We start from the raw sequence: 69933 nt of genomic DNA on the forward strand, positions 1-69933 counted from the left end.
ATGTGGATGTATGCATGTAGATGTAGATGTATAGATGTGGATGTGGATGTATACATGTAGATGTAGATGTATAGATACGGATGTGGATGTGGAGGTGAATGTATACATGTAGATGTAGATGTATAGATGTAGATGTGGATGTGGAGGTAGATGGATGCATGTAGATGTAGATGTATAGATGTAGATGGGAATGGAGATATGGATGTATGCATGTAGATGTAGATGTATAGATGTAGATGTGGATGTGGAGGTGGATGGATGCATGTAGATGTAGATGTATAGATGTAGATGTGAATGGAGATGTGGATGTATGCATGTAGATGTAGATGTATGGAGGTGAATGTGAATGTGGATGTGGATGTATGCATAGAGATGTAGATGTATGCATATAGATGTAGATGTATGCATGTAGATGTAGATGTATGGAGGTGAATGTGAATGTGGATGTGGATGTATGCATAGAGATGTAGATGTATGCATGTAGATGTGAATGTACGCATATAGATGTGGATGTATGGATGTGAATATACGATATGCGATGTGAGGGAATCTGAAGTGATGAGATAGAAATGATGTGATGGGATGAGTATACATATAAATGGAATATGGAATAAGTAATGTAGATTGATGAGGGATAATGTGGAAGAATGAAAGTTAAAATAGAAATTGTGTTGTAAACTGTTTGTAAATACTGTTTGTAAATGCTGTTTGTAAATGATTGTTTTATGTCAAGAATGCTGGGGGGAGCATTTTGACCGTCTTGTGATTAAAGTCGTGATGGTAAAGTTGCAACTGCTGACGGGGAGTCAATGAAGGACGTCTCGCGTAGCAAGGTCGGCCGAGGTCTTGACCAGCCTCGGTGCGATTAAAATGGTGAGCTTCCGGTACGGTGGATGAGGGGCCAAGGAAGCGGCCTATGCGTGAAGCGCTAGGTTACCTGCGAAGGATCCTAGAGGGTGCTGACCATACGGTGCTCGGGCTCTGGGTTGCCTAGGATACCCACGCGTGCGTCGAGGAAGATATTGGAACAGAGTTGGAGTTGTTTTCTGAATCGGGCATGGATCTGGTTGATTGACCTTGCTGGTCTTCAATGGATGAGTCCATGGCCCCTTATATGGATCTGTTGGTTGATCTTGCTGATCTTCAACGAGAGTCCATCTTGATAAGTGATTATATTGCCAAGTATTAAAGGCTAGGAACTATCGAAACGGCCCCTGAGCGTTCTAGTTGCCAATGATGCCATATATACTCTGATGAAGGAATGATGGAAAATTATTAAAGGCTAGGAACTATCGAAACGGCCCCTGAGCGTTCTAGTTGCCAATGATGCCATATATACTCTGATGAAGGAATGATGGGAAATTAAGAATCAATTGGATAAATTGGAAGATGGTGATTAATGATACTATGGTTTTATTAAAGGATTGTTTTAAACTGGTTGAATCTGGTTGAAAAAGGCAATTTCATATTGGGTGTGTGAGTGGTGTGACTAGTTTTATTTTGCATGAACATCCGGCTAGGGGGCCTTGGAACTCTTTTCCTTGGTACCCGGGACAAAACCTAACCAAATTTTTAATTGGATCCCATCACTACAGTGGTTGGGCGGTTGGCTAACCCATGGGATTGGATGGGGTTAGGCTGGACTGATGGATCCGTAAACCGAGACTCAAACTTTTGTTTTTACGATAGGAAAAAAAAATAAAATAAATCCCGGACAGTAACTGTTCTATGGATAGGAATCAACGGCTGTGCCTCTTGAATGGGGAAAAAAGCGTTGATCCCAATGATCCAAGTGCAAGTTTCTTCCTTGAACTGACTAAGTATCTTATAGATGTAATCGGACCATCTCGATCAGAAATGATCTTGACTACGTTAGAGTAAAAGTTATCCTGGTGGAATCGCCCGTGCTTTCCGGTAAAGGAAGTTTTTCCGGGCTCGGTTTTGGAACAACCGACGGATTAGTCTCTTATCCGGATATCCGTGGGCGAGGCCCCGAGTGTGGGACCCCTGTCCCACGCGAGAAGCGCTACTTCCGCTGCCAGTACCCCGAATCCGTTGCTCGGTGGGAACAGGGATCTTACAGTTGGTATCAGAGCGTTTGGTTAATAAAGATCAACTGAGAAGACAAATATGTCAAAAATTTATCAAGAAACACAAAAAGGTTATAATTGTGTGATATAATTCATACAATTTGATATTCAAACTGAAATTCATAATTTGGTAATTGGTTCTCCAGATAGAAGTACCGCGATTATATAGAATCCCTGACTTGCTTGAGGCGTAGACATGATATTATTTACCTTATAATTCCAAGGGCCGTGACTACGCGTATATACCGAGAGTATACTGCAGCTCTTTACTGACAGTATATACGAGTAAATCTAAGACTTGAAATTATAAGCGTTAATGCTATCTAGATGATGATTTCGAATGTGATTGATATGATTTTTAATTCTGTTTGAGAATGAATGAATTGATTTGGATTCTGATTGAAAATGCTGATTGAAAAATGTTGATTTTTAAAAATTAGTTGAAATATAATGAAACCACAATGAGGGGGAATGGGACGAATCCTTGTGATGATATTCATAACTAGAATGATGATGACGAATTCAGCAAATCACTATGAGATTAGTGGGTTGTGCTGTCAGATTGCTACTGTTAATACTTGACCGGTAGATCAAGTTAAGGGATGTCAAATTGAGAACTTGCTTAACTGAAATTTCCGTGGAGGAATGTTCCGAAGGAAACTTTTCGGTCTAATGGACCTTATCATGTTAAAGATATGAATGATATGATCTGAATGAATTGTTATTTAATGATGAGTTCTATATAAGGGATAATTATCCCAGTGTTCTGTTGGGTTGACCAGAATATAAGGAACCCGAGAATAAAATTGGATCTTAAGAATAAGAGCTGTCCTCTACCTTGCGAGATGAGGACATCTCGCACTTTTTAAGTGGGGTAGGATGTAAGATTCCTCCCCAGCCTTCGAGGTATATAGGAGTAAGAATCTCCCTTTCGGATCTTATAATTATTCCCTCTCTAAAATAAAAGAAAGTTTCTGTTTAAAAAAGGAATACCCTTTTCCTAAAATACTTCTCAGGAGTCACGCCTAATTTAAGGATTTAGAACAATGAGTTTAGAAGTGAGAATCGGTGTTTTGGATACCAAGGTTTTGGTTTTCATTCGAGTATGGCCCAAAAGAAGTTCTTTATCTCTTGGGGAGTATAAGAAGTTATCCCCAGATATTGTGATCCTTATATCTGAATTCAATGAAAGTAGGTGACTTAGCCTACAAGTTTCTTTTATCTCCTCATCTCAAAATTCTTAATGCCTTCTATAGAGAAATGTGTCAAACACAAATCATGGAAAGACGGTAAAACTTTAGTGGCAAGTTACCGTTGGCTTCTAGGTTACGCTAGCTCCTTCCTTTATATAAGTCGTAACTTTTACTTGTCGCTCACAGTAATCTTACTCCCATCAATCTCCTTTCTTTCTTAATCTCCTTCATGGCTTGGCAACAGGAATTAGTTTTATCCCTGATGATTTCTCACCTTCAAGACGCAAGAGAGTCTGTGAAGAAAGACTTTATAGAACAGTATGAGCGCTCACTTTTTCCTCACCTAGGAACTTCTGTAGCGCAGACCAAATGGCGGACCTATCAAAACATAACTAGGGTAACACCCTGGGGTCAGTAACACTTTCGTAACAATGTCCGCTTGGCCATGGTTATTGAAGCTTTGGGTTTGGGTCCCCGATACTACTGTGTCATGAGATCAAGGCATCTTGGGTTTTCTGAGCGGGTCTTTTTACTGGCATGTTTTCTTCCTCATGAGAAGATATGCCTTTACCCCGTTTTTGGCTTGCCTCTCAGAGGTCCTTTTGTTAGATCACCTCATACCACAGAGATAGGTGCGGCAATAACCAGCAGAATCATTCCCATAGATGAGTTACCCTATACTTGTGCAGCTTGTGAGGACTGCTTTTGTGACCATATGATGGATGGGCTTATGGAAGTGTAAAGAGTTCTTCTATCTTTACTGTATAAGTTCCGTGAATGAGTAAAGTTTAAATCTTGTTCTTATTTTGAATCTTGCTCTCTTTAAGACTTTTCTTGGTGGTTAATCTTGATTAAAAATTTTCTCTAAGTCTCATATTCGTGCATCTTGCGAAATTATCCCAAGTTGCGAGATGAGGACATCTCGCGTTTTTTAAGTGGGGTAGAATGTAAGATTCCTCCCCCAACCCCCTTTTTGATGTCTAGTATCTTCCCCCGTAATCAATCCCTCTTCAGAAATATAAAGACCTTGTTTCTAACTGTTTTAACCTAGAGAGAGAAAATATTCTAGAGAGAGAATATTCAGATTATGAATATTTTTGGATAGAAAAATAACTCATCTTATTAAAATAAGTTCCCCTGAAACAGAAATTCAAAAAGAAATTTCCAATGTGCAATTGGAATTAATTGGAAATAGGTATAAAGAACCTTAGTCTAAGGGCCTAGATTTTCAGAAATCTTTAGACTATGGTCCAATTAAGGTTTCTATGGACCAATAGCATCAATCCATGTGTAGGGAGGAGATAAATCCAAATTGTAAAAGAAGATACCCAAAAATGAGTAAATGCTCACATAAGATGAAGAGTTGAAAATGTACAAGGTTTATTAGTAAATAAACTCATATGTAAGGAAGAGGAGTTCTTTAAAGGAGGTGCATATTTCACATAAGATGAAGAGTTGAAAATGTACAAGGTTTATTAGTAAATAAACACATATGTAAGGAAGGGGAGTTCTTTAAAGGAGGTGCATATTTCACATAAGATGAAGAGTTGAAAATGTACAAGGCTTATTAGTAAAAAAACTATGACACATATGTAAGGAAGAGGAGTTCTTTAAAGGAGGTGCATAATTCACATAAGATGAAGAGTTGAAAATGTACAAGGTTTATTAGTAAAAAACTATGAGCAATACAATTTTGACACATATGTAAGGAAGGGGAATTCTTTAAAGGAGGTGCATATTTCACATGCTTGAATGAGTTTTAAACTCATAAAAATTGAGATATTTCATCTCTCCTCTCTCCTAATTCAAGTCTAGTTCCAAAAAGTTAACTTAACTGACCTAAAGATGGTCAAAAAGTGACCAAACTGACTTGGAAAATTTTAGAATCAGTTTGTTTGGTTAGGAGCTCAAATTTTCCTATAAATAGAAGCCTCCCCTTGTTGAAAAAAAACATAGTCTCTTATGCTTTGTTACTCTACTCCACCTAAGCCAAATTAGATAGTCTCTTATGCTTTGTTACTCTACTCCACCTAAGCCAAATTAGATAGTCTCTTATGCTTTGTTACTCTACTCCACCTAAGCCAAATTAGATAGTCTCTTATGCTTGTTACTCTACTCCACTTAAGCCAAAATATATAGTCTCTTATGCTTGTTACTCTACTCCACCTAAGCCAAAATATATAGTCTCTTATGCTTTGTTACTCTACTCCACCTAAGCCAAATTAGATAGAGTCTTATGCTTTGTTACTCTACTCCACCTAAGCTAAAATATATAGTGTCTTATGCCTTGTTACTCTACTCTACCTAAGCCAAGAACTGTGAATTCTTTAATAATTCACTAGTTTTTGATACTTCTCTCTTTCTTCAATCTCCATTGGTGGCTCCATCAACATACTAAACCAATTGATTGGTTGGGGGCCTCTACCGTGAATAAAGAATCAAGCAAATTATAAGGTAAGTACATTGAATTTTTGATCTTTTCTATAATTACTCAATGATTCTCTCTTCTCAACCCCTCTCAAGCTTGAGAAGCTTAATTGGTATGGTTTTTTAATTGCTATAGAAGTTAATTTCCACTTATATTTAAATTCTAATGGTTTTTATAATTTCTCTCTCTCACTCAAGAAATGGTCATACTCATGACCCATTCTCAATCCAAATGAAGCTTTTCATAAAGCTTTCCTTAATCCAAGATTAAGCTATGCTTAAGGCCAAATTAATGGCTTTTTGCTATGCTTTTAGTTTATGCACATTGATGATTCAATCCATTATGGATTGATGACCCAATTAGAGACCATTCTAATTGTTTTCTTAATGATCCAATTAGAGACCATTATGGATTGATGATCCAATTAGAGACCATTCTAATTGTTTTCTTAATGACCCAATTAGAGACCATTATGGATTGATGATCCAATTAGAGACCATTCTAATTGTTTTCTTAATGATCCAATTAGAGACCATTATGGATTGATGATCCAATTAGAGACCATTCTAATTGTTTTCTTAATGATCCAATTAGAGACCATTATGGATTGATGACCCAATTAGAGACCATTCTAATTGTTTTCTTAATGATCCAATTAGAGACCATTATGGATTGATGACCCAATTAGAGACCATTCTAATTGTTTTCTTAATGACCCAATTAGATACCATTATGGATTGATGATCCAATTAGAGACCATTCTAATTATTTCCTTAATGATAAGCTTTATCCCTTAGAAAACAAATTGAGATTTATCAGTCATAGTAGCGGAGCTATGGCAAAATTTTTATAGAAATTACGCATAAAATAAATTCATTCAAAGCATAAAAAGAGGACTTCCTACCATATTCTAGGAACTATCATCCTAGATTAATTAAAAGAATTTTATTATGCATGGAGATGTGGATGTTTGCATGTAGATGTAGATGTATAGATGTAGATGTGGATGGGGAGGTGGATGGATGCATGTAGATGTAGATGTATAGATGTATAGATGTGGATGTGGATGTGGAGGTGGATGGATGCATGTAGATGTAGATGTATAGATATAGATGTGAATGGAGATGTGGATGTATGCATGTAGATGTAGATGTATAGATGTGGATGTGGATGTATACATGTAGATGTAGATGTATAGATACGGATGTGGATGTGGAGGTGAATGTATACATGTAGATGTAGATGTATAGATGTAGATGTGGATGTGGAGGTAGATGGATGCATGTAGATGTAGATGTATAGATGTAGATGGGAATGGAGATATGGATGTATGCATGTAGATGTAGATGTATAGATGTAGATGTGGATGTGGAGGTGGATGGATGCATGTAGATGTAGATGTATAGATGTAGATGTGAATGGAGATGTGGATGTATGCATGTAGATGTAGATGTATGGAGGTGAATGTGAATGTGGATGTGGATGTATGCATAGAGATGTAGATGTATGCATATAGATGTAGATGTATGCATGTAGATGTAGATGTATGGAGGTGAATGTGAATGTGGATGTGGATGTATGCATAGAGATGTAGATGTATGCATGTAGATGTGAATGTACGCATATAGATGTGGATGTATGGATGTGAATATACGATATGCGATGTGAGGGAATCTGAAGTGATGAGATAGAAATGATGTGATGGGATGAGTATACATATAAATGGAATATGGAATAAGTAATGTAGATTGATGAGGGATAATGTGGAAGAATGAAAGTTAAAATAGAAATTGTGTTGTAAACTGTTTGTAAATACTGTTTGTAAATGCTGTTTGTAAATGATTGTTTTATGTCAAGAATGCTGGGGGGAGCATTTTGACCGTCTTGTGATTAAAGTCGTGATGGTAAAGTTGCAACTGCTGACGGGGAGTCAATGAAGGACGTCTCGCGTAGCAAGGTCGGCCGAGGTCTTGACCAGCCTCGGTGCGATTAAAATGGTGAGCTTCCGGTACGGTGGATGAGGGGCCAAGGAAGCGGCCTATGCGTGAAGCGCTAGGTTACCTGCGAAGGATCCTAGAGGGTGCTGACCATACGGTGCTCGGGCTCTGGGTTGCCTAGGATACCCACGCGTGCGTCGAGGAAGATATTGGAACAGAGTTGGAGTTGTTTTCTGAATCGGGCATGGATCTGGTTGATTGACCTTGCTGGTCTTCAATGGATGAGTCCATGGCCCCTTATATGGATCTGTTGGTTGATCTTGCTGATCTTCAACGAGAGTCCATCTTGATAAGTGATTATATTGCCAAGTATTAAAGGCTAGGAACTATCGAAACGGCCCCTGAGCGTTCTAGTTGCCAATGATGCCATATATACTCTGATGAAGGAATGATGGAAAATTATTAAAGGCTAGGAACTATCGAAACGGCCCCTGAGCGTTCTAGTTGCCAATGATGCCATATATACTCTGATGAAGGAATGATGGGAAATTAAGAATCAATTGGATAAATTGGAAGATGGTGATTAATGATACTATGGTTTTATTAAAGGATTGTTTTAAACTGGTTGAATCTGGTTGAAAAAGGCAATTTCATATTGGGTGTGTGAGTGGTGTGACTAGTTTTATTTTGCATGAACATCCGGCTAGGGGGCCTTGGAACTCTTTTCCTTGGTACCCGGGACAAAACCTAACCAAATTTTTAATTGGATCCCATCACTACAGTGGTTGGGCGGTTGGCTAACCCATGGGATTGGATGGGGTTAGGCTGGACTGATGGATCCGTAAACCGAGACTCAAACTTTTGTTTTTACGATAGGAAAAAAAAATAAAATAAATCCCGGACAGTAACTGTTCTATGGATAGGAATCAACGGCTGTGCCTCTTGAATGGGGAAAAAAGCGTTGATCCCAATGATCCAAGTGCAAGTTTCTTCCTTGAACTGACTAAGTATCTTATAGATGTAATCGGACCATCTCGATCAGAAATGATCTTGACTACGTTAGAGTAAAAGTTATCCTGGTGGAATCGCCCGTGCTTTCCGGTAAAGGAAGTTTTTCCGGGCTCGGTTTTGGAACAACCGACGGATTAGTCTCTTATCCGGATATCCGTGGGCGAGGCCCCGAGTGTGGGACCCCTGTCCCACGCGAGAAGCGCTACTTCCGCTGCCAGTACCCCGAATCCGTTGCTCGGTGGGAACAGGGATCTTACAGAGATCCATGGCTCCAAATAAATCTATTTCTAGAAATACTCCATGATTGTTGTCAATTGGTAGAACTGATTGTCTTGTAGTAGTAGAAGGTAATTCATCCATGTCATCATCCTCTTCTAGCTCTAGCATGAGTGTTGTCGATGCATCATGATCATACTTAGCTTGAATCTCTTCTTCTTCTAGATTATCTCTAGTGTCTGTTTCTCATTCAAGATGTATTTGCTCAATGAGTACACCTTCATCTGATCCTAATCCTGTGTGAGCCTCACCTACTTCCTCAACTAGTATATCTTCTTCTTGTTCTTCTAGTTGTTCAATAGGTGCTAGTGGTGTATGCTCAACCATCACATGATCTGGGGGAGTTCCTCAAACAGTCAACTGCTATTTTCACCTCTTCAAATATTTGTTTTTCATGTGGATTTATTTGGATCCCAAACAACCATTTATGATTTGTCGGGTCTTCCACAAAGATGATTTGCTCACAGTGCTCTGGTAGCACAAATGTGTTCCTTCGGTCAGTCCATATCTTTGTGCAGTCTACTTGAAGAAATCCACACCTGTCTTTGCGTGCAGTTACATGCGTCCCTTGAGTTACCAACTTGAACTATTTCACATAAAAAATGAACATATCAAACTTTTTGAATTCAACCTTGATAATATCTTGGATTGTTCCACAATAATCTAGCATGCCTACTTCAGTATTGCCATCACTTGCACTTGAACGACTTTCTTGCATGAAATTAGCCTTCACACTACAATCAAATGTTGTTCTCTTTTTATGTATTCTTTCTACTCGAAAGTGACGTCCATGTGACCAAATTGTCTCAAACTTATGATAATCCAAGCACAATAAATAAGAACTTTTATTGTATAAGTGCACAAAAGCACAACATAAAAGACAATGCGTAGATATCTCTAACTCACATACATGGAAATCACAACCAATGCAAGCTTCTCCTCCTCATCACTTATTGATTCCCCATTGTGTTTAGCTTGTAGTATGGTTTGCTCCTTGAGCCATTTATTAGAAGGAAAGCCTAGAAGAAGTGCAAGTTCTGTTGGGTACGGTATTGTGCAGGTTGTTGTTCGACTCCTTCTAAAACTCAAATGAGCTTGGTCCCTTGCAGCCTTCACCAAGTTATATCTCTCGATCCATTTCTCCATAGCATGCGAGTTTAAGATACAAAATTTATTGATCTTCTTACATAATTCTACATCCATTGTTCTCACAAGGCCTTTCCCTTGTGGCTCTTCCCCAACTAGTCGATCATCTTTTTCTTGTGTCCATAATCTTGGCATATCGGGATCAGATGTGCTGAGAAATTCAGTTATATATACAAGTGATTCTTGAACAAGCCATCCCACTGCCATACTACCTTTAGGACAAGCTCTTTGATGAAAAAATCCTTTAAGTGTCTTCATAAATCTCTCCAAGAAAAACATCCATTAGTTATGGACAACCCCAGCCACAGTAACTTCATCAACCACATGAACTAGTAAGTGCAATTGAATGGTTAAAATACTTGTTGTAAAGTATTTCTCAGCCATTGTAACAGCCTCAATGAAGTTTAACCATGCTGCTTCCAATGTGTCTCTACTAATCTCTTGCCTTGATATCCAACGCACCACTGCACCAATTTTGTAAATTGTTGCTCTAATGTCATCGTTGAGGTAATCCTTGATGGCTATAAGAAGTATGAATTGCAAGAATTTGTGCCAATCATGACTCTTCAAGCCACTAAGCTCATCGTCCTTTGTAAATGCTCCCTTCAAGCAATGCATACATCTTGTAGGGATACGAAACTCACTAATGCACTTCTTTATATGCCGTTGCTCTTCCTTTGTTATGACCCAAGGTGCTTCTGATAGCTTCACCTTTCCATCTGCTCTATTTTGGACCCATAAGTGGTGCATGCGTTGAACCTCTTGTAAATCATCTCGTTGTGCCTTGCTCTCCTTTGCTCTTATGAAGGTTTTCCAAAGCACCTCGGCTATATTCTTAAAAATGTGCATTAGGTGTAAGAACCTCCCCTTCTGATCTTATAATTATTCCCCTCTGAAATAAAAGAAAGATCCTATTTTACCCTATTTTGGCCTAGAGAGAGAAAATGTCTAGAGGGAGGTAATTCAAAATTGAGATATTTTTGGATATAAAAATCTTCCTAGTGTCTAAAATGGTTTTTGCTACAACAGAAATTCAAAAATCTTCCTAGTGTCTAAAATGGTTTTTGCTAAAACAGAAAATATCTAGAGGGAGGTAATTCAATCGGAAATTTTGAGGATTATGATCAGTGACACTATGATTTTGTTAAATGATTGTTTTAAAGATAGTTGAATCTGTGAAAAAGGCAATTTCAAATTGGGTGTGTAAGTGGTGTGACTAGTTTTAAGTTTGCATGAATATCCGGCTAGAGGACCTAGAAACTCTTTTCTCCCTGGTACTCGGGACAAAACCTAACCAAATTCCTAATTGGATCCCATCACTACAGTGGTTGAACGGTTGGCTAAGCCACGGGACTGGATGGGGTTAGGCTGGACTGATGGATCCCTAAAATGAGACTCAATTCTGTTATGGTACGATAGATGAAGTAAATCCCGGATAAAAATTGTTCTATGGAAAAGAATCAACAGCTGTGCCTCTTTATGAGGAAAAAAACGTTGGTCTCTATGATCCAAGTGCAATCTTTTCCTTGATCTGACTGTGGGACTTACGGGTTTGGTCAGATCATTTCAATAAGTTAAGGCTTTTGACTACGTTAGAATAAAAATATTTTGGAGGAATCGCCCGTGCATTTCGGGCGAGAGAAGTTTTTCCGGGTTCGGTTTTGTAAGAACCGAGGGATTAGTCTCTTGTCCGGATATCCGTGGGCGAGGCCCCGAGTGAGGGACCCTGCCCCGTGCAAGAAGTGCTACTTCCACTGCTAGCACTCTTGAATTCATTGCGCGGTGGGGATAGGGATCTTTCAGTTGGTATCAGAGCAAATTTGGCTAATGTGGATCAACCGAGAAGCCAAAAATGTTAAAAATTTATGAAGTAGTAGTAAAAGGTTATAATTGTATCATAAAATTTATAGAAATTGATATTCTAACTGAAAATCATAAATAAGTAACTGGGTCTTTAGATGTAAGTACCACAATTATATGGAAGCCCTGACTTGCTTGAGGCCTAGACATGATGGTATTTACCTTATAGTTTCAAGGACCGTGACTACCCGTATATACCGAGGGTATAACTGTAGCTCTTTACTGGTAGTATGAATGGGACGAGTCCCTGCTGTGAATGATGTTCGTAACTAGAATGACGATAATGACTTCAGAAAATCACTATGAGATTCGTGGATTGTGCTCACAGATTGCTACTGTTAACACTTGGCCTAGTGAATCAAGTTAAGGGATGACCAATTAAAAACCTGTATAATTGAAATTTCCCTTGGAGGAATGTTCAGATGGAAATTTCGGTCTAATGGACCATATTCGTGTTAAGGATATGAATGTTATGATTTAAAGGAATTGTTATCTAATGATGAGTTCTATATAAGGGATATTTATCCCAGGATTCTGTTGGGTTCACCAGACTTTAAGGAATCCCAGAATCAGTTGGATCTTAAGGGAAAGAATTGTCCTATAGTTGCAAGATGAGGACATCTCGCGTTTTTTAAGTGGGGTAGGATGTAAGATTCCTCCCTCCAGCTTTTGAGGTGTGCATATGTAAGAACCTCCCCTTCTGATCTTATAATTATTCCCTCTCTGAAATAAAAGAAAGATCCTATTTTACCCTATTTTGGCCTAGAGAGAGAAAATATCTAGAGGGAGGTAATTAAAATTGAGATATTTTTGGATATAAAATCTTCCTAGTGGCTGTTTTTCCTAACACAGAAATTCAAAAAGAACTTTCCAATGTGTAATTGGAATTAATTGAAAATAGGTAAAAAGGACCTTAGCCTAAGGGTCCAGATTTTTAGAAGTTTTTAGATTATGGTCCAATTAAGGTTCCTATGGACAAATAAGATTAATCCAAATGTAGGGAGGAGATAAATTGAAGAAAAAAAGAAAAAATCCCAAAAATGAGTAAATGCTCACATAAGATGAAGAGTTGACTATAAGGACAAGGTTTATTAGTTAAAAAAGAAGAGATATTAAGATGAAATGATGCATTTTTGACGCCTCAGTGTGGGGATCACTCCTCATGAAGGAGGCACCTATTTTACATATATGGAGGAGTTTTAAACTCATAAATAATGAGATATTTTCATCTCTCCTCTCTCCTATTTCAACTAGATCCAAAAAGTAAGCTAAAGTGACCAAAAAATGGTTAAAAATTGACCAAACTGATATGGAAATTTCTAGAATCAGTTTGCTTGGTTAGAGGCTCATTTTTTCTTATAAATAGAAGGCTCCCTCTTTGTAAAAAGTTAATGGTGTTTATGCACTGTTACTCTACTCCTACACCTAGAGCTAAGTACATTGAATTTTCTTGATAATTCAATTGTTTTTGGCTTAATCCTCTCCAAAGTAATTAGTGGCCACTCTTGCTTCAAACAAGAGTAGAACCCTCAATCCCTCAAGCCAAAGGAAAGCTTACAACTCTATGTAAGCTAAATTTTTCTTACTTTTTAAATTTAAATCTATGGTTTTGTTGATTTTTCTTGTTTTATAAATGATTAAAGTGAATTCTGATGCTATGCCTTGATGAAAAGGCCATCCCCTTCTCTTCCTTACAATTCAGCCTTTCTTTATCCTAGAATGTTTAACAAAAAGATCAATTAAACTTTTATTATTATTTACTCTCTTGAAAAGTGAAAATTGAGTAGATTAGAGTCCTTAACAATTGAGGTTAGTTTAAATTAAAAATAGAATGTTAAAAATGAGAAATGGTCAGCCATACAAAGGAGGTTATGGTAAAATTTTCTAGAATTTTATGAAAAAGAGATTTTTTTTTTTGTTATTCCAAAAGAGTAATTCCCACCGTTTGTGCATTCTAGAAGAAATATTCTAATTTACTCCATGTACATATTCACTTATTAATATACATGGATATTATTGATATTAATTATTGAATTTAATTTCTATGCATTGAATGATGCATAATGAAAATTTTTATTATAAAAGTGTTGTTTTCATTGAATTTAGTTTCTATGCATAAAAAGATGCATAATGAAAATTTTTATTATAAAAGTGTTGTTTTCATTGAATTTAATTTCTATGCATAAAAAGATACATAATGAAAATTTTTATTATAAAAGTGTTGTTTTCATTGAATTTAATTTTATGCATAGAAAGATGCATAAAGGAATTATTTCTATTTCGAAAGTGTTATTCTCATTAAAATTGATTTTATGCATAGAAAGATGCATAAAGGAATTATTTTTATTTCAAAAGTGTTGTTCTCATTAAAACTGATTTTATGCATAGAAAGATGCATAAAGGAATTATTTTTTATTTCAAAAGTGTTGTTCTCATTAAAATTGATTTTAGACATAGAAAGATGCATAAAGGAATTATTTTTATTTCAAAAGTGTTGTTCTCAATAAAATTGATTTTATGCATAGAAAGATGCATAAAGGAATTATTTTTTATTTCAAAAGTGTTGTTCTCATTAAAATTGATTTTATGCATAGAAAGATGCATAAAGGAAATATTTTTATTTCAAAAGTGTTATTCTCATCAAAATTGATTTTATGCATAGAAAGATGCATAAAGAAATTATTTTCATTTCAAAAGTGTTATTCTCATTAAAAGTTGATTTTTATGCATAAATAGATGCATAAAGAATCTTTATATGAAAATTAGAATTCTCTTAAAATCTATGTTTAAATTCTATGATTGGATGTGATGTGAATAGAGGTGATGAGATGTGAGGTGAATAGATGTGATAAGATGTGATGTGAATCAGATAGATGTGAATACATGGATGGATGTGATGTGAACAGAGATGATGAGATGTGATGTGAATAGATGTGATGAGATGTGATGTGAATCAGATAGATGTGAATGGATGGATGGATGTGATGTGAATAGAGGTGATGAGATGTGAGATGAATAGATGTGATGAGATGTGGTGTGAATCAGATAGATGTGAATGGATGGATGGATGTGATATGAATAGAGGTGATTAGATGTGAGGTGAATAGATGTGATGAGATGTGATGTGAATCAGATAGATGTGACTGGATGGATGGATGTGATGTGAATAGAGGTGATGAGATGTGAGGTGAATAGATGTGATGAGATGTGATGTGAATTAGATAGACATGAATGAATGGATGGATGGATAATCCTCACGGTTGATTATGCATTTAATCAACGAGGGTATGCTTTGGATTTATTCTTGTGGATGAATGTGTTTGTTAAAATTTTTAAAAAAAATCTTTGTAAAAGGTTAATGGTGTTTATGCACTGTTACTCTACTCCTACCCAGAGCCAATTACATTGAATTTTGTTAGACTAAATGAGCTGGCGCTATAACTATGCCAGTCTCTAGAATGGCTATCACACAGCCTGTCATCCCACTGGCCGCATATCACCCAAGATCTCACCAACCATGCCAGTGGTGTAAGTGTGGGGCCTATCCCCCAGGCGGGTCATCAGTGGTGGGCACCGCCTCACTAGACGAGCTCGATATCTCAACACTCCCCCTCGAGCTCAACTCCATCTCATGTACACCAAGCGAAGCCCTGAATCTGCAGAGCTTCTCTGTACCCAATGCTTTGGTGAAGATGTCAGCTACCTGATCCTCTGTGCTGACATAAACAAGGTCAAGGTCTCCTGCTAAGACCTTCTCTCTGACGAAGTGGTAGTGAACCTCTATGTGCTTCGTACGAGCATGAAAGACTGGGTTCCTGGCCAACTGTATACTGCTAATGTTGTCACAGAAAATGATAACTTGTCTATCCACTGATAGACCCAAATCTGCAAGTAGCTTTCTCAACCAAGCTACCTCACATGCTGCCATAGCAGCTCCTCTGTACTCGGCCTCTGTACTGGATAGAGCAACCGTAGGCTGCTTCTTGCTGCTCCAAGTCACAGCAGCACTCCCCAAAGAAAACATGAATCCACTGGTAGATCTTCTATCTGAGATACTACCAGCCCAATCAGCATCTGTGTACCCATGTACACATATCTCTGTCCTAGTCTCATAGAATAGTCCACAATGCAAAGTAGACTTCACATACCTTAGTATGCGTCTCACTGCATCCAAATGCGGTTTCCGTGGAACCTGCATAAACTGACTCACCAACCCAACAGCATAGCTCAAATCTGGTCTGGTGATCGTCATGTAGATCAAACTTCCTACTATGCTCCTGTACATAGTAGGATCCTCCAAGATCTCTCCTGAATCTGCACTCAACTTGCCATTTTGATCCAATGGCACAGAAATAGGCTTACAGCCTGTCATACCATACTTGGACAACATGTCCAAGCTATACTGTCTCTGCAGTAATCCAATACCATGTGGTGACCTAATCACCTCAATGCCCAAGAAATATCTGAGCTCTCCCAGATCCTTCATCTCGAACTTCTGTCTAAGCAAGATCTTTACATCAAAGATCTCTGCATCATGGTCCCCCATAATGATCAAGTCATCTACATAGATGACAACAAGCACAACCCCTCTATCACCATGTCTCACATACAATGAGAAATCTGCATTGGCTACATGAAAGCCAATAGTGACAAGATATGCAGAAATCTTGTCAGACCATGCTCTTGGTGCTTGCTTTAAGCCATACAAGGCTTTCTTCAACCTGCACACATGCTCGGGGTGACCCACATCCTCATAACCAAGTGGCTGCAACATATACACCTCTTCTTGCAAATCCCCATGCAAGAATGCATTCTTTACATCCATCTGATGTAAAGACTATTGCTTTGACGCAGCCACTGCTATCACAACTCTCACCGTTGCCATCTTGGCAACTGGGCTGAAAGTTTCCTCATAATCAATGCCATATGTCTGCGCATATCCTTTGGCTACCAATCTAGCCTTGTACCTATTTATGCTTCCATCACTGTTATGTTTAACTTTGTACACCCACTTGCATCCAATGGCTTTCTTGCCTTCAGGCAATTGCACTAAATCCCAAGTTTCATTTCCATATAGTGCATCCATCTCCTCATCCATAGCTTTCTCCCAACACACATTTCCAACAGCCTCATTAATGCATGTGGGCTCAACAACCTGCACAACCTTTGCCATATATGCATAGTGATGTGCCACATAACCATCATATGTAAATCTCTGCACAGGGTTCTTCACTCTCCCTGATCTTCGCAGCTTTTCATTCATGGCTTCCATAGCCTTCTTTACACCAGGTGTTCTCATAGCTCGGATCCCAAGCTCCTTATCAAGGCTCATATCTGAGCCACTAGACTCTCCATCAACATGAGAATGCCCTGCAGAAATGTCAGGCATACCAAGGGGCTCAACCACTTTCTCTTTTCCTTTTCGTGATGTAGTAATCACATTTGCAGGGCTGGTATTATGACGCAGCCTGCCACTCCATGGTCTATCAACAGACCCACTAGATGAGGACTCTCCTGGTCCACTCAAAGACTGTGATTGCTGACCTGCATTCTGTGCAACCACACTTCCACTCACATCAGCCCCAATAGCTTCTTTTTCAGCAGCATACCAACTGCTCATCTCATCAAAGACAACATCCCTGCTTACCCTCAACTCACGTGTAGCAGGGTTGTAACACCTGTATCCCTTTTGCTCAAGGGAGTATCCAATAAACACACATTTTTCAGCTTCTGGATCCAGCTTAGTTCTCAGCTCATCTGGCACATGCACATATGCAATGCATCCAAAGACTTTCAGATGAGACAAATCTGGTTTTCTGCCAGTAAACTTTTCCTCTGGAGTTACATCATGTATGGCTGCAGTTGGAGTCCTGTTCATGATGTATACTGCTGTAGAAACAGCCTCAGCCCAATAGCAATGCGGCATATTCTTCTCTTCCATCAATGCTCGCGCAATCTTAGCAATGTGCCTGTTTTTCCGCTCAGCAACTCCATTTTGCTGCGGAGTGTATCTGCATGTAAACTGTCTCCGAATACCATTCTTCTTCAAAAATTCAAAGAACTCATTGGAGAAGCACTCTCCCCCTCCATCTGACCTTAGGCACTTTACATATTTCCCTGTTTGCTTTTCAACCAAAACTCTGAAATTCTGAAAGTGAGTGAACACCTCACTCTTCTCTTTCATGAAATATACCCACACTTTCCTTGTGTGGTCATCAATGAAAGTCACATAATACCTACAACCTCCCATAGATATGGTCTTCGTAGGACCCCATACATCTGAATGCACAACATCTAGTGCATTTCTGCTCACATATCTGTTACATGGAAACACATGCTTTGTTTGCTTCCCAAATTGGCATGCTTCACATATTTTCTGCATACCTTCCACTTTAAATTTTGGCAACCCTGTCACAATTCCTTTTGTCTGCATAGACTTCAATCTCTGCACATTTACATGTCCAATTCTTTTATGCCATATATCTGTGTCTGCAACAACTCCTGAACCATTTGCAAACATCGCAGCACTCATTTCAGGTATGTCTACATTCAATGTAAACATTCTGCCCACTCTGTTGCCTTTTGCAACCAACTTGCATTTGTCTTTGAAATCTTCAACATAACACCCATCAGGGTTAAACCGAACCTGCAAACCCTGCTCAATCATTTGGCCAACTGAAACCAGATTCTTTGTTATGTTCGGTACATGAAGTACATCTGCAAGGTACTTCACTTTGCCATCCTGCATAGACAATGGCACATCTCCAACATGGGCAATTGGATGAGCAGTGTCATCCCCTGTTTTCACAAAACCTGGTCTTTCCGGGTTTTTCATCTCCTTGAACCACTCCCCATGACTCGTCATGTGGTTCGAAGCGCCTGAATCCACATACCATACATTATCTTTTTGTGCTGCATCAACATTTTCAGACATGGCATTCACAACATGCTGCATAACAAACAACCTTTCATTATCCTCATTATTTCTGCTTGAGGATGCATAGTTGTTTTGCTGCACTTTCCCATTTTGCATGTCAGCCTGCTTCTTATAACATTCTGACTGCACATGTCCAGGCTTACCACAATAATAGCATTCACGTGCATCATTATATTGCCTTTGCCAATTTCCACGGCCTCTTTGACTCCCCCTGCCTCTGAATTTGGCTCTTTCACCTGCGTGTTGTTGTTGTTATTGTTGATTCTGGGACTGTTGTTGTTGCTGCTGCTGCTGGCCATAATTCTGATTACCTGTTCGGCCACCTCCTTGACCGCGTCCACGGCCTCCTCTACCTCGTCCTCTTCCTGAACTCGTGTAGAAGGCCTGTTGCTCTGAACTGTTTTGCTTTGTGAAGACTGTTGGTCTTCACCCAAGCTCTTCTCTTCAATAATCAGCATAGACACCAAATCTGTAAAGTTGGGAATGTTTTCCCGAGTCTGAATGGACGTCTTGAACGCCTTGTATTGTGGCCCGAGACCACGTAGACAGACTTCCACCTTATCATCATCATCTACTACTGACACACCAATAGATGCAAGGGATTCACAGACATGCTCTTTTTCTCCACAGTATGAAGTTCATTCTTCAACTATATCTTACGTGCCTTGGTATTTGTTTCATAGAGCTTTACCAAGGTGTCCCACGCCTCCTTGGGGGACTTGGCATCCTGAATGTGCCCAATCATGGTGTCCCCTCAAGTGCCTTTGCCTCCTCTAGCTGCCCCCCCTCACCTCAGCACTCCTTTGCCTCCTCGAGCTCCTCAAGAACATTCGCCTCTTCTAGCTGCTTCACTGCTCAAGCTGGTTTATTTTGCTCAAGGTCATTATATCTATACATATATACGTATGTATGCATATGTGTATGTATGTATGTATATATGTATGTATGTATGTATATATATTTCCTCTATAGTGTATACAAGATGAGGGGAGAGTGTAGAATGATTTGTTTTGTTTTAAATAAAATATTTTTAAGTATATATATATAGAGAGAGAGAGAGAGAGTAGAATGATTTTGGGTTTTTTAATAAGAAAATGATTTATTTTGTTTTAAATTATATATATATGTATATATATATAGAGAGAGAGAGAGAGAGAGACAAAGACAAAGTGTGTATAATGATTTTGGGTTTTTTAAATTAAAAAATGATTTGTTTTGTTTTAAAACTTAAAGATACATACATACATACATACATGCTGCTACAATGGCGTTCGAACTTGTGAAAGTTACAAAGCTGCTCATAATCTTATAATCCTCGCTTCGTTGTCTTCTTTCTCGCTTAATCAATCAATCACTCTGCCTCAGCTTAATCAATCACTCTGCCTCAGTTTAATCGCTTCTTTCTCGCTTAATCAATCACTCTGCCTCAGTTATGGGACACCATCACCACCATCACCATGGCCACCACCATGAAGAGCAGCATCATGGACACCATGGCTATGCAGGCGCTCCTGCCGTTTACTATCCCCCTCCTCCCTCCGCGTACCCCCCACCAGCACCTCTGCCTTACGGCCATGGCGCCCCCGACCCTTACAACTACGCCATTCAGCCGGCTCCATACGGCGCCCCCTCCTTTGATCCTTACCGGCAGCAGCAGTTGAATCACGCCATCGCCGACCAGCATCGTCATGCCCGAAACGAGCACGCCGCAGAAGCGGGCGCAGTGGCTGCGGGAGCATTTGCTCTGGTATGTTCTTCCCCTTCGTCTAGGGTGTCTTGAATCTAGGGTTAGGGTTTACGTTTTCTCAATGGCGAATGAGTTTTCTGACTTTTCCTAAGGTCATGGTTTCTGATTGTTACTTGTAGTTGGATATTATGATCCCGATGGTCTAAATAGTTTGATGTAGTCAATTATTGCAATAGCAAGCCATGCACCGCTCTTAGGGTTAGGGTTTCTACCTTCTTGATGTTAATGAATGTTGTCATTCCGCGTCGTTTTAAGGTCGGTGTTTCGAAGTAGTATGAAAACCTAGGGTTACTGTGTGTCATGTTTAGGGTTAGAGGTTCTTGTTGTGTGATGTGGATGAGTGTTGTGATCCTTATGGCAGTATGAAGCACATGAAGCCAAAGTGGATCCAGCCCACGCAGGCAGGCACAAGCTTGAAGCAGAGATAGCAGGGGCGGCAGCTGTGGGCTCGGCAGCATACGCCTTCCATGAACACAAAGAGAAGAAGAAGGATGAGCACCTCATTGCGAGCCTTGGCGGCGGCCAAAGTCATCATGGCCATGGCCATGGCCATCACCACAAGCATGAAGAAAATCGCCATAAAAGCCATCATCACCACTTCTGGTGAGATCATTGTCATGGAACATTAGCACCACCACTTTCTTTGTGTTGTTGGATTGTTTACGTTTTGGGTCTCTAATTATTTCTGACGCTGGGATTTCTATCTCAGCATATGGATTGTTATTTCATCAAGACTATCCTTTTTCTTTTTTTGGTTTTTGTATAAATATTTTAAATTTGATTTCTTCACGTTATGCAGTCATGATGACTTGTTTTGCTGTGTGGATGTGAAATTTGGGAAATACTGTGCATTAGAGAGAAGAAATGAATTTCCGAAGCTCTCTCTACATGAAGTATATGTTTTCAAAGAGTCTACAGTATTTGAGAAACAACTTGACAAGCTTGTGAAAGTAACACATTGTTGATGAGATAAACCAGCCATGCTTGTATATGAAACGGTGTGTCTATTCTGTTCTCAAGATTGAAGAAATTTGTGTGATTACACTAGCTCTGCAGCCATAAGATTTAAAGGATTGCAACCGAGTACCTTAAGTATGAGGAAACTGATGAGGAGTTTGATCCTAACATTGTACAAATACTAATTTTTTTCCCTCTAAATGTTATAGTAAATTTTCAATTTGGATTTCTAAAAATCCCATTCAAGTAAACTATCTCAATTTTCACCGTCTATATAAACCTCCTCTGACCTTCAAGTGCCACTTTCAAGTGATTTTAAATGTAACAAGGAAGAACATCCTATGGAAGAAAAGCTTTGCACATCAACTATATTCACAAAATCTTCCTCCAATTATTTCTTTCTAATTTCATGAATTAAGATTAAAACTTTGGTTTGATATTCTTCTCACTCAAATGTCATGTGCTTTCTTTTGCAAGGGGAGTGGGGGGGAGGAGGAAAACCTATCCCTTATTTTCTAGTGGAAGTGGCATGTGATTGAGAGTTCACCATTTTCCTTGCATAATTATGCACTTGCGCGCCTTTTTAGTTATCCATTTTTGTTTTCTTCTTTATCATTTAAAATGTGCTTTCTAGATTCTGTTACTCACTCACACAATAAAATTGGCGAATGCCTTTACCATACGATGTAAAACTAATCATTATATTGTCTTGACTAGACTAATCATTATATTGTCATGAATATAAATCATATAAATTTGCCACACTAGAATATAAAATCCATTAGGCTAGCCTGATAATTTACTTTCAATGTGAACTATTTGTTGATAGTGCACACCATTTGTGACCTTATGTACCATGGAATGCACATTTGTGTAGTCCTGGACCAAAAATTTGGATGATGATGAAAAACACATTTTTTAAACATGTTTTTTTCAGAATCTTATCTTAACCTATGAATTTCAAAAATCCAATTCGAACCAAGTCCCTACTCAAGTAAAGCATGCTAATCATGTGGCAACAACGGATTAGTAATCCAAAAACATTGAGGTATTCTTGCTCCAAGAAAGCTGAGCCAAAATGGTTGCAACAACAAAATAGGACCAAGAAGTACAGTAGCGCTGAGAGAGTTGCAACAAAGGACCTTCTTCGATTTCTTTACTCAAAACAAAGACTGTGTGGGAGAAGGAAGAATTAGGGTTAGGTTAATTCATGTGGGAGACATACACAGAGAGAACAAGGGAGAGAGAGAGAGAGAGAGAGTTGTGGGGATAAGTCAACTCATAATAGCATGAGTGTGTGACTCCCCTATCACACATGTATATTGCACTAGTACACATAGTGCACTTAGTACATTAAAAGTACTAAGTGTACTATGTACTATAACTTATGGGCTTGTACACACTATAAGGGTGGGCATAGTGCCTTTACCCCAACAACCTCCCACTTAAAGGCAAAGTGCCCTTAAATGAAGGAAAAGAAAAATCAGCATGTACATGATAATATACAAGGCCATATCAAGGCTGAAACTGGCCTCATCCAATGCCCATCAAGTGTCTGCAATGAGCAAAACGCTCCGGAGGCAAACTCTTTGTCAACAGATCAGCCGGGTTGTCATCCGTATGAATCTTAACAAGCTGAATTTGCTTGTTCTCTATCACCTCTCTGATGAAGTGATACTTCACATCCACATGCTTCGTCTTTGCATGAAAAACGGGGTTCTTTGCCAACTGAATGGCACTCTGACTGTCACAATGCAACAATGGAATATCCCCTGTATAACCCAAATCAACCACTAACCGAGATAGCCATAATGCCTCCTTGCAAGCCTCTGTGGGCTGCAATATACTCGGCCTCTGTAGTAGATAAGGCCGTGCACTTCTACATCCTGGATATCCATGACACAGCACCTCCTGTGAATGTAAACACATAACCGGTAGTAGACTTTCGGTTATCTGGATGACCGGCATAATCCGAATCCGTGTAACCATGCACTAATGCATCCTGTTTGCCAAAGCAAATGCACATATCTTGTGTGCCCTTCAGGTATCTCATGACACCTTTCACTGCTTCCCAATGCTTCTTGCCAGGGTTGGCCATGTATCTAGAAACCACTCCCACTGCAAATGCAATGTCCAGCCTAGTAGCAACCATGGCATACATGAGACTGCCACATGCTGAAGCATACGGAATCTTGGCCATATCAGCCCTGTCTCTATCTGACTGTGGGCTGTCCATAGCACTGAGTTTCACATATGGAGGCAAAGGAGTACTAGTCTTCTTCCCCCCGTCCATATTGAACCTCTGCAAGACTTTGCCAATGTATTCCTTCTGAGACAAATACAACACATGCTGATTTCTGTCCCGAAGTATCCGCATACCCAAGATGTGATTTGCATCACCCAAATCCTTCATATCAAAGGTTTGATGCAGCCTCTGCTTCAAGGTATCCATCTCCTTACGAGATTTCCCGGCAATCAGCATATCATCAACAGACAAGATGAGGATCAATAGACTGCCATCCAAAGCTTTCTTGGTGTACAAGCAGTGATCTATGTCACTTCTCCTGAATTTCTGGGATTTCATGAATGTATCAAATTTATGATACCATTCCCTTGGTGCCTGTTTGAGCCCATAAAGACTCTTTTTCAGCTTGCATACAAGCTTCTCCTTTCCACTTACTGCATAACCCTCTGGCTGTTGCATATATATCTCCTCATGGAGATCACCGTGAAGAAAAGCAATCTTCACATCCATCTGAATCAAGTCCAGATCATCATGCGCAACCAAAGCCAACACAGCTCTAAGTGTGGTCATTTTGACCACTGGAGAGAAAATCTCATCAAAGTCCACACCATATTCCTGCTTGAAGCCCTTAGCCACTAACCTGGCTTTGTATCTTGGCTTTGCATCTGGTGCAACTTTGAGCCTGTAAACCCACTTGCATGGCAAAACCTTCTTGCCTGCAGGCAAATGCACCAACTTCCAAGTTCCATTTTTATGCAGAGAATCCGTCTCTGACTTCATGGCACGCTCCCATAGAGCCTTGTCTGCCCTCTGTAAAGCCTCTTTATAACATGAGGGCTCCCCACAGTCAGTGAGCATCAAGTAGTCAACCCCTAGAACAAACCTGTCAGGGGTTTGGAGGGTCTTGTGGACCTCCGTACCCAATGACCATCATTTGCAGGCTGCTGTCCAGCCTGCATATCACCCATTGGTGGCTCCTGTTCCATGCCATAAGGCTGAAATATCATGCCCGATATTTCTTCTAACTGTGGTATATCCATAGGGATATCTTCTGCCATCTCTGGCTGTCCATTTGGACCATTTTCAGCACCATTTAAGGGCTGGTTTTGCTGCTGTAATGGCTGATTTACAGCCCTTGGTTGTTGTCCATGATTTCCATCATCATCAAAGATGATTCTGCCAGGCTCCTGTTGCCTTGCAGGCTCCTTATACATGCATGTTTCATCAAAAATGACATCATTGCTGCGTATAATCTTTCTATTCAAGGGATCCCAAAGTCTATACCCCATTTCACCTCTGTCACCATATCCTAGGAATATGCATTTGTGAGACTTAGGATCAAGTTTGGTGCGCATTTCCCTGCGTATGTGCACGTACGCAACGCAACCAAACACTCTCAAGTGCTTGTATGACGGAGGCTTCCCTGTCCATACTTCCTCTGGCACTTTCCCACCAAGCCTCGTGTTAGGTGACCTGTTTATAAGGTGAACGGCTGTCATAACAGCTTCAGCCCAAAAACCATGAGGTAATGCAGCATGTGACAACATAGAACGGACCTTCTCGTGTATGGTCCTGTTCATCCTCTCTGCTGTCCCGTTTTGTGGAGGATCATAAGGAGTAGAGAGCTCCCTCTTGATGCCTTCAGCATCACAAAAGTCCTGAAACTGTTTGGACATGTACTCTCCACCATTGTCGGAACGCAAAGCTTTCAGTGTTTTGCCAGTTTGATTCTCAACACAAGAGCAACAAACTTCTCAAACACTGAGAATGTGTCACTCTTCAAACGAAGAGGATAAACCCACACCTTGCGTGTGGCATCATCTATAAAAGACACAAAGTATTTTGCCCCTCCCAAAGAAAGCTGAGGCATCTCACATACATCTGTATGCACAAGCTCTAACTGAGCATCTTTCTGTCCAAGAGCTTTCTTGTGGGGGCACTGTAGTTGCCTACCATATATACAATGCTCACAAAACTGAAAACTTGAAAACTTTAGAGAAGGCAAGTAACCCAAACGAGACAATTGCTCCATTCCCTTGACACTCATGTGTCCCAACCGGCTATGCCACATAGAAATTTTCGGCAGCTCGGTTGCATTTACATTAGCATGGTGACAAACACCTGCATGCATGAAATAAAGAGTGTCCACCTTAGAGCCTCTGGCAACAACCAGTGAGCCCTTACTAATTTTCCACTTTCCACGACCAAATGTGGTAACATAATCAGCATCATCAAGCTGTCCAGTAGAAAGCAGGTTCTTCTTGATCTCAGGCACATGCCTGACATCATGGAGCATAAGCTGTGAGCCATCTGAAAACACAAGCCTCACATCACCTCTGCCAAGAATCTTGCATGCATGGTTACCCAAATAAACCACTCCTTCATTGCCAGCAGTATACCTGACAAACAAGTCTCTGCAACCTGTGACATGAAAGGAGTCACCTGAATCAATGATCCATGAGTGCATACCATGACCACCTGTAAGAAGTGAATGGGCATCAAGTGAAGACGTAAATAGGACCTCATCCTCACTGCCACCTGCATGTGACACATTGATTTCTTCAATCTTGACTCCACTTTTGCCCTTTGACTTTACATCTTTGGCTTCATCTTTCTCTTTGTCTTTGCCTTTTCCCTTTTCTTTTTGATCATTTTTCCATTTGTAGCATTGCTTTTTAATGTGTCCCTTCTTGCCACAATAATGGCATTCCAAATCCTTTTTGGAGCGAGACTTGCTCCTTCCCCGTTCTTGGCTTTTTCCCCTTTGTTGGGATCTCCCACGTGCATTCATTGCATTGGACTTTCCAACAGAGTTGTTTTTCCTGTTCATCTCTTCTTGAAGAAGAGCACCCTCAACATCTGCATATGACAGCATAGCATGCGAATTGCTAGTGGCTGTCCTGAATGTATCCCAACTCTCTGGCAAAGTGCATAACAGAAAAGTGGCTTTGAACTCATCGTCCATTGCCAACTTTTGATTAATGACCTGGCTGACAATACCATTAAACTCATTTAGATGAGCTGTCATAGACGCCCCTTCCTTCATCTGAAGACCTATGAGTTTCTTCAACCAATACACTTTGCTTGAGGCACTTTGTTGGGCATACAAGTCCTGCAATCTCTGCCACATTCCCCAAGCTGTCTTCTCTTCACGAATGCTGAAAAGTAATGAGTCTGACACAGACAACATGATAGTAGATCTTGCCAGCTCATCCATATCTTCCCACTCTTCAGCAGTAAGAGAAGCGGGCATCACACCCCTTTCTTTGATAGGCTTGTGCTGCTTTTTTTGGAGCAACACATTGTAGCACTGGGTTTGCCAAATATCATAATTATGCGAGCCTTCAAGCTTCTTGATGTGAAGCAATGAAGAGCTCTCACCTGTGGTTGCCATAGCAATATGCAACCTGTCAATGCCTGACTCCCTGCAAAATGTGCAAACATTGCACCAAAAGCACACAAAGTGCTCACAGTTGTTCTCCCAAGCTTTATCTCCCACTGCGGAAGCAAGAATGCAACTTTTCTCCCAATGTTTGTGATGAAATCACCAAAATGTGGTTGCTGCAAATTTTGGACAGCACCTTAAATGTGCTCTGTTGCCCTTCCAAAGTACTGTACAGCAGTACCAAGTGCTCACCAATGATGTACCAAACCTGTACCGGCAAGTACAGCAGTTGAAATTGAACTTTTTGGTCACTCAAAACAGTGTACAGCCATGCCAAAACTTGCACAAAGCTGTGCCAAATCTGTACCAGTAGGTACAGTAGCAATAAATGCTCTCCTGGCTGTCCAAATGAGTGAAAATCAGACTTTTACAGTCCCGAACACTGCATACAACAGTTCCGAACAGAAATTGGGCAAAAGCTCCTTGACTGCAAGCTGATTTCTGAGGATTCAAGGCATAAATGTCTTGCCTGCTGCTTTGCCAAGCTCAACAAGCATACGAACTTGAAAAGCCCCTTGATTTAAGATCAATTTTTTATCATACATGGTGCATTGACGCACATGAAGGCATCCAGAGTGTTCACGATGCTTCCCCTTGGCCACATATACATCAAATACATGAAAGCCCCTTGATTTACAGGCACATTGAGTGCTTGTAAGGCATCAACACATTATCCACAGCATCAAATGCGATTGCCTGCATGCAAATCAATCCAATCGACACAAAAGCCCCTTGATTTGCACTGCAATTTGCTGCAAATTTTACAAATCAATACAATCGGCACAAAAGCCCCTTGATTTGCACTGCAATTTGCTGCAAATTTTGCCCAAATGTGCGATTTCTCACATCATACAGCATGTATGAGTGCTTAATTGCACAATTACATCAAAAGCCCCAAATTTCGACATCCAATTTCCTGCAAATTGATCCTGATTGTGACCAATGTCCTGCAAATTGATCCTGATTGTGACCAATGTCACCCAATTTTGCCAATTTTGCTCAAAATTGAGCAATTCCACACCTGTATCTGCTCAATTGTTGATTGTACTTGCTCAATTGCAAATCCCAAAAAAAATTTGAGGAAAATACCTTGTAATTTTTTGATTTTTCTTCAATTTGCAGGCTGAATTTCAGTTGTTGCAGGAGAAAAAAGGGGGGGCACGTCTGATGCTGCTGATGTGCAAGTGGGCAATTGAAGGAGCTGCTTCAGTCTCCTTATTACGGTGACTTAGCGTACGATGCTGGCTGCCTGTAGCAAGAATCGGCCGCTTCACTCGTGGGAGATCAAGAAGGTGATGGCGGGCGAGACCAGGAGGAGTCGTTCAGACAACAGCAGCGCAGCGCCTCCATGTCCGCTTCGCCTAGCGCCAGTCTACGCCCAGCGTTTGTTCGCCAACGCCTTCGCACAACGCTTCTTCGCTCGCCTGCCTTCGCCTAGCGCCAGTCTACGCCCAGCGTTTGTTCGCCAACGCTCACTTCAGTGGCTCGCTACACGTACTCACTCATGCCTGGTTCTGGTTCGTGGTTTGCTACGGGTAGCTCTGCCACGCTTGCCCACGTTACGCTTTGAATGGCTAGGCAGCGCTGGTTGTGCCTGGGCAGCAGCTGAGCAGCCCACGCCTTCTTGCCTGGCGCCCTGCCCTATGTGCAATACTGTGCGCTGCTCAGCACTCTCTTTCCTTACAAGAAGCTCAAATCTCAAACGTTGCTGCGCTTCATTGCCAGCTTGACTGTGTGCTCTAGTTGAAGGCTCTGATACCAATTGTGTGGGAGAAGGAAGAATTAGGGTTAGGTTAATTCATGTGGGAGATATACAGAGAGAGAACAAGGGAGAGAGAGAGAGAGAGAGAGTTGTGGGGATAAGTCAACTCATAATAGCATGAGTGTGTGACTCCCCTATCACACATGTATATTGCACTAGTACACATAGTGCACTTAGTACATTAAAAGTACTAAGTGTACTATGTACTATAACTTATGGGCTTGTACACACTATAAGGGTGGGCATAGTGCCTTTACCCCAACAAAGACTCCATAGATATACGATTGTACGCAAACGAGAAATATTGCCACGGGTTGCTCGGCTTCTTCACCATTAAAAGGCACGACAGGCGGCAACAAACACAAGGCACTTTTGTTCATTCTCTATATAGTAAAAAAAGACCATTCACTAGATAATTTCCTAGATATAAATGAACATATCTAGGAAAAGTGCAAACTAGAGAAAATGAAACACTTTCCTAGATAGCTAACTAGGAAATACAATGCATGGATTTTTTTATCTAGGAAAATTTATTTATATAGTAAAAATTTCCTATATAAAATATTTTCCTACAAGGAAAAAATCTTCTATGTAGGAAGATTTTCTCTATATAGAAAAATTTGCTTACATAGGAAAAATTTTCCTATATATGTAAATTTATCTATGTAGAGAAATCCATGCATTGTATTTTCTAGGTAGCCTATCTAGGAAACTGTTTCATTTTCCCTAGTTTGCACTTTTCCTAGATATCCTTATTTGATCTAGGAAATTATATAGTGAATCCATTGTATCTCTGTCTAGAGAATGCTTATTAGCTTATCCTCTAGATAGGTTATGCGAGTGAATGAAAGGTGAGGTGCCCAATTAAGTGAGGTTTTCTTAATGAAGGTGGAAGCAACCATGCTAACACGATTTAAATGTTCATTCATAGCTGGTACTGCATGTTAAACTCTGTAAGAGATCAATGGTAATGAGCTTTCATGATGACTGTGGTCATGTTGTGCCGAATGTGAAGAAAGTTATGAACGCTCTTGTCATGCTGGAGGCTAAGGGCATTTAGCATCCATCATGCCCATAGCTTGATTGAGTTATCCACACAATGGCTTACAGTCTATAGGTAGACAAAAATGTATCCAAAACAATGTAGGAGACAGACTCCATCTTTCCATGTGTCAAAAAACAAGGCAGAAAAGATGGCAGGTGTAAGCTTAGAAAAAGTCAAGGTAGAAAAGACGGCAGCTGTAAGCTTAGAAAAAGGAAGTAACATACCTTTCCCCATCCTGCTAAGAATTTTGTCTGCATGTCCAAAGCACGAAAAAATGCCACATGAAATGTCACGTAGGCTGTAACGCCTGTGACCGACGGCAGACCGGATGGCCATGTCCGGGGTTCAGTGGGAGAGGACGCCCATGCGGAGTCATGGGCGGCCAGGCTAGTGTGGACGGCAGGCCACACACTATATAGCCTGGGGGATGAGGGGCAATCCTCATTCTTCCTCTATGGCTGGGTGGTGAGCCAGAGGCCATCCCCTCCTATGGTAACGCCCGTAGGCGGCGTTATAGATGGCAGACCAGATGGCCATGTCTGGGGTTCAGTGGGAGAGGACGCCCATGCGGAGTCATGGGCGGCCAAGCTAGTGTGGACGGCAGGCCACACACTATATAGCCTGGGGGATGAGGGGCAATCCTCAAGCCGAGGGGGACGATGACCTCTTGGTAGACCACGACATTGACTAGTACCTTACTGACCCTGCCGACATCCTCACGGAGATGGAGCGCTCTAGTGGGATGTTTAGATATGTTAACACGCAATTGACGACCTTACAGAGGGTCCAGGATGACGTTGTCACGATGCTACAGGGCATCTCCACATGCCTAGACGTGTTGTCCACTATTTCGACATCTTCTCCTCTTCCTCGTGATAGACGCTCGCCTGCGACACACGTCAGCGCAGCCTCACCCGTGGTCCCGGGAGGACAGGCCGCAGTGCCTGCGAGGTCGCCCGTAGAGGCAGCCTCGGCATTACTTAAAGATTTTAAGTTGCCTAGTTTTGGCGGCGAGGAACGAGAGCGTAACAAGGATTCTGTTAATATGTTCTTAGCGAAATGGTCGGACATTCATGAGCTGCATAAGCAGCCTAGTCATGTGCAGCCCTAGAGGCTAGTTTCTTATTGTCTGGCAAGACATACAAGTGGTAGATGAGTCTTACCACTCGCCCTACCACTTGGGCAGCTTTCGAAACAATGTTTCGAAAGGAGTTTTTGCTAGGAAATGAAGAAGAGAGAAGTTGGGATGCGCGGGACAAGTGTTCGATAGAACACAAGACCCTCACCCAGTACATCTCTGACTATACAGAGAGCTCATACTCAAGTTGAAGGGAATCGATGCATTCCAAACATTGAGGGGCTTCAAACGAGGCATAACAAATGATTATCTTGAGTATGTAGAGCCCTTGCAGCCTAAGGACCTCTCTCAAGCCACAAGTATGCGCAAATCTATGATGACATCAAGCGTCGTGGTGCGCGAGATGGGGCAAGGAGATCAGTGGATTAAAAAAAAAAGGGGTCGGGGTTTAAAAGAAAGGGTTTCCGTAGTGAAAAAACAAGGGAGAGGACGGAGGGGAGTGAGGAGGTCGTTGGTCTAAAAAACCAAGACCCTTCAAGAAAAAACGACGTTCTAAAACCCACAAAAAGGAGCAGTACTTGTTGCAAGCACAAAAGGAAAATCGTTGCTTCAACTGCAATGAAGTGGGGCACAACAAGGCTGATTGCCCAAAGTTAAAAGCAAGCACTAGTGGCAAGGTGCCTAAGAGCGATGGTAAATCCTCTAGGCAATTGCACACGGTGCAGACGCTACCTCTCAGTGCCGGAGAGTTCAGAGAGGTTACGGTGAGTCATGGTGCCGAGCGTCACACTTGTTCAGTGACACCAGCTATGTGGCAGCCTAGTGTTGGTCCGCATGACATGGTGCGCATGTATGGCACCATAGGTGGCCGTAGAGTCACTGTCTTTATAGACGATGGGGCTAGCCATAACTTTTTGAACTATTCATTGGTCAAGAAGTTGAAATTAAAAGAGACCGCAAGTGATCATGAGTATACCGTTGGTTTGGCCAATGGTTATGATAAAAAGGTATGGAATACCGTGGTCTTGGGAGTCCCTTTGATCATGCAGGTCTATGAGGCCGTGCTTGACTTCCAGGTCATGCATTTGGCTAGAGCAGATGTTTACTTAGGCAGGGAGTGGTGGCTGTATAGCCTCGGTCCTAGCCTAGTTCGGAGTTATTTACACAACACATTACAGTTTGAGTTTAGGGGTAATATCATCACCCTACAGGGGGAGACCGTAGTGTCCCCTTTTCACCACTTATATCATCGCTCAAGTTATGCCACGCGGTTCGCAGCGGCCAAGTAGCACAAGTATACGCTTGTTACCCTCTTGTAAATTCTGTTTGTGTAGCTGAAACTGAAAGTAATGTTTGCGTAGACAAACATGGAAAACAAAGCCTTGGAAGAGACCCACTTTTTTTTGAAAACCCTGTTCGGCATGCATGTGATGATGAAACAACAAAGTCCAAGGCAAAAGAGACTCTAAAAACAAAGTACGTAGATGCTTTGAAAAGTTTATTGCAGGAATTTCAAGATCTTTCCTACAGAGCTTCCAGATGGTTTACCACCATCAAGGGAAGTAGACCATGGCATTGAAGTTATGCCTCGGTCCAAACCAATAAGCAAACCTGCTTATAGGTTGAGCCACTCCGAGGCACAGGAGGCGAAAAAGCAGTTGACTGAATACTTAGAGAAAGGGTTTATTCGCCCTAGTTCGAGTCCTTAGGCATCAGCGATTCTTCTAGTAAAGAAGAAAGACAGTTCTATGCGCATGTGCATAGATTATCGGGCTCTTAATCAAGTCATGATTAAGAATAAGTACCCTATGCCACGTATGGACGAGTTGTTTAATCAACTCTATGGGTCGAAATATTTCTCTAAGATAGACCTGAGATCTGGGTATCATCAGGTTAGAATTAAGGTTGAGGATGTTGCGAAGACAGCATTCAGGACACGATTCGGTCACTTTGAGTTTTTGGTTATGCCGTTTGGGCTAACCAATGCTCCAGCGACTTTTATGACGCTGATGGACAGTGTTTTACATCCATACTTAGGAAAATTCGTAGTAGTTTTCCTAGATGATATTCTTGTGTACAGCAAAACGCATAAAGAACACTTGGCACATTTGCGATTAGTGTTCCAGTTATTGCGATTAGTGTTCCAGTTATTGCGACAACACAAGCTATTTGCGAAGGAGAGCAAATGTGAATTTTTTGAAAGAGAAATTCACTATTTGGACATCATAATATTCGCCCATGGTACGCGGATGGAACCTGAGAAAGTGGAAGCTATTCTCAAGTGGCTAGCCCCGAAAAATCTTGAAAAACTGCAGATTTTTCTTGGCATGTCGGGGTTTTACCGACAGTATGTAAAGGACTACGCGAAGATCGCAGTCCCGTTAAACGGATCAATTGCGCACAAAAACAAAGAATATATGTTGGGAGGGAGACCAACAAACTTAAGGTAGCCATAACACCTGCACCTGTTTTGACTATAGTTGACCCTACTGAGCCGTTTGTCTTGGAGATAGACGCTAGTGGTGAGGCCATCGGAGCCGTGCTTTTGCAAAGGGAACGCCCTGTTGCATTTGAGAGCAAAAATTAGATAGGGCTCAGCGTAACTACTCGGCTTACGAGCGAGAGTTACTGGCCATCGTATATGCACTTAAAAAGTGGAGACACTATTTATATGGTGCCACTTTTGAAGTACGTACAGATCACGAAAGCGTGACATGGCTTTCGAGTCAAAACAAGTTGAAAGGTCGGAAAGCTCGGTGGGCGGAGCTTCTACAGGAGTTTGACCTTCAGATTCGCTACCAAAGGGGTAAATATAATGTTGTGGCGGATGCGCTTAGCCGCATGCCACAAATTAATGAGTTAAGCTTTACGGTTTTCAAGAATGAATTCTTGGAATCACTCCGTGGCTTGTGTGACATGATCCTGTCTTTACAGAGGTCTGGCACACTGTACGCGTACGCACTTTGTCACAGCCGCGCCCACCTTCCTCGTCGGCACGTAATGCTAGTCCGGAGAGACTGGCCGTAGGTGCGGCGGGTAGCGAAGCGAGAGTTAGTTCGGAGAGGCTAGCCGAGTCTTCGGGGTATAGTTTTAGCCGGAGAGCTCAGACGTAGGCCCTTCATCACCTTTGTTTTCCGACACGATTTCAAAGGATGATGCTAAACTTCGTGAGGGGGAGAAGTATGCTAACTACTCCATTGACGACGAGTACTTACTCTACAAGGGTAGGGTGTGTGTACCAACTATTGGTGACTTTCGAGCATGCATTCTTAGAGAAAGTCACGATAGTCCAAGTGCTGGTCATCCCGGGATACAAAAGACCTATGCACTAGTCAAACGACAATTTTATTGGCCTAGTTTGTTCAAGGACGTCTAGACTTATGTGCTGCAATGCAATAAGTGTCAGGTCAATAAGCATGAAAGGCTAAAGGTTGGGGGCTTGCTCCATCCTTTAAGCATTCCTCAAGGGAAATGGGAAAGCATTTCCATGGATTTCATCACCGGTTTACCCACGACAAGTGGAGGGAATGACTCGGTCTAGGTGGTGGTGGATAGGTTAACCAAGATGGCAAAATTTATTGCCACCAAGAAAATGGTAAAAATGCCAGAGTTGGCAAAACTCTTTATTGAACATCTCTACAAGCTATATGGCTTGCCCGCAGATATAGTGTCGGATAGAGATAGAAAGTTCAACAGTCATTTTTTGAGGGAAGTCTTCAAAAATTTGGATACTACTCTGAGTATGAGTACGGCAGATCATCCGGAGTCTGATGGTCAAACTGAAAGAGTTAACCAAATTCTAGAGGATATGTTGCGTTCTTATGTTAGTAAGAAGCAATCTAATTGGGAAGAGTACTTGCCCTTATTGGAGTTTGCCTATAACAGCTCCAAACACTCAGCGAGACTGGATTTACACCATTCATGTTAATGTATGGATTCCAACCGAGATCTCCGATGGCTGTAGGCCTAGAAAAGGAAAAGATTCAATCTGTCAAGGATTTCCTTGAAGATATGAATGATATGCTCAGAGCCGCACGTGAGAGCATTCGTAGCGCTCAGGATCGCGCTAAAACTTATGCGGATAAAGGACGTAGAAAGGTGGCCTTTGCAGAAGGTGACTTTGTATTCCTCAAGGTTTCTACGCAGTCAGAAACCATGAAAACGGGAAAGTGTAATAAACTTTCTCCGAGATATTGTGGTCCTTTTAAAATCCTTAAGAAGATTGGGGACATAGCATATAAACTTGAGTTACCGGAGAGTTCTCAAGTCCATCCTGTCTTCCATGTCAGTAAACTGAAGAAATCAGTTCACGGGTTAGAGAACGCAGTTTCTCCAGAGATTTTGGTGGACTTGATAGAGCCACCAAAGATACCACATGAACCTGAAAAGATTCTAGGATATCGTGACAGACAAACCCGACATAAAGTGTACCAGGAGGTACTTGTTAAATGGACAGATAAAGATGAGGAGGTAGCTACCTGGGAACGCCGTAGTGCAATTTCCAATAGGTTTCCCCAGTTTGTTTTCGAGGACGAAAACTCTTCTTAAGGGGGGGGTAATGTCACGTAGGCTGTAACGCCTGTGATGACCGACGGCAGACCGGATGGCCATGTCCGGGGTTCAGTGGGAGAGGACGCCCATGCGGAGTCATGGGCGGCGAGGCTAGTGTGGACGGCAGGCCACACACTATATAGCCTGGGGGATGAGGGGCAATCCTCATTCTTCCTCTATGGCTGGGTGGTGAGCCAGAGGCCGTCCCCTCCTGTGGTAACGCCCATAGCGGCGTTACAGACAACAGACCGGATGGCCATGTCCGGGGTTCAGTGGGAGAGGACGCCCATGCGGAGTCATGGGCGGTCAGGCTAGTGTGGACGGCAAGCCACACACTATATAGCCTGGGGGATGAGGGGCAATCCTCATTCTTCCTCTATGGCCGTCCCCTCCTGTGGTAACGCCCGTAGCGGCGTTACATATATCTAACATGAAATTTAGAGGTCAGAAAAACTCATAAACTAGAGAGGAATTAATAAAAGCATAAGCGAGAATACAACTCAACTTCAAGGTCAAGCCAACATGAAAAAGCCTTTAGTGAGAATGAGCGAAATGCATGGCAAATCAAACCACATGTGTAGAAGTGAATCAAGCTGCCAAGTTGTAAGCCAAGATGTGGTGTAGGATTAGCAAGTGTCATTACAGTGGGAAGTAATATTTTCTCCAAGATGAAACATGTAGTGCCCATCTTTGTCATCTTCACACCAAGGAGGGGATTGAGCCCTAGGCAACTCCGTTCACATAGGCATTCAGAGGAGCAGGACTGGACCTTGCTCGAGCAAAAGTGCCCCCTTCATCATGCCTTTCATGCTCCCTAAAATGATGCCCACTGTTGGCAATAGGCTCCGCCTACACAAACCATCCAACGTCCATGTTCCACCATCATAAACATACTCTTTTATAATGAGACCCTTAACCATGAACAAATCAATACCAGCATATTTAATGTTGATTAAAACAAGCCATCGAGAGACATGCCTACTATTGATCTATAGCAACAAACCAAATCCCACCTTCTTCATCAACATGGGGCATTCAAAGATCTGTCTTAGGACCAAAATGGTGCCCAAAAGTACTCATGTGATCACTATAGCACAATCAAAATCCCTTGTCTATAATTTGCCTCTTCGTTGGGCTTGGCTAGCGCGGCTTGTGTTTGTTGGAATGTCAGATGCATTGACATGGCCTGATGCTGGAGGTTCCCACCTACAACATATCCAATCTAATCAGGAAAATGAATTGTTGAGAATTTTACAAAAAAATTTGAAAACTGCAAATTACAAGGTTCAAATACACACAAAAAGAAGTCGCAGTTGTTGGATGAACATCGATAAAAGCATCTCCCACAGTTCCTTTCTTTCTATGCTGTAAGCAAGGAGCATACTTGTTGACAGTGGCACATCACTGAGCCTTTACATACTAATGATTGCATCACAGTTATACATACTATTAAAAAAATTCAAAGAGAAAAACATTTATTAGAAGCTATTCAAAGGTTGGGAGGGCTTGAAAAATCTTCCATGATTTTACCTGTTGGATTAGGTGCTGATCTTCGATCTTATGAGAGGTCCCTTTTTGGTCAAGCTTAGAGCTATTTTGCCCAATGTTAGCACCTCTATTTCCAACATGCCCTCCCCCTGCAAGACCATGCAAGCCTCAGTCATGCTGCAATAAATATTGTCAAAAGATCATACATGTTGATGAGGTCAATTTGTGAATGTGATGACTTGACTGACCCTGTATCCCAGTTTCACATAGTTCAATTAGCTCCTTTAGGATGGAGTCACCACCTTCGACACAACCTGCACGCAAAACATGAGTTAACAAACACGTCACACATCTAAAATGTTACAGGAGTTGAATAACACATACAAGGTTATTTTTCCAAAAACCTCTCTTCTAGGTGCAAATGATTCTTGAATGGTTCTGGTCTTATTATACAGCTAAACCTTCAATACACTACTTTTCAGCGGGTTTCTGGCCATCAAATTTTTTTTAAAGAATGTAACTTTATCAGCACATCCGTAAAGTTCTTTGTGTGATCCATTTTCCACCAATAACATGGGCCCAAATGTTGAATGGGTTTCATGGCATGTAGCATAATAATCTAGACATGTGGATATTGTCCTTATTACAGATTAATAAAGCCTCTAAACATGGAAGGTAGATCTGGGCACAAGGCAACTCCTTTAAGGCTTGGCAAGTCGAAGGGAATGGGCTGCCTGGCTTCCTCATTCCCCAAACCAGATTGGTTGGCTACAATTGTTGCAGCCCAACCAGCGAGGTCGGTTGGCCAGCCCCCTCTGCTACTCATTCTCACTCTTATTCAACGTAGCCCCCTTACTCTCAATGGGTCTTGCTCGTAGACCACCTATGAAAGCCCTTGGATCCCTCCTCTTAAACCTAGGAGTTGAAGGCATGCTGACTTTGGTCAAGCGAGACTGCTCCTCCTTGTGGTACACACAAGACATGATGTATTAAAGAAAAAAACACAACAAAAGGACCCTAGTAGAGAGGGTTTTTACCTTTGAATGATGAGTAGGATCATGTTGCAACCGACTGAACCACTCTCATGCTACCATTGCCAGGAAACTCAACATGATCTCCGTCTACCTTTGTCCATGCCCATAGCCGTAATTTGGTGCTTTGAACTCCTCTATTCTAAGAAATGGCGGCAACCGCCGGATGAAGGAAATGTTTAGTTTTTTTTAATGCCAGGTACTATTTTTAAAAAATGGGGAAAAAAAACTAATCGATTCTCTAATTATTTTTCCTGCTAAAAACGTGAAGGGATGTCGACCCTTGAAGGATCATCCATCTTGGTGTCTATAGATGAAGCTTTTGGTTGCCTACGTGTCTCTCACTGCATATCCTCTTGAGTCCCACAACAATGCACATTACCGTCACTGTGTGGCACGTGCCTTTGAATGAAGCCAACTGATGGGATCTAGGGTAGAGGAGCGAGGCGTTCCTATCGTGGTGGGGATTTGGGCTATCCATCTGAAAAAAGTAAACTTGATGAGACGAGTAAACTAGGGCACCAATGGAAACGGGGGCTAACGAGCTGATATGGTGGGAGGTGAACTGATGTGGGGATGTGTCCAACGATGATATGGGCATTAATGAGTTGTTTGAAGCACAGGGCCTGTCGGCTGTACCAAAGGGGCTGTCGGCTGCTGCTCTGCAGAGGACGGGTGCTGTTGGTTGCACACAAGGGAGTCGGCTGTACCAGAGGTGTGTTGGCTGAACCAGGTTGGAGGCGACACTACAGGCGCATCATCATATAGGGCATTTATGACCAGTCGGCTAGTCGACCAGCAGTCGGCCAGCACTCCTATGGTCCAAAGGGCCTATAAATAGGCACAAGTGCTCCTTGTTGTGGGCCTATCTTGGCATCTCCTATGTCAGTGTGCTTAAGATTCCTAGTTTTGACAGTGGGTTGGTGATTGGAGAGCATTTTCTATCTGCTAAACGATGGAATTTGCTGCTCTTATTTAAGCAAAATCCGGACCTAACTGTTGTGTCAGCTCCATTGGATGTATGTATGCAGGGCAAGTATGCATCTATCTACATGTATGAAAGGGCATATGCATGCATGTATGTATGACTTTGTATGTACTGGCATGTGCGTGCATGCATGCATATAGTATGTATGTTTGTCTATGTATTTACATATGTGTGCACGCATGCATATCCGTATGTATGTATGTATGCATGCATGCTCTAAGAGCACACAACTGTAACCATTGGAAACAAGCGCTTGCTTCACCTAAAGAAGTATCTTACCTGTGCGAGAGTCTCGGAGACTGCCATGTGCCATGTACTCATAGACAAGCATTTGATCCCCTTCTGACCAAACTGAGACAAGATTCTTGTGATGTACACGCGAGTGTGGTGAGAGTTGCACGTTTCCCATGCGAACCTATATTACCCTCAGATTTTGGGATAGTTTTCCAATAAGAAATTGAATGAATCGCACTCGGATCTTTAGCCCATTTCTGCGCGTTCTCTTCCCTAGCCATGCATCACTATGCTTATACCAACAAAAAACAACCATTATTATCAAATCCTGATCATATCTAAGATACATATTAAAAACAAAGTTTACCTTGGGGGGGCATGGTTTGCAGCCTTTTGGTGCAAGGAAAGATGCCACAGAAGGGTAAGGGACAAATTCCAAAAAGGTAAACTTTAATTGATAACCATGCTTATATGTTGCTCTTGCCTACTAAGAATACAGAAGAACAGTAGTAAAGGGGGCTTTTGTGCTATTCTCATAAACAAAACCACGAGTGAAGGCAATCGAAAGCTCGTGATTGATGGGCTCTCGGTGGTACACCTTATAATGCTAGAGACAACAAAACCCTGACCAATCACATCCCAAAAGTATGCATGTCCCATACCATGCACTCCAAGTCACGTAGACTCCTGATGCGACTAGCAAATGGGCTATCCAATCGCTGGTTGGGAGGCCCCTCTCCCAAAGTGTCTCACAGAGACTTAACTTTGATCATCTCAAAATGTTATAAGCACTAGGACCAAGCTAAGTTCGATGAGCCCTTCTCAACCCTTATGTGATCCTATGGACTCATAGAGGAAGTCTTACGGATCTTATGATCTCATTAGATCTCATTAGATCTCTAAAAAGATTTTATGAAATTATATGAGATCTTAAGAAAGATCATGAACTCATGTATATGGTATTATGAGATCTTAAGAGGTTTTACAGCTACCCTTTGAAAGCTATGTAGGTAAATTCTATCAAAACACTCACTCTTTCTCACCATTCCCATGCAAAATGTTCTTTCCCATTGTTTCGCAATATCAACACAAATCTTTTGTCCTATTTGTATATATTTTAACTTAGTGCAAGCTTAATATGGTTTCCCAATTTTGTTTTCAATTAATTAATTTGAAGTGGTGAGAGGTAACCTTAGAGATCCTTAGAGATGAAATCTTGACGTGTGGATGACTGGAGGTTCGAAGCTCTAGAGGTTTTTGTATTCCGGAGAGTTCAGAAAGAGGCTTTATATACGCTATGTGTAGTATTTTCTCGTTGGGCAATGACCTAGTGAAAGAGAGAGAAAGGCTATTGTACACGTTGTTTTTTTTTAAATTTACATTCTAAGAGACGTTTAACACAGAGTGAGAAAAAGAGATGGACATGAACACACTAAGAGGGGGAGAGAGGGAGATGTTTTAGCTAAGGTGTAAAACCTTACTATAATCATTAATTAGTGCTGCGACACATTAGAGGGAGATAATAATCTAAGATTTTGGATTACGTATGAGAGGGAGAGAGAGAATATCTATCTGTTTGATAAGGAGAGAGAAAACCTTAGTTTCTAAGGTAGATGTCCGTTTAGCTTGAATATGGGCATGCTAGTATTGGTAAAATCATTCTTACTTTTTGATATAAGATGAGAGGGACATACCTACATTTTCACGTATGTTACATTGAGTTTTTTTGTGTGTGTGTGTGTGTGTGAGAGAGAGAGAGAGAGAGAGAGAGAGAGAGAGAGAAAGAGAGAGAGGAGGAGAATTTAAGTAATTCAATTTATAATAATATTGATGCTTGAATATTAAGTATAAAAGTTTCAAAGTAACCAATTTTTTCAAAATAACCAATTTTTTTAAATAACCATTTACTCATTTGTGGTTCAATTCTCCACATAGACAATCAATTCTCTATATAGGAAATTGTATTATCTAGATAATAGCCGATATTTCTTATTCATTCTCTATATAGAAAATTGAATTACCTAGATATTGGCCCATATTGTGTATATAGTACATTGAATTACCTAGATATTGGCTCATACTCTCTATATAGGATATTTAATTACCTAGATATTGGCCCATATTTCCTATATAAGAAATTGAATTACCTAGATATAAGCCCATATTTCCTACACATATACAGGATTGATTAAATGGGAAATACGATCGTCTAGATATATATAGGAAATTTCCATCAACATAACCAAGAAATCTCTCAAAATTTGATTAAATGGGAAATACGATTGTCTAGATATATATAGGAAATTTCCATCAACATAACCAGGAAATCTCTCAAAATTTCCTATATATGGTGAAGTTCACTATATAGGGAACCACCAAAAGTTCCTTGTGAGAGACGAGAAGCCAGAAACCACTAGAAGGATGCGAGCGGTAGTAGGCAGGCTAACACAGTGAAAAACAATGGTAACTCGTAAAGGAGGAATTCCAATCGGGAAAAAATAGGAGTTGCTGTGGTCAACCGGGTCGCGCCCTAGTCCACAGAGGAAAACACAACAAGCTCCACTACACTACGTTTACCCTGAGGCGGCCCATCGAGCAAGCTGCTCAATCAGGAAGGAGTTTGAGATGCAAGGCCGAATTAGAGAGAGTTTCTCCATCAAACTAAAAATTGTATCTAGTACAGCCAGGAATTGAGATTGGATTGCAGTACACCATGTGGAAAGCTTTGGATTAAATTGATTTCCTCACAAATTCTCTCTAATACACATATTAGTGTTACTAGGAAGTTTCACAAATAGCAAAACAACTGTTGTACACATCAAATGACATCCCAAGTTTCACAACACAGAAAAACAAAGTCATCATGACTGCATACCATGAACACATCAAACTTCCAAAATGTTCGAGCAAGTAATGCCCATGCTTGTTCAAAATAATACATGAGAGAAGGATAAGGAAATGTATTTATAAAATAAAAAATAAAATAAAAATTGCAGTCTTGATGAGATAAAGATCCCTGCTAGGATAGAAATCTGCATCGAGCCAAAACGGGAAACAATCCAACACAAAGAGAGTGGTGCTAATGTTCATGACAATGATATCACCAGAAGTGGTGACGGTGTTTGTGGCCTTAATGCTTGTGGCCGCTGAGGCGGGCGATGATGTGCTCCTTCTTCTTCTCTTTGCGTTCATGGAAGGCGTATGCAGCAGAGCCCACACCTACTGCCCCTGCCATCTCTGCTTCAAGCTTGTGCGTGCCTGCGTGGGCTGGATCCACTTTGGCTTCATGTGCTTCATGCTGCCACAAGGATCACAACATTAATTTACATCAAACAACGAGAAAGCCTAACCCTAAACATGACGCACAGTAACCCTAGGCTTCGAAAACAAGAAACGCCGACCCTAACATGATGCACAGCAGTACATCCATAGTAGAGGATGACAACATTCAATAATATCAAGAAGGTAGAAACAACCCTGATGGCTTGTTACTCACCTACGACAATTAACTATTCAGGATCCGAATATCCAAGATTTAACCGTGACCTTGGGCGGTAATAAACAGGAAGAAGACCCTGCTAATCCTGATGAGTTGCCATGGAGAAAGCAGAAACCCCGAACCTAGATTCAAGACACCCTAGAAGAAGGGGAAGAACATACCAAAGCAAAAGCTCCTGCAGCTAGGGCGCCCACTTCAGCGGCGTGCTCGTTCCGGGCATGACGATGCTGGTCGTCCGCAATAGCGTGATTCAACTGCTGCTGCTGATAGGGATCAAAGGAAGGGTAAGCGGGGGCGCCGTATGGAGACGGCTGCTGGATGGCGTAGTTGTAAGGGTCGGGGGCACCGTAGCCGTAAGGCAGAGGTGCTGGAGGGGGGTATGCGGAGGGAGGAGGAGGATAGTAAGCAGCAGGGGCGGCATAGCCATGGTGTCCATGGTGCTGTTCTTCATGGTGGTGGTGGTGATGATGGTGTTCCATACTACTACTGGTGTTGAATGGAATGCAGAGAGTTAAAAGGAGGAGGATTGGACAAGAAAGACGCTGAGTTTCACTTTCTTTGCTTTGAACAAACAACGCAATCCCATTCATTTTATAGCTTTCGCGCTTACGCCATTGTCCTCGGTCGGACTAGAAGGTAGGCCCTGCGCCTACCTTCTAGAACCCACCGTCTTTGAAATTAGCTAGGGGTTTGAAATTTTGGTGCACTCCAAACTCCCTCTTCCAAAAACCCCTCGTCCTTTTTTTTTCATTGCATTCGTGCTTCACGTGAGTAACCCTAGGCTATGTTGAGATGATGGGAGATCAGGTTATTGCCTGGTGAGAAGTTGAACTTGTGCCATGAATTGCATGATTAACTGGGGTAATCAATTAGCTTAGGTGAAGGATGGAAACACTATGATGGTGCCACTATGGAGCCAACCCAAAACCAAAGTAGGAGGAGATACCTAGCCTATGCTGCACAAGATAAAAACTCCTTCCCAAATCTCACCATTACCCCATTGAAGAGGACACTGCTAGTATATGTTCAGTGCCCGCCTCTCAGCATGTATATCACATCGATGTATGGTACACATTTGTACGGTCCCCCATTATGAGGAGAAGCCATTGGTGCACATATCTTTAGTAGGAACCCCAGCTTATATGCTGGAAGGGGTCGTAGTTGTGACCGTTGGATGGTTAAGAGATGATCAGGTGTACAAGCGTTAGCTAGCCCGAAAAGATATAGAGAATATTTAGACGCATCCACCATACTATCTGCAGCACTATAAATGGGCATAGTTGGCACAAGCTAAGGCATCCAATGCTTGTGAGCATATATTCCCTATACTCTCAGTACGCTCTCCATCTAATTACTATAATCAAACAAACGTAATTTACTTATTGTCTATATGGATCACTATCTCCTTGTACAATAGGCCAGGATGAGTCAAGTTGGGAGATATGTCGAGCTGTCCTCATTGTCCATAAAAGGGCTCAGATATGTTGGCAAACGATTTGTCTCAACTCTAAGTCATTTGAGTTGCATAGTGTGGTAAGGGCATCCCTACCCTCGTCCTTCATCAAATTAAGCAGTTCTCTGAATGGCGATGTAGGCTGTTCACCAAAGTGAAGCACACGTTAGATTAATGAAATTAACCAAATTGTATAAAAAATTAGATCCCAATTTGGGAATCTCAAGATGGGTTTGCTTTAGCTCTTTGTATGGCCATTGATATTCATCTATCTAGTTGGGAGGATACCAAGATGGGTGTTCTTTCTAATTTCTTGTTTAGCTTTTTTTATGGCCATCTATCGAGTTGGGGGATCCCAAGATGGGTGTTCTTGCCACTTTTTGTTAGCACATTGGCATTTGTCACCTATCTATTCAAAGAAGACAATCAGCAACTTGTATAAAGGTTTCATGTATATAGCATACAAGAAGATGAACTCTGTAGTAATGCCTGACATGCGCCAAGAATCTCCACACCCCTTTATAGTTTATGGGTGGTGGTAGTTCCAAGATCACATGGATCCTATTCTCATCTATGGATGTCCCATTGTTGGTGGTAGTTCCAAGATCACATGGATCCTATTCTCATCTATGGATGTCCCATTGTTGGAAATGATGTGTCCAAGGATGACTCTATGCTTAACCCCCGAAATTGGCATCTAAGTGAGTTCAATGAGATGATGTGGTAGAGTCTACACCTCTCAAAAACTTGTCTCAAATAAGCAAGATGCTAAATTAAAATAGGATCTATGTGGTCATGTCATGGATGTTCCCATATATAGGCCTATATAGATACACGGTTAGATCTTCTCGACATATTTCATCAATCATCATCATTGTGAGTTTACTCCCTATATAGATACACGGTTAGCCCCTTCTCCACATAGTTCATCACACAATTCATCATCATCACTATGAGTTTACTCCCTAGCTTCTACTAGCATATAGATCAACCATCAAAGCTCACTACATAGGAGCACACAGGTATTTGTGATGTGAAAGGTCCTACTTTTTATGAGTGTACATATATTTTATCCTTTTACATTTGATTCATGGTGGTCTCTATGATTAAGAATTGGGAAGTCTTGGGCTTGCCACCATTATGTTTCATTTCTGCAATCTGCGCAAGCGAGAGTGCGTCCTCAAAGGTGGCTGGCCTAAACGTATGCACCTCCCATTGGATTTGCGTGTCCAGGCCATACAAAAATTGCCCTTTCTTGTCCGTATTATCAGATAAGCCAAATTGTAGACATAAAGTCGAAATTCTATTGACAAACTGAAGGACTGGTTGTGCGTTTTGATGCACTCCCCTGAACTCGTCTTCAAGTTTACCATAAGCCATAGCTTAATCGTCAAAACTAATGTGTTTAACTTGCATGCAGTATTATGGAGCACTTACTCATAAATGTGTTAGTCTTTATATACTTTATAGAATCTCTCAATTATGAGTACTTGTATCCAATATGATTATGAGCACTAAACCTCACTCTTTAATGCTAATCACTTACATCCAATATGATTATAAGCACTAAACCTCACTCTTTAATGCTATCCAATATGATCATGAGCACTAAACCTCACTCTTTAATGCTAATCACTTCCATCCAATATGATTATGAGCACTAAACTTCACTCTTTGATGTTAATCACTTCTAAATCACAGAAATTTTTATAGATATGCATTGACTGTTATCTACTAAACCTTGCATGAACTATATCAAAAGCTATGCATGCTCTAAGCTTATATGATTATGAGAGCTAGACCTTAAATTTTAGTGATCTGTTAATCAAGAGAAGATATGCAAGCAAACTATGATTGCTATGATTTCTATGTTTTTATATAACTTAGATTACCAAAAGCCATAGCTTGTTCATCAAAACTAATGTTTAACTTGCATGCAGTATAATGGAGCACTTACTCATAAATGTACTAGTCCTTATATACTTTATAGAATCTCTCAATTATGAGAACTTGCATCCAATATGATTATGAGCACTAAACTTCACTCTTTAATGTTAATAACTTGTATCCAATATGATTGTGAGCACTAAACCTCACTCTTTAATGCTAATCACTTATAAATCATAGAAAGTTTTCCAAATATGCATTGATTGTTGTCTATTAAACCTTCCATGACCTATATCAAAAGCCATACATGCTCTAAGTTTATATGATTATGAGAGCTACACCTTAAATTTCAATGCTAATGATTAATTAATCAAGAGAAGATTTGTAGGCAAACTATGATTTCTATGATTGCGATGTTTTCATATAACTTAGGTTACCAGAAGCCATAGCTTGATCATAAAAACTAATGTTTAGCTTGCATGCAATATTATGGAGCACTTAATCATAAATGTGCTAGTCTTTATATAATTTATAGAATCACTCAATTATCAAACCATTTCTAATCTCTTAAGTAGAAATCTCAAAACAATTCTTAAGTAGTACCTTAAACCAATGCTTAAGCTTGTGAGCTTCCTCTCATGTTTATGTATACTTAATAGAATCTCTTCATTATTAAACCATTTCTAATCTCTTGTAGTAAGCTCAAAACAATTCTTAAGTAGTATCTCAAACCATTGCTAAAGTATATGAGCTTCCTCTCATGTTTATGTATTTATATTGAGAGTGGAGATTGATGCCTCTTCCTAATTACTAGCATAAAAAGCCCTAAAATTGACCAAAAATCGACATTTCTAAGCGATTTCTATTCTATACTTAACGATGTTAGATAATGTATAAGAGGGTCATAGTAAGGAAACTCATATAGGGGTTTACATAGTAACAATAACTGTAATGGACGCCCAAAACAGGGCCCAGACACCAAATTGACCCTTACTTTTCAGTAACGGCTTCGCATGAGGGGATAGATAACTTTATTTGTTAGAGAGAAGTATTAAAGAAAGTTAGTTCATCACAAGAAGAACAACGTCCGTGCTTACGCGCTTACGCCATTGTCCTCGGTCGGACTAGTCAAAAACACGCAAAATAAACACACGTGACACTTCACACGCACTTTGACAAGGCCCTGCGCCTACCTTCTAGAACCCACCGTCTTTGAAATTAGCTAGGGGTTTGAAATTTTGGTGCACTCCAAACTCCCTCTTCCAAAAACACCTCGTCCTTTTTTTTTCATTGCATTCGTGCTTCACGTGAGTAACCCTAGGCTATGTTGAGATGATGGGAGATCAAGTTATTGCCTGGTGAGAAGTTGAACTTGTGCCATGAATTGCATGATTAACTGGGGTAATCAATTAGCTTAGGTGAAGGATGGAAACACTATGATGGTGCCACTATGGAGGTTAGAGAGAAGTATTAAAGAAAGTTAGTTCATCACAAGAAGAACAACGTCCGTGCTCGGATAATTTGGAGATTCCGTGCGGGGTGGCCGGTATTCGTGATTATGGAACAAAATATGGGTACGTTTCAATTGGACCACACTTGAGAGAGAGAGAGAGAGAGAGAGAGAGAGAGAGAGAGAGAGAGAGAGAGAGAGAGAGAGAGAGAGAGGAGAGTCTTTACTTCAAAAAGATTACATGAGTTGTTATTCCCTTCTTGTAACTATTTTCCAAACAAGATGAGTAACCTGATTGTATGCCTTAGGCTCTTGTCAACAAATAGCCAAAGAGGAATAATAGAGAGCACCACTATTTAATATCTTTTCCTTTGGATACTAGATTCAAGGAAATTGGAAAGCCATGCCATTGGCAATAGATAAGGAAATAATTGTGAGTATAGGGTAAGCTATTTTGTTAATAAAATAATTCAAGTTATAATTACATGTTGGGGTTTATGTTAATGAATGAAGAAAACTTATGGAAAATAAAGAGAAGTACTCATTGAGGGGGGGAAAGTTTGAGAATGGTTGGGTGCTAGCACTTAGTTAATAAAGTAGTTATTTCACCTTTAGTTTATTATTATTTACTAACTTACATTATCTATTGTAAAATTGATAATTTAGTAAAATTATTTTTAAATTTATAATCTAGTGAATCAATTGCTTATTTTTTTTACTTTATATATATATATATATATATATATATATATATATATATATATATAATCTCTTTTTTGAATTGTTATACTTCTTATATCTACTATACTACTTGACATACTTCTTATATCTACTATACTACTTGTTGACATACAAGAGATCTTTAAAACTCTATCCAAGGAAACAACTAATAACCCAAAAACCTAGGGATAAAAGCTCCTCTTTTAGTATGCTCTAAAAAAAGGGCTTGTATGAAATCACGTGCCAATACAGTGATGCCCTCTTTCATATTTCAAAAATGGCACTATCACTAGAATAAATGTCCTTGGAAATTATTTTTATAGTTACTAAATTATTAGTCTATGCTTTGATGTTGACCAAATTTTTTTTAAGAAGTTGATCTCTACTTATAATTAAATGCACTATGATCCATTATCAAATCACCAACCAATCAATTTACATATTCATTGTAATATTTAGTACTCATTTCTTCCATCTAAGACCAAATGCTAAAGCTTTTATTGGTAACCAAGCTGTTCCCCGTAGCCAAAATGAGACCAAAGTATTGCTAAGTCCTCTCTCAAAAAATTTTCCAAAGTACTCGATTGCCTATTTACAAAGGAGTTAGTCTGAAATAATCAAATAGTTTGCCTTTAGTTTGCAACATTCTAGGCCACTATCGGCAACATGCAGAAACTTCTCGTGATGCAGGAGGAAGATTTAAGCCATGGAGAGGAAAGCGAAGATGATGAAGAAATTAAGGGGGGAAGGTGATGAAGGAGAACCAGAGATTGAAGTAACTGATCAGTCTGCTCCTAATGTGAATGTGGCCCTTGCTGTAGCAGCGGCTGCATGGGAGCCACCAGACAGGAAGCTATCAAAGAAAGAGCTGAAAAAGAAAGAACTGGCTGGAAGCTATCTTGGCTAAGCTTGGCCTCAATAAAAAAAGATGATACAGCTTAGTCGGGCACGGCGAGCTTGGAAGCCTCACGCTTGCCTTCCAGTTCATGTTTATCCTGTCGATTGGAGCCACAGCCACAGCCATAGCCATAGCCACAGCCCAGCCAGGCTCTACTCTTTCTATGTTTTAGACAGGTGGTGATGGGTGAGTCCATGTTTCAAGCCGAGGTTGCTGCTGTTGCTGCTGGCAGGAGCGCTATGGGTGGGCATCGTGGGCCTGCTGAGCCTCTGTAACTCATTTCCCACAAGCTGCGTCATGATCTACATTCATGTCCCCTGGTGCCCAACACATCGGCCACCAAATATGTGTTAAATTTGCAGCAATGTGATGAGCTATGGTGGATCAAATGCTAGAATCAACATCATTAACAAAGAGATTAAACGATAATTAAGACGTAATTAGTGAGTAATTAACTGATAGCTTAATGTAGGCATGGATAATCAAAAACCAACAAATTCTCATTAGTGAACTGATAGCTTAATGTAGGCATGGATAATAAAAAACCAACAAATTCTCATTATGCCAATGCCTCAATTTATAGGGTTTACATCCAAGCATCCAATCCCATTGATTTCTCCTTGATTCACTCCACCTCTTTTGCTTTATTCTCTCCACCTCTCCCAGAATATCTCTACACCTCCTAAATCTCCTCATGCTACCTTTTATTCTCTCCCAGTAGATACTTCTCATCTTTTCATAGTTTCTCCCACATTTACAGATTCTCTTATACAGTCTCTTGCTAAGGGCTTGTTCTCGCACACACCCTATTCACTTTTACAGTCTCTTGCTAAGGGCTTGTTCTCGCACACACCCTATTCACTTGTATATTTCAACACCTGGACCCTATACCAAGTTTTCCTCTTACTTGATAGTCCGCGACCAGTGCCTCAAGTCCCTAAACTCATAGTCCTTGTCACTCTCTCTCTCTCTCTATGTGTCCAAGGCTACTACAAGTGCCCGTGACCTTGACTAAAGTGCTCACACATACATCTACCATATGGCCTACATCATCGATGGCTCAGAAGTGGTTTTTCTCTGTTGGGACAGGTTACATTGGGTTATGGGGTTTCACTCTCTCTCTCTCTCAGAAAAGATGATGTGACTCCACTTCCTTATTAGGAGCCTCCATGAAGTTTACCGATGTCGTTCCTTCTCCACTGGGTTTGTTGTAGCAGTCTCTTGCCATGTGTCCTGGCTTTCCACAGTTGTGTGGTAAGTGAAGGTTCTTCCTCCTACTCTGCCTCTTCCTCTTCCTCGTCCTCGTCCTCGAGAGAATCCTCCTCGGGTGAAGAATGCTTTTTCTTCTCCTGTTGTTGAGTCCAGCCATTTCTTATCTTTGCCTCTGGCCTCTTGCTCTAGTAGAGCTCCTTCTATCTCGTGTGGCTTCAATTCAGGTACATTCTTTAATGTTGCTACAATGTTTTTATATTCACCTTTGTCCACACTTTTGTCCACACTCTTCAGAAGTGCTCACTGCTAGTGTCTCATTATCTTCTACCTTTTTGCCAATAGCTGCCAGTTGTTACTTAATGCTTTTATATATGTTCAAGTGTGTGATTAAAGGTTCACTTTCCTTCATATCCAATTTATAGAATTGCATTAACAGATTTATCTTTGAATTTTTAGCTTGTGTGCCAAATAATTTATTGAGTTCATTCCATGCATCTTTTGCCCACTGTATCCCTGTGATGTGATGAATGATTTCATTATTTAAACTGAGTGCGATAAGTCCCAATACTTTTTCATTCCTGCTCTTCCACTCATTTTTCCCTCTCACCTCTGGGCATTCATCTCTTCCCTTAACTAGCCCCCACAGATTTTTCCTCATGATGAGCAGATACATGGTTTTTGTCTGCCATGTGTAAAACTGCTCCTTATTAAATTTAGCTATCTCTTGTGCCGTACTCATGATGATGTGAAGGGGGTCTTACCTCTTGATCCAATTTCAAGATTCAAAGGCAGTGTCTACCTTTTTACAACTCAATCTAGTGTTTAGGTGATGATTACAACAGATTTATCAGCATAAAATCACCAGAAATTACATTAAACCAAGGGTAACAAATCTATACGGAATGGTTGGAGTATCAAATCATCTCCGAATTGCAATCTGAAGTTATAGGGATCTGTATCAGATACCCAATGGTTAATTTGAACCCTTAATTGTACCAAAATATAGTGATTAGTATTGATTAATTATTGATTAGTAAATTAATCCTCTATTTTGTGTGCAAAAAACAGAGTATGCGGCGGGGAGTCCAGATCTAAGGCCTTAGAGTTCAAATGAGCTCAAATCCTTTCAAGGCCATCAATAGCAATTAGTCTAGTAGAGGATTAAGCCAAGAAACACAAGATTTAACCAAGTATTGAATGCTTAATCTCTGTTTTACCAGTGTCACCTGCAGATTTGATGAAGAGCTTAGTTCTCACTCTAGACTTGATCAAATCAAAATCTTTTTTCACCAGCTTGTAGAGCACCCTTGAAAACCCTAGGGCTAAGAGGAATTAGAGCCATTGCATTTGTGGAAGACAAGATCTCCATTTTCTGCAGAAAAAGAAGCGCTGAAAAAATCACGATTTTCTCCTGCTTGCGCTGGCGGTTTGATGAAATTCTTGAATGGATGAGTATGGCTAGCTATGGCTGAAAGCTTTTGAGCTAATATTGAGCCTAGAGGGAGAGGGAGCTCCTCCACCAGCTGGGGGTGCAGAGGTTAGTTAAAAAAAGACTTAAAAATGGATTAACTCCTAATTATGATTAGTAGAGTAATTAGCAAGGTAATTAGGCTCAAAAAACAGATGAATGCTAAGCTTGGCTCTGATACCATGTTAAATTTTTAGCAATGTGATGAGCTATGGTGGATCAAATGCTAGAACCAACATCATTAACAAAGAGATAAGATGATAATTAAGATGTAATTAGTGAGCAATTAAGATGTAATTAGTGAGCAATTAGGATGTAATTAGTGAGCAATTAACTGATAGTGAGCAATTAAGATGTAATTAATGAGCAATTAAGATGTAATTAGTGAGCAATTAAGATGTAATTAGTGAGCAATTAACTGATAGCTTAATGTAGGCATGGATAATAAAAAACCGACAAATTCTCATTAATGCCTCAATTTATAGGGTTTACATCCAAGCATCCAATCCCACTGATTTCTCCTTGATTCACTCCACCTCTTTTGCTTGATCCTCTCCACCTCTCCCAGAATATCTCCACACCTCCTACCCTTTATTCTCTCCCAGTAGATACTTCTCACCTTTTCATAGCTTCTCTCACATTTACAGATTCTCTTTTACAGCCTCTTGCTAAGGGCTTGTTCCCGCACACACCCTATTCACTTGTATATTTCAACAGTATGGACTCTTTCTGTACACCAGAACCTGGGCAATGGGTGGCGATAGCTACAAACAGCTTGTTCGGGCAATTCAGATGCTGAAAGAGAGTTTTTAAGCTCTTAACAACCACTTGTCCGGGTGCTCCAAAATTAAAAGGAGTTTTTAAACTCTATCCTTATGAGATTATTGGGGAGTAATGCCGAATTAAGTGTCCGAGAGGAGAGTAACATGCCCGAATTAAGTGTTTGAGAGGGATTTGCATATAGAAGAAATTTTTACCCAAGGAAATTTTGTGGAAAATCCTAAAAGTTAAGATCAAGCAGCCTTGCGTATGAACGTCAAGAACCTTGGTATTGTACCAAGCTCTACTTGTTGAGAGCACACTTGGTCTTGGGCTAGTGTGGTGCACTCATTGTTGCAAGGGCTTAGATCAAATCAACCACTAAAAATGGGGACAAAGTGTGAGTTGTGTCACGACAAGAATCACCACACTAAAGATTATCAATTCTATTTGTGTAAGCATTGTAACACAAGAGGTCACTGGAAGTCATATTGTGCACTATCATTGGAGAATGAGTTCAAGGGTATCTTACATCGCTTGCACAAATCGAAATCACATAAGAAAGTTAAAAAGGCAATTAAAAATCTAAAGGATTTCATGAGCACATTAAAAGAAGCATACAGATGGCATACGACATGTCGGCTTTGATGATCCAACTCATCTATCCCTCTGCATGGAGTACATGAAACGCATCCTTCACCTCCATGGGAAACTCTGGGTGGATAACCTAATGGACATAGATGGTAAGTAATTTACCAATTGCAAATACATCAATTATTGAACATTGCCTCGAAATATTGTATGAATAAAAACATTAAAAAGAATGTGGCATGAGGTCCAGAGGAGAAGCCTAGAGAGGTCCCTACCGTGTCGCCTATAAGTTCAAGAATAAGGCATGAGGGCCAGAGGAGAGGCCCAACGAGGTCCCTACCGAGTCGCCTGTAATTCCAAGGAGGCATGAGGGCTAGAGGAGAGGCCCAATGAGGTCCCTACCGAGTCGCCTGTAATTCCAAGGAGGCATGAGGGCTAGAGGAGAGGCCCAATGAGGTCCCTACGCAGTTGCCTGTAAATCCAAGAATGATGCATGAGGGTTGAAGGAGAGGCCCAAAGAGGTCCCTCTCTATGATTGATATTTTGAGTTGCCATTTTATATCATGATTCACATATCTTTTGTTGATTTCACACATACTTTTGGTACTTCGAGGCTTAGACCTCTATACCCTCATTTGTAGACTTCATGATATGATGAAGTGGCATTGTTAGATGTTTGATCTTGCAAGTTTGTTGCCTAGTCACTTGAGGCATTATTTTGATGAGAAGGATATATAGTACAGATGGTCTGCATATGGTGACTTCATTAACTCGTTGTGCTTGGTTACCTGGACACAGATGGTTTGGCATATGGTAACTTCATCAACTTGTTGCTTGATTACCTCAACATAAATGGTTTGGCATATGGTGCCTTCATCAACTCGTTGCTTGGTTACCTCGACACTACTGGTTTGGCATTGTTGCATGGGACAAATCTTCTTTTGGCTCATGACTTGTGCGCACATCCTACACTCTTGAGTCGCCATGATTATGTTCTTGATGATGTAGATTACATCGACATGGATCTAGATGATGATGATGTATCTTATAAACATACACATGATGATGTATGGTTGTACACACACACATATGATGATGTATTGCACACACATGCATATGATGATATTAATGTATCACACATGCATGTGATAATATTGATGTATCACACACACGTGCGCACGATGATACATGTTCACATGATGATAGTGATATATGTGCACATGATGACATGGACACATATGCATGTGATAATGATGTATGTGATGGTGTTGTGTGTGAGTTGGATCATGTGGTCATGATCTCGAGGGGGATAGGATGGCATCGAGTACATCGAGCATTATAGATGATGATATGTCTAGTATATCTACCTACTTCTCTAAAGATCATAGTGAGGACCAACAATTAGAGGATCTTGAGTATTCATCTATTGCACAAAATGAGGTTAGAGATACTTCACAAGATACCCATGAGTATACAAGGGACCGTGAGGAGCTTAGGTTTGAGATTCTTATGTTAGATATGTTTCTCTATTCCTCTAGAGAGTTCCCATGTGGGCATATCTATTGTTTGACCACTAGTCCTAGCTTTCATAGTGTACCTGGCAGCATTTGTTTGGATATAGTTCTTGTGTTTGAGTAGTTAGGTATAGTGCATGAGGGTAGTTATAACTTCATTGAGAGCTGATACCTCATAGGGAAGGTATGAGTATGCAGATAGATCACATGGACTTTGAGAGCTTTGCATTGGTATCAGAGATATAATCCCTTCATTGCATTAGTATAAGAGCCATGATCCCTTCATTGCATAAATCTTGTCCAAGTATTAAAGGAGTTAAAAACCATTATATTTAAAATAGTAAATTAAATAAATTATTTTTAAAAAAGAAAACTCTGCCTACTACTAACACTACTTTCAATAGTATTAGTTTTAATAAAATAAAAAGTTATACAAGAGAACTTAGAAAATAAATTAAAAATAATAGTGTTATAACAATGTCTACTACTAGCATTGCTTTTAGCAATGTTAGTTTTAAATAAAAAGTTAAATAAGAAAACTTAGAGAATCATTAGAAATTGAAGGTAAACCATCAAGGTCTAAAAGAATATCCATAGCTAAACAAATATTCATACATCGTCAACAACTCCCATCATAAAATGATATTTTAAATCAACCAAATACACTCCAAGTAATGAATGTGCATCATGTGATATGATATTTTTGGTTTATTACCTTAAATTAGTGAATTTGACAAGCAAATATGGTTATAGTGAAGTATAAAAAATATATAAATTTAGTGCTAGATATGTTAAGTGTAATAAAATCCACCACATTTGTGTCCACTTAATTGTGTAATAAATAAGAACGTAAAAAGTGCTAACTTTTTAAACTACTTAAAAAATGCTTAATTTTAACACTATCAAAATTTATATAGGCTCAACAAATACTACCAAGATTTTATGATTTTTATTCTAATTTATTAATATGAATCTAAAGAAAATTGAATATGCCATACATGAGCAGAGAGACTTCTCCCGTGGAAAAAGGACGGAGCGAAATGTTACCCGCCCAGTCAGGCATTTAATTGACCATGTTCACCCATTGGTTATGAAAGCTCTATGTGATTTGCTAAATTACCAATATTTATAAAGAAGGAAATGTGCAAACTAACAAATAATGAAAGCAACATTTGTATCATTAGCAATTCCATGTTGAAGAACATGATGAACAAGATATAAATGTTATATATGTAGAAGAACAGTTGTTTATAAACACAATGGTTCATAGTTTAACCTATATTGAGAAAACTTTTTATTATGAAAATTGATTTAAAAAGTTACTCCCTGGCTGTGAAGGTAGCAATCCATGGATAGACCATTTATAGAGACTTATATAATGAATATAGGCAGTACTCTACATTGTTATATGGAAAGCCACATTTTTTAAACATGAAAAAACATCACTACTAAGAAATTTCTCATTAGAAAATACATAACATCAACCATTATTTTGCTATAAATAGAGAAAATTTGTTTTACAATGCAGAGAAGCTTCGTAGATTCCACACTATGCTTGGAGTCTTAGAGATGGAGTTCAGATTGAGGGGGAGTGTTGATATTTAAGCTCAATGTGAGCTGACACTCATGATGTCAAGCTCAACATGAGCCGACACTCATGATGTGCCTGGGTGACCATTACACATTTACAACACTGGCATGTTTTATAGCTGGCATGATGCATCTTCTCCAGTGATTCTACAGTTAAACTATACCTACCTAGTCCAACTACGATTATGGCATGCTATCTTGCCAACTCACCTATTTAGTGTGTTCGCATTATGGTCCACTTGTATATAGTACTCTAGTACTTATGTTGGGTTTTCACTTATCTTTTGTAGCCTTCTTTTGAGAGTAAGAAGAAGAAGAAGATTTCAGCCTTTCATCTTTTTGCGTGTGTTATATCCATGTGTGTGTGTGTGTGTGTGCGTGTGTGTGTGTACTTGCAAGAACTCGAGCTCTCTCTCCTCCCCCAATATTTTCAAAAAGGAGCTAAATTAGCAGAGGTGATAGCATCACATGAGGCAAAGCAAGTGGGTGCTCCTTCGCCAAAGGAAACGCCTCAAGCAAAAAGGAGCTAAATTAGCATATATGTGTGTTTCTTAGCACTCTCCAACAAAGAACTTACTATGTATGGTACATTTGCATCATCAAGGAAGGTCTTATGCTTAACTACCATATTTTCTATGTATGGTACACATGCATCATCAAGGGAGGACTTATGCTTAGCTACCATATTTTCTCTCCATGTTGGTTGTCAAATCAAGATGCCATATCTATGGTGTCACCCTCCATAGCGTATCTAAGCCAATGACCAACATGTTGCACTTTGACATGATGGTTATTGCACATATCCTAAGCATGTGCAAAGGCAATTTTGATGAAACAAATTGTCATGAGAAGTTGGTACCCAATTGTTATGGCTCACTCTAACCCTCCTTGAAACACATCCAAAAAGAGATTACATGGTGAACCGCAACTATCGTGAGGATCTTTCCAATGGCTGAGCTTGTAACCCTTGAGGTCTCCAAGCTCTACAACTCCTCGAGAAGCAATTCCACCGCGTCTCCTAGAGCGTTGTCACACCGCCGCGTTGCACTACGGGTCCTCGTCCCTCCTCTCACCTCACTTCACTCACACACACTCACTAGCATGCATTAGGGAGAGAGATTAGCAGGAGGATTACCAAGAGCAAGACTTAATTGCACAATAGGAGAGTGTCATGTATTATGAGAGAAATTCACTTATATACATGGCCATAAGTGTTCACACTCACTTAAACTGTGGGCCGACCGGGCACTTTAGGCTCATAAGAGGCCTAATGCTATTACAATGACTACTCTCATAATATATCCATGAAGTACATCACTTAGGACTTCATCCTATTTGCTACCACACGCTCTTGAAGCAGGAATCGCCAATACTCCGTCACACCATTACGGGCGCCCGTCCAAGTTTTAGCTTTGGACACTATTGCTTCATATCTTGAATGTATGACCCTTTGGTGTATCTACCATGACTCTTTGATGTAAGATAATGGTGGTAGCTCTTGTTAATCCTAGAATTAGATTAACATGTCTCCCTTCCAAGAGCAAGACTCAATTGCACAATAGGAGAGTGTCATGTATTATGAGAGAAATTCACTTATATACATGGCTATAAGTGTTCACACTCACTTAAACTGTGGGTGGGGGGTGGGGTTTTTTGTGAATGATTACATTTTTGCATTTGTGTGAGCCCCTTCTTTTTTCTTTTTTCTTTTTTCTTTTTTTTTGGCTCAATTTGTTTTTGGCAATCATCAACAAGGTTACATGTGATTTTTGTTAGTGGGGACACTAAGAGATGTTAATAATAGGAGAGTAGAGAGAGAAGGATCAAGAGGAACGTAGACTTACTCATCAGAACGAGATGGTGATTCTTAATTCCTCATTTGATTCATTGAAGCGACATTCATCATTTGAAGTAATTGGCTTGTGATGATGTCCCTTTGTGTGGTAGGATTTTTGTCAAATGTTGTTGAGTAGGACCTGATCCTGTCTTCTTCTGTCCATGTGCTTTTTATGTTTTTATGCATATTTAAGTTCTCTTATGAAGCAAATTTACATAAAGTACAAGAATTGAGTCATATAGACTCTTATTGAACTACTCTGTGTTGAAGTAGCCACTTGCTGGTGAGAATTACGTCGACTTGCGAGACTAATATAGATATCTTCACCAAGGATTGAAGATAATTGATTTGTGGAGATGGTGGCGTAGTTTGGAGAGGTTTGTAATTTAAAGAAAAATTCCAAGCAATGGGTTGTACCATTGACCAGGCTTTTGCCCACCATGGCCCCCCCATCCAAAGATATACCTGGAAGATGTCGATGGTGAGGCTTTGGTGCAAATGTTCTCCAGTGCGAGTATGGATACGAACTCATGGAGCAACTGCTACATTAATTGAGCCAAAAGAATAGTAAGCAATAAGCTTAACAATTATGTAGTGGCTATTGTGTGATATGGCTTAATCCGTAATGAGGCTTAAATTGTGACAATGCTGGTTCTTAAGCCGTGAGACTATTTTTTTTAATTTTATGGGTCATCTAGGTCATGATTTGCAAGCAACAGCTTCTTGTGTGGTCATTTCTCACTTCTAGAGGGATGACAAGAGCATTGTTATTTTGTTCTTGATGTGCTCTTAAGTCTCCGTAGTATTGATTCTTGAATTTGTTGCTGAAATGATGTCAAGGTAGTAAGGAAGGCCATCATAGTATCCTTGTTATTATTGAAGTACATCCACAGGAACCCATCTTTGACAAACACTGTAATTTGGTGGCCGATGTGCTTGGTGTTGAGGCTTTTTTCTTTGTGCAAGCTTAGGGGACTTTGTTATGCACTTGGGGACCCAAGCTTTGGTATTTCTTTGGTAGTACCCTTGTGCTTATAGCAGTGTTTTTGGTACCCACACTTGTTGCATTGGTGGAGTTCTTTGAGGAACTTACATAGGCTTTTGTGGATGGTGTTGTGGATTCCTTTTCTTTTTCCTTGGATTTCGATTGCTGCATTGAGGAAGAGGTTTTGACTGTCGAGGCACCCAAATTTGATTGGCACCTTCATAGTAGCCTTGAGCTACAAGTAGCTGCTTCTCCACCCACATTTTTATACTATTAAAATATCGTGATTATGGGAGTCTTGGTGGAGTTTTCTTTAGGGCTGATGTGGAAGGTTTGGGACCCTCCTTGACTTTGGTTGACACTAAGGGTGCAGGTTTAAGACTCATGGTGGACATTGTTGATGATGATGAGGTTAGAGTCTCTTGTGGAGTGGTTGTCGATGATGAGGCCTTTGAGCATGTGGTTCTCCTTTGATGCATAGGATCCGAGGCCTTTCCTTTGAGTTCCCTGTTAGAGATAGATGGTTGGGGCTCTGCGAACTTCTTCAGGAATAGCTGCTGATTGCGAGGTTTTGGCATCGAACTTCGTAGGTGAGGATGGGATTGAAGGAGTAGAGGCTTTATCGGAGTTGGTTGTTGACACAGATGGTAGGTCATTGTGTAGAGGGGCTTTTGTGGGGAAGAGGCTTGTATCATTTTATGTTCAGCATCATAGATATCCATTAAAGTTGGATCCTCTTCTTGGCAGTATGGTATTGTCAACTTTTTTTCCTTGACCATCATGATGATGACTCTATCGCGCTTAGCAAAGCACAGTGGTGCTTGGGCACATCAACAATCCATTTATGCTCTAAGATCAAATCTGCTTCCAACACATACTCAACCACAAAAAATTACAAGCGAGGGGGTTAGTTTCAATATACATTGTATGTTCAAAGCACCCCAAACATGGGTCGCATAGCATTAAAAACGGTTTTTAATTGCTTCTCTAGGATACCCATCTCATTTATTGCCTCTCTTGGAGTTCGTATTCTCATTTATCTCCCCACCAACGGCCTTCATCTCCATCAATGACTATCTCCTCCAACCCTCCTTCATCAATCATCCTCCTTCATCCTCCTGTATCAAACGTCAAAGACAAACCTCCAACCTCCTTCATCTCCATCAAAGACAACGACAACCTCCTTCATCTCCATCTCCTGCGACGTTTGTATACAATTCGTTTTCCTGGTATTTTTATCTCTTTTGTGCTTCCTTCTTCTTTTGTTATTTCGTTCTTTTGGTTTCATTTGTGCAGAACTCCTTGCTTTGTCTTTTCATCACATTAAGGTGAATTGAAAACCTATGACTCCTCGCATTATGGTGAATTGACTCTGCGAAGAAGACTATTTTAATTCGTTTGACACCTCCTCTCTCAGTATGGGTACTTGAGAAGTATCTTTATTTGTAATTCACCATAACATAAGAGGCGGCGCCAAAGGATGAAAAAGTCATCATGTTGCGGTGAATCAATTCACCCCATAACGCGAGCGAAGGTCCCATAGGAAGCACAATATTCCTCCTCGCATTATGGTGAATCGATTCACCATAACGCGAGAAGAGGTCCTTGACAAAGCTGCAATTTTATTTGCGTTAGGGAAAATAGATTCACTACAACGCGAGGAGGAATACTTGGATTCCTCTGGCATCTCCTCTCGCGTTATGTTGAATCCATTCACACCACACAGAGATTTGTTGTTTAAGACCGACTCTCTCTTGATTCATCGCTTGAACTAATATTTTCCATGTCTTATTTACACCCTTGAATTCAGCCATGGCGCAAGTTCAAGTCGAGTTTGATGTGGACGAAGAGATTAAAGAAACACCTGCAACTCTGTTGTATGACTTCCTCTACAAATGTCAACGTCATGATTTGCACCCTTCAATTTCGTTGATGTTCAATTGCAATTTTTCTCTGGAGGAAACATTTTCTAGCCATCCCGGATACTTTGAAGAGGTAAAGCAAGAGTTTGATGAGCTCACAAATGAAGAACCAGTGATGATTGATGGGAAAAATCACATTCATTCTAATCTCAAGGTGTCGCCGGAGAAGAAGCAGAGGTTAAATAGGGATTGGCACAAGGTACCATGTGATAAGAAGAGAGCTTTGCTATGCCCTTTTCACAAAAGAAAATGCCGCTTGATGGAATACTCTTATGCCTTCTTATGCTTCTTGCACATGAACGTGCAATTAACAGATGAAGAATGTACAGAGCCGCATGCAACAAATGAAAGTGAAGACACGGTTTCTCATCAGGCTAGTCCCACCGTTGAGGATGTTGCTGAAGAGGAGGACACTCCTCATGTGATTGAGGAGTTCAATGTTGAAGAAGAGAGGAAGCTCAGTTCGGCGGTTGATATTGAGGCAGTGAGAGAACAAAACATTGATATAAGTCAGCTTGTGATTGAATCAGATGACTTCTCTCCCATTCCAATGCCATTACTCCCCTCCTACCAAGTGGGAGATTCAGAGTATATATTGCTGACAGACATACAACATGTATTTAACTTAAGGGAGGACCATTGCATAGCTTTCATAGCCCAAAATCTTGAGGTCGATGATAATTTTATAGATGATGATGGGATAGATAAGTACTTACTAGAGTGGATAGCCATGTGAAAGACACCGGGTTCCTATCTGCTTGCAGCAACACTAAAGATGATCTATGCTGATCCCCTTAAATATGAAGGAAAAGATGCCACAGAGGAAGAGCTACAAGAAGCGAGGAAAAGACTGAATATTACCAACATGGGAGGGTTTAGGGATGTGCCAAGTAAGACAGTGGAAACCGTTCCTAGTTCGAGCACTAATTTATGGCAAGACGCCTTGCAGATGAGAACCAAGAGGTTAGTTTTTTTTGTTGTGTTTTCGTACTTTTGTTGCGGATTTGGCTTTATCAACTTTGTCCTGAAATGTTTGGTGATGTTGTTTTTGGCTAATGCTCCTTTATTTTTTCAGTTGGAAATATATGAAGACACATTCCTCAAACGTGCTTCAGGCAAGCGTATGGCGGGATTGGGCCACAATTCGACACTAGGAACATATATACATCGCCTAAAATTCCCTCAAATTGTGATATTTCACGCTAGCTTCTCCAAGGACAATGCAAGTTTTCCTCTGATGGCGATAAAGACTCTATCCAGGTATTTAGGTGGCTATCACTTAAGGTTGAATGCAAACAAGGCAATACTTCTGGAGCGGCAAGCAGCTGTTCGAATTTTTGGAGAGGGACCTGGAGTATATTCGTTGAGATGTAAATATTATTTAACATATGCTGCTTACGGCTTGGCATGTGGAATCACAGATCCTAATCTGTTGAGTGATTGCGGGAAGAAGCATCTTCTTAGAACAACAAGGCCAAAGGTCCCTGTTGTGCCATTGATAGAGGATGAAGAAGATGATGTAGAAACTTCATCAAAAAGGGCTCGATTGGGGGAAGTCTCTGCTCCAGATTAACAGATTTAGATTGTTCCAGTTGCTAAGAGGTTTCTTCATATTTCTCAATACTCTTCTTGCTTACCATTAAAAACTATGAAATGTATACATATTGAAAACATTTATATGGGACATAGATGAAAGCTCTTGATCTTTTAAAATCTTTTACAGTTACATCATTGTTTTATAATACGTATTTCAATGATCAATTTTCTTCCACACTCTGCCTTGTCTTTGTCGTTGTCTTAGCCATTCAGCATGATTCTGCCTTCCCTGTGAGGAGACATATATTGATCGTCTCCGTTCAGCCTGCATCTTTCTTATTGCACATGACCAGGGATTTCATTAACGTCTTCACAATTTCGTGATCACGTTAACAAAACCTGTTGTTAACATAAAAATTCTTGTGATCACAATGTATATTCACGAGCATTTTTTATGACCTGCAAAAACCTTCTCTGCCAGTAATCCCGTCGGGAAAATGTACATTTCCCGGAGGGCCCGCCGGGAAAACCCATTTTCCCGGCGGGCAAATTAAAAAAATAAAAAAAATAAAAAAATAAAAAAATAAAAAAATCATGCTCACAGTCATTCTTACCATTTTTGGGCCTTCTAGACTCATTTATGATGTCAAAAGTTCAAAATTATTGGCACAAAAAAAGTTTTGTATAATTTGCTGGCCTTAAGTTCAATTGACACACCAATTAAATCTAACTATACTTACATCAATTGACTCAATTGTCCATGACATCATTGCACTCAATTGAGCCCAATTGGACTCAATTACACTTCATTTATACTCAATTGATATTAATTGGGTGTCAATTGATGTCAATTGTGCCTAATTCGACGCAATTGAGCCCAATTTACACCCAATTTGCATAAATTGGGTGTAAACTAAGTATCAATTGAGTCGAATTGGACTCAATTAATAATAATTAGATGTTAATTGATATTAATTAAGCCCAATTGACTTCAATTGGGTGTTAATTTATTACAATTCATGTCAATTAAGCTCAATTGAGCTCAGTTGACATCAATTGGGTGTCAATTGATATCAATTAAGCTCAATTGAGCTCAGTTGACATCAATTGGGTGTCAATTGATATCAATTAAGCTCAACTGAGCTCAGTTGACATCAATTGGGTGTCAATTGATATCATGTGAGCTCAATTGGGCTCAATTGCACTCAACAGTACTAGATGGATGGTTTTTCATTTCAAGTAATCTTGCACTAGTTTAAGTCATTTCAACTCCAGCTCTACCATGTGGTAGAGCTAGAATGCATTTCTCCAGCTCTAGCATGTGGTAGAGCATTCAAATTATGCCGCCCAATTTTAAATTCAAATTATCCCGCCCAATTTTAAATTCAAATTATCCAGCCCCTTAAAGAATTTAAAATGGTCTTGCTATTTTTCAAATTTTCCTTGACGTCCATGTCGCTTATGTAATACAAACCTACTTTCCCATCTTGTCATTGACAACTAGCACTTGGACATCACCGCATCCATTATCAAATTCAACGATACAACAAGGTACACATATTTTTGTCTCATATTAAACCATTATCTAAATGATTAGATTTAAAGTTTTGAACATGTCAATTAAAAATCAGATCATACACATTGACATAGAGTAGAAAATAAAAGCATGCAAGAATTCAAAAACTCAGGAATGGTTGAAGAGAAAAAACCTGAAGAGAAAATCAGGAATGGACCTGCGTAGACAAGTTTATGCTGGCTGCTCTGTTTGCGGTGCTGTAGAAGATGTGGCCTGCAACTATGCAATGTCTTGTATATGCTGCGTAGGAGAGTGGGCTTGCTCAGCAATAAGAGACACCTAAAGAAAACCAAGCATGACAGATGGCTCTTTGCCTGCAAGCAGAGAGCATATGCTACGTAGGAGAGCAAGGCACCTAGTGCTAAGTGACCACAGGTAGGGGTACCTACAGGCTTCCAACTGGTTGCCTTTGGTCCCCTATGGCATATTTATTGCCCTTTATAACCTACAATGCTCTACATGGTTGCTAATTAAACTACGACTACTACATGCTCTATCTTTTTTATCGTCTGAAGAGAAAATCAGAAAATTAGAGTTTAAGAGACGCCCATATACCTGCTAGAATCCAGATTGCATGGCTGTGGAGGGACGGATAAGCTTAGATAAATAACCTGAGGTGTACATAATGCTAGGCATCCAGCAGATAGAGCTACTGAAGGGGGTGGAACTTTGGTATTCCTGTGAGTAGAAGATGCACATAAGGGGGGCTGCAGAGAGAGAGACGCCCCCACAAAACTTGCAGAGAGAAGCAGGCCACGCAAGCCTACAACGGCCACGCAAACGTGCGCCCCACATAAGAGTTGTAGTAGAGGAGAGAATTGTTGTAGCTTGTGTTGATGGAGGCGCACACAAAACCTGCAGAAAGAGAGAGAGCCGCCCACGATTGTGCGCCCCGCAGAGAGAGAGAGAGCCGCCCAGAACGTGCGCCCACAGAACCTGCAGAAAGAGAGAGAGCCGCCCACAAACGTGCGCCCCGCAGAGAGAGAGAGAGCCGCCTAGAACGTGTGCCGGATAAGGTTGAGGATAAGGATTAGTATAAATTTGAGATTTTCATAAAATTACCATTGGTAACATATACCAAATTTTGAGTTACAATTTGGTAATTTTTTAGATCTTAAAGTTTCCAAAGATCTCTTCATTTCTTTCATACATGCTAGATGTTGTATGAGTTTCAAAAAATTAAAGCTATTTCTATCAGTTATTGAGAGAACTGAGAGAACTTGGAAAAAATAGCAAGATATTATAGTGATTTCTACTTGGTGAACCTCAAGTTATCAATTTGAGCCTTGTTAAGCATGCATCATATAGGCTTATAGAAAAACCCTAATGGTAATTTTTCTTAAAAGGTGAGTTATAATTTGTAATTTTTTACTAGTGCAAAGTTACCAAATGGTAATCATCAATCTAAATTAGATTACAATTTGTAACTTTTTAGTCGTTTGGTTCCAAGGTGGCTACCAAATTTCTACTGTGATAAGGTTGCAACGATTCAGTTTAAAATTGAAACTTTAATTTTGTTAATTAGAGTTTCTAAAAGGTGATCCAAACCATTGGATAACCTTGCCTTAAGTGTCAATGTAAAGGGGGTTTCTAAAAGTTATCAAACAACTCTAAATGTTGAAATTTGTTTCTTGTTCCATCAAATTTGTTCATGCATGTGGCAATATGTGTTAGTTTTGCATGTGGGTTTCTAATTGTGTGGACTACCTACATGCCCAACCCCTTCCTACGGGTTTAATATTTGAAGCATACCTTCAGTGTAATCCCCGAGAGGTGTTATATATGGTTGGAAAGTTACCATGTCTCATGTGGTTGCATTAAGGGTGCTCGATTGTTTGGCATGGGTGACCTAGCAAACACAATTATGCTTGCACTAGAAGTGTATCTGGGGGCATATAAGATTTCTATAATTGATTTAGTGAACCTGGAGCTCCGATTGAAACTAGATAAGTTTAAGAAGGCGAGGTTAAGTTTTTTTTTGGGGGATTTATGCTCGTAGGCACTTATTCCAACTCACCGTGCCTATAGGCACTTATTCCAACTCACGGGTTGCAAAAAAGGGTTGTGATAACCCTTGTAAAGTATAGGAATAATTATAACAATAAGGTGAGGTTTGTGTCGAATATGATGTTTTTGAGGTCATGTGTTGGGCATGGGTCAAGTTGATACGTGGCCCCATCTCACCTTGTATTTTTAAAAAAAATTACAGATTTGAATAGAAAAGGATACATTATATTCACTAAAAAATTCACAGATAAGGGACTTTTTAAATAGGCCTTGAACGCACGTGATATAGAGGATTTACATATAGTGACCCCTCGAGATTTAAATATGTAGGTTAACTATAGTAACTTAAAGCATGTTTATAGTTTACAATTACTTATTTATAGACTTTATATAGCTATATAAATCAAACCTATTTAAATATAAACCCATATAATTTAAGTTTATAAATAACCTATTTTTAGGACTAATGGAGTCTGACCTTTTTTCTAGATCCTTGGTTCTCATCATGTGAAGTAGGTCTCTTCTTGGAGTAATTAGTTTTATTGATCTGCATTAGCTCCACCACATGGTAGAGCTAGACCTCAAATAATTCCAGCTCTACGATGTGGTCTAGTAGAATACAGCTCTACCACGTGCTCTACCACGTGGTAGAGCAAGATCAAATGCAATTCTAGCTCCTTGGTTCTTGTCATGTGAAGTAGGTCTCTTCTTGGAGTAATTGGTTTTGTTAATCTGCATGGTACACAGTTAGATCGATGCATTCTAGCTCCACCACATGGTAGAGCTAGACCTTAAATGCAATTCTAGCTCCACATGGTAGAGCTAGACCTTAAATGCAATTCTAGCTCCACCGGTAGAGCTAGACCTCAAAGTATTTGATCTAGCTCTACCACGTGGTAGAGCTGTATTCTACCTAGACCACATCGTAGAACTTTAAGGTCTAGCTCTACCATGTGGTGGAGTTAGAATGCATCAATCTAGCTGTACCATAAACCACGTTGTAGACCTAGAATGCCTAGAGGTCTAGCTCTACCATGTGGTGGACCTAGAATACATTGAACTAGCTATACTATCTAGTAACTATATCATGTGGTGGAGCTAGAATGCATCAATGTAACTATATCATGTAACGGAGCTAGAGTTCATTGATCTAGCTCTACCATGTGATAGAGCTATTATTATCAAAATAATCTATCTAGACACCATGGTATCGCTAGAATGCTTTGAAGTCTAACTCCACCACATAGTAGAGATAGTCTTCAATGGGTTCTATCTCTACCATATGATAGAGCGAGTTCTATCTCTAGTTCTAGCTCGGCCACATGGTAGAGCTATACTTCATGGTAGAGTCTGATGTAGGTTTCAATCTAAAAAAAATTGCTTGCTAGATTTGATTACTAGTTTAACAAGTCCAACATGATTATGTGTAGGATGGATTTCCAATCTGGAGGGAGGGTTTACATGATGTTGAACAATGATTCTGTTGGTATTGGCTGCGTGTGTAGAATTGATCCAAATTCCACTTGTAGTGGAACAAAGATTGGTCAAGGAAATGTGTCATTACTTGTGGAGGAATGCTTGAAGGATGTGGAACTACCATTCCCTACAATGGATACCATTTATCTAAAAAATGCATTATGGAGTAATGTTCGTTGGCCAAGAATGCTTTTAAGGCCTTTCACAAGGGAGCTAGAATTTAGAGAGTGGAGTGAAAGATGCAGTGATGCAGATCAAGAAGAGTCTGTGGAACCTCCAATTATAGATGCAATATCGATAACACCTCCAGAACTTGACATGCAAATTCGACAATCTTGGAAGGATGAGATGGTTCTTCTAAAGGATGAGAGCATGATGCAAACTATCAATCAAGGGACTATCTTATATGTGTTTCCATTTGAATGTGTCAACTTTCAACAACTTGGTGATGATTGTGTGGGTGTGGCTATTGAAAGTGCAAATGAATTTCAAACTATGCCGCAAGTGGATAGTATCACCCTAGTTAAATGGCCTAGACAATGCTGGATGGGAGCCCATTGCAACACTATGTTCCGCTTAATGGCATGCATGTTGAACATGCTGATGTATGTAATGAGGATAATGATGGAGACGTAACTACTGAGGTTATTGTTGCCCAAACCTCTGCAAAAAGACGCTACACTTTCATAAACAAGATTCCAAAGCAAAGACCACAACCAGCTTCTACATTATATATGTCACGTGAATCAGTTCAAAGGATTTCATCCATTGATTGTTGTGAAAAAAAATGTTGTTAGTAGCTAATCGATCGTGATGTACTAATGAGGATACGACAAGACTTTTGGGGACAATCTCAGGAGTAGTATATGATGTGCTTTCTACAGCTTGGCATCGTGATTCAGCCCAAAAAATTAAATATGAATTTAGGTTAAATGGGTGATTGTTTGTTGCAGAGCATGGTATGAGATGCATGGTATACCAAAGACATCCTTTTACCATTACAGGGAAAAGTTTGAGTCCGGTGTGTGTCAATATCTGCATGGAAACACAGGGGTATTGAGGAGAGGCCTACAACATGCTAGTGAGGCAAGAGCACTACTTGATGAATTTGTGAACATGATCTCTGAGCCTATGCCACACAAAAGTAGAACAATGCTAGATGGCTCAAGGGAAACTAGGTTGTCGATTCCATCAATATTCAAGCAAGTTGACATTTTAAATGAAATCAACGCAACACTTGAGCAGTTGGGACATGAGAAGAGGCTATCAAAGTCATCGTTTAGTAGAATTTGGAATAAAGAGTACCCACAAGTGTCCCTAACAAAGGCAAGTTCTCCAAGTGCACCTTGTGTAGTGGTCTCAAGGCAAAACTATAAGCCAAACCTAGTCTAGAAGAAAGAGCAAGGCTCCTCAGTGAAAGAGATATTCACATGCGACAACAACAACAAAGTTGCAGGAGCTTATACTATGCATGGCGCATATTTTCGAAAACCCAACCACAAAAGTATGTATGCATCATCCATGACAAGATGGATCAAAAGAAAATAGCCATTCCCAGACTACGGGTCCTTCCCAAGGGTGTGGATTCGGGATATAATTTACCAATTGCATTGATTGGTATGATCACTCATGGCCATGCAGAAGGTCATTATGGACACTTTATTTTGAATGGTTTATGGCCATCTGATCCCAATCTAACAATTGGCTCAATTGCAAGTTGTTTACATAACTTAGAGAGGATGGATAAGCATCCTCTTGGTGATCTAGTAACAAATGGGCTTCCAAGGAGCAATGTATCACTTCTAGATGCTTTAAATTCAAGGACAGCTTTAGACAACCACAATATGAGTGATGGTAAAGATCCCATTGTTGAACCATGTATAAATCAGGGAGACACAATGAATTGGGTTTCCTCGTTTTGCAAGTTGCCAGAAAACTTGTTGCTACAACTAGATAATTGTGCTGGAGAAAATAAAAATCGGTACTTATTTGCCTATTTGTCATTGCTTGTTGCACGGGGTGCTTTCAAAACTGTACAGTTGGGATTTCTAATGGTCGGACATACACATGAGGACATAGATGCCATGTTTAGCAGGTTTTTAGA

At 40.2% G+C, this 69933-nt stretch overlaps 2 protein-coding genes and 1 long non-coding RNA gene across 3 annotated transcripts; 1 reads left to right on the plus strand and 2 right to left on the minus strand.

Moving 5' to 3' along the window:
* The first annotated feature begins 20168 nt into the window (after nucleotides 1-20168).
* LOC147633967 (uncharacterized) lies at nucleotides 20169-21424 on the plus strand. The gene is made up of 2 exons (XM_086805046.1): nucleotides 20169-20625; nucleotides 20987-21424. The coding sequence occupies exons 1-2, from the start codon at nucleotides 20311-20313 to the stop codon at nucleotides 21230-21232; spliced, it is 561 nt and encodes a 186-aa protein (XP_086661172.1). The 5' UTR covers nucleotides 20169-20310; the 3' UTR covers nucleotides 21233-21424.
* An 8607-nt stretch (nucleotides 21425-30031) lies between these two features.
* LOC147633968 (uncharacterized) lies at nucleotides 30032-37532 on the minus strand. The gene is made up of 6 exons (XR_015266869.1): nucleotides 37445-37532; nucleotides 37239-37345; nucleotides 36722-36914; nucleotides 36352-36557; nucleotides 30304-30330; nucleotides 30032-30195 (listed from the first exon to the last, which is right to left on the minus strand). It is a non-coding gene; the product is annotated as an uncharacterized LOC147633968 (long non-coding RNA).
* A 4819-nt stretch (nucleotides 37533-42351) lies between these two features.
* On the minus strand, nucleotides 42352-43507 carry LOC147633969 (uncharacterized). Its single transcript, XM_086805047.1, has 2 exons — nucleotides 43110-43507; nucleotides 42352-42747 (listed from the first exon to the last, which is right to left on the minus strand). Exons 1-2 carry the CDS (start codon nucleotides 43425-43427, stop codon nucleotides 42580-42582), a joined length of 486 nt encoding a protein of 161 aa, XP_086661173.1. The 5' UTR covers nucleotides 43428-43507; the 3' UTR covers nucleotides 42352-42579.
* Nucleotides 43508-69933: the final 26426 nt, after the last annotated feature.

This window comes from Cibotium barometz, chromosome 11, assembly GCF_041138505.1.
Source record: "Cibotium barometz isolate CiBa-2024 chromosome 11, ASM4113850v1, whole genome shotgun sequence".
NCBI lineage: Eukaryota > Viridiplantae > Streptophyta > Polypodiopsida > Cyatheales > Cibotiaceae > Cibotium > Cibotium barometz.

Bases quoted from the DNA above. Each gene is read 5' to 3' on its own strand.
- LOC147633967 (XM_086805046.1), top strand. From the start codon at position 20,311: ATGGGACACCATCACCACCATCACCATGGCCACCACCATGAAGAGCAG. The intron at 20,626-20,986 runs GTATGTTCTTCC...TCCTTATGGCAG, and splicing joins CTGCGGGAGCATTTGCTCTG to TATGAAGCACATGAAGCCAA.
- LOC147633969 (XM_086805047.1), bottom strand. From the start codon at position 43,427: ATGGAACACCATCATCACCACCACCACCATGAAGAACAGCACCATGGA. The intron at 42,748-43,109 runs GTATGTTCTTCC...TCCTTGTGGCAG, and splicing joins CTGCAGGAGCTTTTGCTTTG to CATGAAGCACATGAAGCCAA.